This window comes from Tasmannia lanceolata, unplaced genomic scaffold (assembly GCF_043159265.1).
Source record: "Tasmannia lanceolata isolate RefF3 unplaced genomic scaffold, GAP_Taslan_0.1 ptg000018l, whole genome shotgun sequence".
NCBI classification, from domain to species: Eukaryota; Viridiplantae; Streptophyta; class Magnoliopsida; order Canellales; family Winteraceae; genus Tasmannia; species Tasmannia lanceolata.
In genome coordinates this window covers 57,725,949-57,792,733 of record NW_027518695.1, presented here as the reverse complement: position 1 = coordinate 57,792,733, position 66,785 = coordinate 57,725,949, and the positions used below count along the sequence as shown (strand labels likewise).

Genomic DNA, 66,785 nt, shown 5'->3' with positions numbered 1-66,785 from the left:
GCAAAAGAGTTTATCATTCATATTTAACATATATTTACAAAGTCACCTTTCACACCGGGTGATCTACTACTGATAGTATTTTCGGAGATTCTTTGAGTTCCATGCATGGGGTAATAGGTGCTCCTCCAGTGTCTCCAGCTTATAACTTCCCGGGCGAATCACTTCTTTTACTTGGTACGGCCCCTCCCAGGTCGGGGAGAGTTTTCCGACCTTCTTCGGTTGGGAGACAGGAGCTTTCCTTAAGATCATATCTCCTGTTCAGAATTCTCTGGGGCGTATCTTCGAATTATGATAGTTGGATACTTTCTGCTTGTAGGCGGTGACCCTGATTCGAGACTCTTCCCGGACTTCTTCCAGTAACTCCAGATTTGCACGGAGCCCATCTCCATTGAGTTCCTCATTGAAGTTGGTGACTCTAGGAGACGGGACGCCCACATCGACGGGTATTACGGCCTCCGTCCCAAAGGACAAGTTGAATGGCGACTCCCCCGTCGATGTGCGCGGCGTGGTACGGTATGCCCATAGGACATGATAAAGCTCGTCTGCCCATCGGCCAGCCTTCTCGTCCAGCCTCTTTTTAATTCCCTGAAGCAGGATTCTGTTTGTCACTTCCGTCTGCCCATTCGTCTGAGGGTGTGCTGCTGAAGTAAATCTGTGCTCGATCTTCAAATCAGAACAGAATCTTCGGAAGTTCCGGCAGTCGAACTATCTCCCGTTGTCTGTTATCAAGGAGCGGGGGACCCCGAATCTGCAAACCACGGACTTCCAAAAGAAATTTTGTACGTTTTGCTTTGTGATCTGGGCTAGAGGTTCAACCTCCACCCACTTGGTGAAATAGTCAATAGCCACTACTACAAATGCACGTCTTCCGGAGGCCGGTGGAAAGGGACCCAAGATGTCCATCCCCCATACTACGAAGGGGAGTGGGCTGATGATTGGGGCCATCGACACAGCAGGCTGGTGGATGGTGGGAGAGAATTTTTGGCATATCTCGCACCTTCTGATCAGATTCAGTGCGTCTTGTCTCAAGGTAGGCCAGTACAGGCCTCTGAGCAGCACTTTGATTGCCAGGGCCTTGCCCCCAGATGTTCTCCACAGATCCCTTCGTGCGTCTCTTGCAGGGCGTATGCGGCGTTGCTTGGCCGGAGGCACTTCAGGTACGGGAGGGTGTACGATCTTTTGTACAGGCTCTCACCATCAAGGAAAAACCGGGCTGCTCTCTATACCACTTTGCGGGCTTCCTTCTTGGCTTTGGGAAGCTTTTCGCTTTGCAGATACTCAATGATTTCATCCATCCAGCAGGGTTCATGTTCCACATGCATTACTTCAGCGGCCTTATCATCGATACTGGATTTCTGTAGAAACTCCATGCATATACTCCCAAGAGCGGTGTATCCGGATGCGGCCAGCTTCGACATCACATTCGCTTTTGTATTTTATGTTCTGGGAATTCTGATGACCTCAAAACTTTTGAACTTGCTGGCTAGCTGGCGGACCAGGGAGAGGTATTTGATCATACGTTCGTCGCGGGCCTCATAAACCCCTTGAATCTGATTTGCAACCAGCTGGGAGTCACAGTATGCTTTGAGCCTTTGGGCACTGGTTTGGACTGCGAGATTCATTCCGGCGAGGAGGGCTTCATACACTGCTTCATTGTTGGACGCGCGGAATCCGAACCTCAAGGCGTAATTTGCGGTGAAGTTGTCAGGCCCGGTGAGAATCAAGCCGGCTCCACAGCCACCCTTGTTCAAAGACCCGTCCACGTATACTTCCCAGAGTGGTTCAGTAATTGATGGATCATGTCCTGCTGGTACGGGGACCGTTTCTGTTTCAGTCCCATCTTCTGTTCGTTCCTCTGTCGTGACTACCTTCTCCACGGCTGGGGTTTGGACACTTTCGGATTCGATGATCTGCCGAGGGATGGTGCATTCAGCCACGAAGTCTGCCAATACTTGAGTCTTGATCGCTGGTCTTGGCATGTACTGGATGTCAAATTCACTCAGCTCCACGGCCCATTTCACGAGCCGTCCTGAGCTGTCTGGTCTGTGGAGAACTTCCCTGAGCGGCTGATCGGTCAGGACCTTTATTGTGTGGGCTTGAAAATACGGCCTCAACTTCCTGGCTGCCATCACCAGCGCGTAGGCCAATTTCTCGACCCGTTGGTACCTGATTTCGGCATCGTGGAGAACTTTGCTGACGTAGTAGACAGGCTTTTGCTGGCGGTGTTCTTCACGAACTGGGACAGCTGCTAGAGCCATGGGGCTTACGGACAGATACAGGTGTAGCTCCTCACCTGGCTCCGTCTTTGTCAATAGTGGTGGAGAGGACAGGTACCGCTTCAACTCCTCGAATGCGGTCTGGCACTCCTCTGTCCAGGGCGCAGTTTTGAGTCCTTTGACTACGTTGAAGAAGGGCAGGCACCTCTCTGCAGATTTCGAGATGAAGCGCCCCAGTGCGGCAACCATTCCTGTAAGCTGTTGCACTTCTCTGATAATTTTTGGTGGAGTGAGCTCCACCACGGCCTTGATCTTTTCTGGATTGGCCTCTATTCCTCATTGGCTTACCATAAACCCTAAGAACTTTCCCGAGCTGACACCAAAAGTGCACTTCGTGGGGTTGAGTTTCATGTTATGCTCTTTTAGGACCTGAAATGTTTCTCTTAGATCAGACACATGATCCTGTGAACTTTGGCTCTTGACTAGCATATCGTCGACATAGACTTCCATGTTGCGGCCGATCTGATTCTGGAAGAGCTTATTCACGAGCCTCTGATACGTGGCCCCGGCATTTTTCAGGCCGAAGGGCATGGCACGGTAGCAGTACGTCCCCTGATCTGTCACGAAGGAAGTCTTTGGTATGTCCGACTCATACATTCTGATTTGGTTGTATCCGGAGAAGGCATCCATGAAGCTCAGTAGCTCGTGACCCGTAGTGGCGTCAATGAGCTGGTCGATTTTTGGGAGCAGATAACTGTCCTTGGGACAGGCCTTGTTCAGATCAGTGAAATCAACGCAGGTCCTCCATTTTCCATTTGTCTTCTTCACCAGGACTACGTTTGCCAACCAGTCCGGGTATCGGATTTCTCGAATGAAGTCAGCCTTTAAAAGCCTCTCCACTTCATCTTTTATCGCCTGCCGCCTTTCAAAAGCAAAATGCCTTCTTTTCTGTTTCACCGGCCTACAGGTTGAGTCAACACCAAGTCTGTGCGTGCTGATCGCTGGGTCAATGCCGGGCATATCAACAGGAGCCCACGCAAAGATGTCTGCATTATCTTGAAGGAATTGGGTGAGGCGGTGCTGGATGCTGCCGCTTAGAGAGGAGCCGATCTGGACGACTTTCTCATTATCGTCCTTGCACAGAGGGATGGAGATGAGGTTTTCGGCGGGCTGAGTCCCTCGAGATTCGTCCTTCAGGTCGAGTAGCTCAATTGGCAGCGATTCCACTGCATTTTTGCCTTTGAGTGCCATTGCATAGTACTCCCTGGACTGGGGTTGGTCTCCCCGAACTTCTCCCACGCCGTTAGGCGTTATGAATTTCATCTTCTGGTGATACGCTGAAGCGACTGCGCGGATCAGGTTTTGGCCAGGCCGTCCCAAGATAGCGTTATAGACCGAAGTGGCCCTCACTACTAGGAAGTTCACCATGGCGAAGGCTTGGCAGGGCGGCTCTCCGACGAGGACTAGGAGTTCAATCTGTCCCTCCACTTTCACAACCTCTCCTGAGAAACCGAACAGATCCGAGTTCGCCGGCCTCAAACGGTCGTCACCTATCATCATCTTCTGGAAAGCATGGTAGTACAGGATATCTGCCGAACTCCTGTTGTCGACAAGAATTTTCTTCACCTTCCAGTTCGCAACGAGCATGGTTAGGACCAGGGCGTCGTCGTGTAGCAGTATCAGGCTGTCAAGGTCCGCATCTGAAAAGGAGATCTCATTCTCCACCTTCATCTTTTTGCTGTATGTGTGCACGGCGTTTACCCGGCGTGCATAAGCTTTACGAGCAGCAGTTGACGTGCCCCCAGTGGCCGGTCCGCCCATAATTGTGCCGATGACCCCCCGTGGCTGAGATCGCTGTGCCTCCGACTGCGAACTGGATGGGAGAGGAGATTGATTCCGGACAGGGGGCGGCTGCGACCGTCGAGGGGTGCGGCCCTTAGGACTCTTCTCTCTTCGCTCTGGTCTGCGGCCATCGCTTCGGACCTACTTCTTCAAGTAGCCCGGGCCTATCAGCAGCTCGATTTCTTCCTTGAGCTGCCAGCATTCGTCTGTGTTGTGGCCGTGGTCCCTGTGGAACCGACAGTACTTTGATTGGTCTCTCTTATTTCCCTTGGAGATCATTCTAGTTGGTCACCTTAAGAATTCTTCTCCGCTGATGGCGGCCAGTATGTGTTTCTGGGAGGTGTTGAGAGGCGTGAAGTTCTCTTCTCTCCTCTGGGGGGGACTTCTCTCTTCTGGGGGCCTTATCATCCCTACACTGCTTGGTAGGGTTCTTGTCTTCAGAGGTTCTCCTCCGAGTCGAGTCCAGGGCTGCCAGCGTTTCCTCCACTGCTATGTACTCTTCAGCTAAAGCCATTAGATCCGCTAGTGAGTGCGGATTTTGGCGAGCCACTGAGTGGCGGAAGTCGTTGGATCTGACGCCCGCGAGGAGCGCGCTCATTGCCGCTGAGGGATCCAAATTTGGTACTTGGAGTGCCTCCCTGTTGAAGCGGCGGATGAATGTTTTCAGGGGTTCATTATCCTCCTGCCGCATGCTGTTGTTTTCCTTGGCCTCCGGCTCCTCATGGAGTGGCGGACCAGATCGTCCCCAAAATCTTCAAAGTTGTTGATGAAGTTCGGTTTGATCCTCGAGTACCAGTCCCGGGCCGCACCGGTCAGCGTGGTCGGGAATGCCCTGCAGAGGAAGCCATCGGATGCGCCATGGAGGAGCATCACGTTCTAAATGTCTCCAAATGATCCATAGGGTCAGTGGTCCCGTCGTATTGCGGGACAGTTGGCATTTTAAACCCTGTGGGAGCCGGAGCGTTCCTAACATCGTCGGTGAACGGCGTCCTGCTTGAGAACGCCCGGGCAGCAGGCCGACTCTGATCTTTTGCGAGCTCTTCTATGCGGTGGTCCATTTCTTCCATCCTTCGATTGGATCAGCTTTACGGGCTGGCTGGTCCAGCGATCTGTTCCTCCCTATTGACGGGCTTGCCGCAGAGCCGGACTGACTCTCCGGACTCTTTGGACGAGGTCGGGATCTCTCTTGCTGTGTGAGGTTTTCACGAGCTCGGGGCCTTCGCGGAGAGCGGGACCACGACCTCCGTCGGCGGTGAGGCTCTGTATGCGCATGCCTGGCCCTGGAGTGATGGACTTGCCTTGAGTGGTGAGTCCGGTCTTCATCGCGGCGTGCTACCTCTCCTCTGTGGATATTCAACCTTTCCTGTACGGGTCGTGAAGCTTCTGGAGGAGGTTGGGGAGGCGCTTGGAGTAGCTGCTGGTACTGACCGACCAGAGCCGTCATCTGTTGGAAAAGAGCTTGAACCTGATCCGGAGTGGGCATAGGGTTGAGGTGTTCCGAACGAGCTGGGCTCTGTTCGGCTGTAGTAGAGGTAGCTACCACCTGTGAGGCAATTAGCTCGCTCCGGGTCCTGCGAGGCAGCACGGTTTGATTAGTCCGTGCAGTTGGTAACCGCGCACTCTTGCACCCTGCCATTTTTGTAAGGAGATCTGAACAGCTTTTAGTTCAGGGTCCCACGGATGGCGCCAATCTGTTAGACCTAAAATCGGTAACAGATGCGACAGTGACGTTTAGAGCTGAGCTGGAGGACCCGAGGAGCCGAAGTGAGAAAGGCGGGGTCTGAGAGATCGAAATGAAGGAGCTGAGTCCTGCACAGAAAGCTGAGTCCTACACAAGGGCAAACGAGGTCAGAAGACCAACCCGGAGGCGTTACTCCGGATAGGCCCTTCGACACTCAAGTCAGTATGAGCAGGAATGCAGAGCTAGTTTTAAGAGTTTAGGTGGGGAGAGCTATTACCCATTGGTTTGAGCTTTGAACCCCCTTTTATAGAGGGAAACTTGATGATGTGGGATGACTCACCCCAGGACAGGTGTCGGCCTGTTATAGGTTTGAGTTCACCTACTCCAGGACAGGTGTCAGCCTGCTATAGGTTTGAGTTCACCTACTCCAGGACAGGTGTCAGCCTGCTATAGGTTTGAGTTCACCTACTCCAGGACAGGTGTCAGCCTGTTATAGGTTTGAGTTCACCTACTCCAGGACAGGTGTCGGCCTACTACAGGCTGCTGTTTTTACACCCCATCAAGGCGATTGTGGGAATTTTCTTGAAAAGTTTCCTTGTTTGATTTCATATGAAAAAAAATGTAACTTGAATCAACACAATTAAAGTTTTATTTGGAGTGACGTTTAGGCCCTGTTTGGATTCTAGGAAAATTTTGAAAAGGAAAAATATTTCTAAAATTTTCTATTATTTAAGATAACTTGAACAGTTGAATGAAAGCTTTTCAATTTTTATTTAGAGAGACCTTCTTTATGATGTATTGCTCTAAATTAGCAATAATTATACAATTTTCCTCTAAATCGTGGTAATTCAAAAATTACCCAACAAAAATTTCTGTCACAAATGTTATTCTTGCGAACTAAACAGGGCCTGAATTTATGATTCCAACAAAAAAAAAAACGGTGCCTTAATTTATAATGACATCTGTCTACTTTAACTATATCAACATTGTGGAAAAGAAAGTAGGGCTGCAACTCGGGTTGGGTTTTGAAGAACCTAACCCTACCCGAGAAATATCTCAGGTCGGGTGGGATCGGGTTTTTTTTCGGAAAACCCACGATTCCCAAACCCGGCCCTACCCATGATAAATCTCGGGTCAGATCGGGTCGGGTCGGGTTTTTTATGTTGACGCAATTTTTTAAGAAAAACTCTTGTTTGGCAAGGCAACTCAACTGATAGAAGTAGAAAAACTCAAGCATAGCAAACTCTTTAGTGCATTAACTAATAGCTAGTCCAAAGAGAATAAATTGATGCATTACTAAATGAAATGATTATACTCATATGAGATAAACAACAAACTATTTAGTGCATTAACTATTTAGTTGAAACTTGAAACCCTAGAGCTAAAGGGGGGAAATGAACAAAAGATGGAAAAAGTCTATGTGATTGCGTGCGAGTGTGAATATTACTTTTAAGTTTTCACTTTTAAAGTAACAAAGTTTTAGGGAAAAAAAATACATACTATAACTTAAGTAACTCAGGTCAGGTTGGGTCGGGCCCCTTCAAACCCGGCTCGACCCGAGATTCATGCGGGCTTTTGAATCGTCGACCCGGCTCGACCCGAAACCCAAGAAACATGAACCCGACCCAAGCTATTTTTAGGTTGGGTTGATGCGGGTCGAGTTTTACCCGACCCAAGTTGCAGCCCTAAAAGAAAGTAACAATTACTAGGAAATTGTTTTCACTAGAAATGTTTTTTCTGCAATCCAAGCAAGGCTTAGTCTCTTTGATTAGGTTTAAGTCAGGTTTAAGGAGTGAGATTTCTTCATTTTGAATTCACAGGGGAAAGATTGTGGCGGGAATTCTTATAGGCCGAAAGAAAGAGACCCAAGAAATGACTCGATTTTGCCGGCAAGCATAATATAATAGCAGATATCAAGCTTGTTCCAATGTATTATGTGAACAAGGCCATGGAGTGGCTCGCCAAAGCTGACGTTAGATATCAGTTTGTAATCGATGTTGGAAACACCTTGACGGCTTCATGAATAGCCCATTGAATCGGGGTCGACATGATCGAAAATTCGTTGCTTTTCCTTTCAGTCAGTTCAGGAAGGCCAAAACTTGTTACAGAATAATTCTTCCCTTATTTTCACCAACAACACTCTTAGTGTTTATGATTGTGTTTTAAGAATAACGCTTCTTTTGGTAGTTCTATAAATTATTTACATATATTCTTAGGCAAATGATATATTCGCCCCCGGGTCACCTCACCCCTCTCCAATTGTATTTATGAGTCATGACTACTCTTTTTACATTACAAGGGGTGGCCCGGGGAAGTAAATGTGACAAATATATCACTTTCCTATTCTTATTTATCCCATCCGCGAAATTTTGTTATAATCTTATTCGCATAAAAACTTTGGGAAATGATATCAACACAGCCATATATTAATATATGCGCTCAGTATATTGTCTTCCAGTATTTAAAGAGCTCTCAAAAGGTCATTACGGTTCCCAAAAACTCTTACAAGCCAATTAAAAAAGAAAAAACAAGCTAGAGAGCATGCATAACAAAAAGTTAGTTTGCTGATATCATTTCCCAAAACTTATTGTAACACATAAACCTTTATGATTGGTCCCTTGGGGTTCTTTGGATATCAAAATCAAAGAATTCAATTCCGAGAGAGAGAGAGAGAGAGGGGGGGGGGGAGGGTAAATATACCATGAGTGAGTGGGCAATTTCTCCTCTAATTTTTTCCGGCAGATCTTTATTTTCCGGCGGATCTTTAAAGTCCCTTTGAGACTTTAGGTTGATGGAAAGCCTCCGCTCTTAGATGTGGAAAAGGGCACTTGTTTTCTTTTCTCCAAAACCAAAACAAGAGAGATAGAGTATGTGATTTTCCATTAACCAGTCATTACACCCAATGTATCTAATTTGGAATAACAAGTTTGTTGCCTCTAGCCCCTATATATATATATATATATATATATATATATATATATATACACACACTAGGGTTAATGACTGGTTAATGGACTCTAGCCCATGTAGACCCACTACACCTGTCCATTATCTTATTGGGCTTATATTAGAACATACATGGGTTATATTATATACCCAACAATCTTCTCCTATGTTCTACATATAGCACAATCCAATAGATAGATAATGTGATGTTCAAACAAACTATTGAATCATCCATAGCACCATATCAAAAAAGATCTGTAATCCAACTGAAAACAAGAATACTTTTAAGACTAACCAAGAGTTTTAGAAATAATCTAAACTCAAACAAAAGCAGTTTCAAGTGTAAGTGAACTATTTTTTCAACTGAAAAGAAAATAATAGTCCCCACTGCTCTATAAGGATTCACTCATCAAGTAAGTCATCCCCATCAAAATCCAGATCGAGGCAATCTCATCCATTTTCGCCAATTCTTGTAAATTACCAAATATGAATTTCATGAAAATGAATCCAATCATTTGTGTAAAATACAAAAGTATCTAGTTCTACCAAAAGAACTTAGTACCATTTCATATTGGCTGAAAAAATAAATATCAATAAGCATCAATGTCAAGTTTCATTCAAGAACAAGACCTAAATAGTTTCTTTTGCAAAGAACCATTCACTAGTGTCAAGTTTCAATACAAGAACAAGACCAAAATAATTTCTTTTGCAAAGAACCATTCTTTGTTTCCATTTGGAATGTTATACCCATCATATCCAAATTGAGTTAAGCTGTATCATCAAGTTTGGAATGAAACAACCTTTCCCAAGAAGGACATGTCATCAAATGTGGAATGACATAAAGACAACTATAAACATCATTGAAACATATCAAGTGCTTATCTTGGCCAAGAAAGGGAGATTCAAAAAATTCAAAATAACATAGATGTAGGTTAAGACATGTCTACATAGTCTTTAACCCCATCTCCCCACGGTTTTGAATATTCGATCTTTGTTCAGTGCCTTCGTAAAAGCATCGGCCATATTATCCTTCGATCTCACATCAACCAAAGTGATAATACCTTGTTCGATAAGATAATTCAGTGTGGCATGTTTTAGCCTGACATGTCTCCTCTTACCATTAAAGAGTGAGTTCTTCACAATCGTAATTGTAGCTTGATTGTCACACAACAAACTTAAAAAGTTAATCTTTAAATGGGTCAATGGAATGTCCAGGATCAGATCTCTTATCCACTCTGCTTCATCTCGTGCAGAAGCTAGAGCATAAAGTTCTGATTCCACAGATGACAAAGCTATACAAGTCTGTCTCTTTGACTTCCATGCAACAGCGGCTCCACCCAGTGTAAATACATAACCACTGATAGATTTACTGTCTCCTAATTCTGAGCCCCATGATGCATTAGAAAATCCTTCCAGGATAGGAGGATGGCCATTATAACATAGAGCATAACCTTGAGTACCCTTAAGGTATCTCCTCAGCCATATAAGGGCATCCCAGTGCTCCTGGCCAGGATTACTAGTAAAACGAAGCATGCCAACTATAAAGGCTATGTTTGGTCTAGTGCAACTCATCGCATACATGAGACTACCAATGAGTTTAGAATAATCCAATTGATTCACACTGGCTCCTTCATTACGTCTCAGCTTTTTGGTATGATCAAATGGTGTCTCAATCGGTTTACACTCACTGTATCCCCATGTAGAAAGTAGTTTCTCAATATAATGGGCTTGGCTAAGAGTGATCACTTGCCTATCAAAACTTACTTTCATACCAAGAATGGTGTCTACCACACCAAGATCTTTCATCTCAAATTCGTTAGCCAACATTGATTTCACGTCACTCACTACAGAGAGATCAAAACCAAGAATCAATATGTTGTCTACATACAAGCAAATAATTGCAACCTTATTCGACACAGAATGGAAGTAAAGGAATTTATCTGAGTAACTGGTCTGAAAACCAAAGCTCTTTACTACCTTGTCAAATTTTTGATGTTACATTTTAGGTGCTTGTTTAAGACCATACAAAGATTTGTTTAACTTACAAACTTTGTGCTCAAATCCTTCCATGACAAACCTTTCAGGTTGGTTTATGTAGATTTCCTCTGGGAGGTCTCTATTAAAGAAAGCCGTTTTTACATCCATTTGATCCACAACATATTGCTCAATAGATGCCAAAGCAAGAAGAATTCTTATCGTGGACAAATGACAAACCGGTGAGTAGACTTGCTTGACCTAATTCCTCTAACAATTTCTTCTACACCTTTTGTCAATGCAAGAATGTTTCCATGTTGTGAATTACACTTGGCCAAACTTTACAAAGAATGGCTTATGCCCAGGCCACCTAAGAATAGCAACATTCTAACATTCTACCACTTGGCCGGCGTGGGCTTCCACATTGATCGGCATACTTCATGTGCTACGGTTTTTCTTACTATTCCATTCAGTGAAGATAAAAGCAACAGATAATGTAATCATTGGATTAATTCTATCTAATAACCTCCCCATGGCCACAGAGCTACTATCCCCACCAACATGATTACAGTCAACCTTATGGTCCACTTTATATCTTTTATTGGCACTTTGCTTGTTTTATAACATCCATTTATGTGCACGAAACTAATTACGGAGCAACACATAGTGTAAAATATTAGAATCAATCAAAACATATTGTGATCACAACACAATTGTCTGAACCTTTATATAGTCTCCCACTATCCAAAGCCAGTATGCTTGTCCACCAACCTAATGCATGCAACACGCTCTTTACCGAGCTCCGATGGCAAGCCTTTGGTCATGGACACAAGTGTAGTGCTTATGTGTTCCACAAAAATTTAAGATTTTGAACAATTTTCCTCACAACAAGTCAAACTATATTAACCCCTTAATTTCTTGTTCTTGTAACGAAAAACCGCAATGGAGTTATCACAATAAATTCTCATCAACTTATTGATAATTTTAACAACTTGATGTCTTGAGACTAAATTCCTCCATCACAAGGCATAACACAAAGGCTTTGAAACAAACAATAAACTCTATATCTTTAGTGCAAGTAACTTTCTGTGCCAAGTTGACATTATTCCTGTAAGTTGGGCGGATAAAGGGATTTGGAGGCACAACGAAAGGCTTGGAAAGGAACTATTTCAAAACTTCTTAATCCCTTAGCCCTTTTCCAAAGATCATAGTTACCAGATTCACAATGGTTGTCAAAAGGAAATACAGGAGATTAAGAATCTATACTAAAGTGATTGTTCGACTAATAGTCTCTGCTGGATCCACACCCCAGCAGCTTGGCTTCTAATCTTCTCAAGATCCATGTGCCTTGGTCTTGATAGATGAGACTCACCACAATTACATGCAATCTGGGGAAATTGTTGACAGTTGCTAGTTTCACCAATTTATCCCGGGCTTGATAAAAGAGATCCCTGTTCCATCAATATAATCCTCCCTCATTTTTATCCATATATAACCTGAACATATGCAAGAAGCATGGAGAAAAACTGCTGGTGCTTCTGTCAAAATTAAAATTTACATACTTAGGATTATACTGCCTATTTTAATTGATTGTATGCGAGCTACATCCATTTACTTAGAACCATGCACCTTCAACCTAGCAACATACTTCTGTCTTCTTCTGTGATTTTCATTTTTTGGTATGAAACTTGTGCTGGTATCATGCTTTCCTCTCTATATTTACACATTTTCAATTGTTAGGTGAACATAATTTTGCTACATCACAGCTATGAACCTAGGCTTTCCCCTAAAAGATATGTGAATGGTAGTTATCCTTTCTCTACTATATTCATAATGATCTATTCATAAAAATTCGAATCTATCACTCATATTTTCTTCTAGGACGAAAGTGTCAGTCTTTGCTATTGTGTGCTTCTTCGAGAAATGTACATTTCCACAACTTTCATAGCTTCGATAAATAGTTCTAGTCCTCTTGCATTTTTTTTAAAATGTTATCTCCGTCTTAATTTCAGATTTCTCATATTCTTCTTTTTTGCAGTCTGTCAGATTATACATAGGGTCTTGTGGCTGAGGCATTGAAGAAGTTAGTTGCTATTGCTCCCATTCATTGCCATTTATTTATAAATGAGCTAGCAGTTTCTATGAAAAAATTGTGTAAATCTGCAATGAGTGAATTGCATAGCTACGGTGAGGCAGAAAAGGCCCTTCTGAGCACATCTTCAACCGATGGGAATGCAATCTTGAGAGTTCTACAGGCATTGATCTCTCTTATTGCATCATTACTTGAGAAGAAAGATCCTCAGCTTCTACCTTTAAAAGAGTATAATGACAATCTTTCTCAGGTTTGGGACATAAATGCTTTTTTGGAGCTACTGTGGATGGAGTTGAACTTTTGCATAAGCAAAATAGAGAGCTGTTCAGATTCTGCATCTGATTTGTCTACTGTATATGGGAGCTCTGCATCCACCAGCATTGGTGTAATGGATCGACTTCCAGCAGGTACCCAGAATATTTTTCCATACATAGATCGTTTCTTTGTAACCTGTGAAAGGTCACATCCCCGGCAGTCAGTTGTTGGCCATGACTTCAGCACCGTCATGACTTCTAACGTTGAAGATGCCACAACTTCTGGTACGCAGAAATTATTAGTGACCCATGAAAAAGCTGATGATAAACTACTTGCTTTTGTATAGTTAGCTGAAAAGCACAGTAAACTATTAAATGTTTTTATTATGAAAAACCCTGGGTTGCTTGAGAAGTCATTCTCTCTTATGCTGAAAGTCCCTCGTTTTATTGAATTTGATAACAAATGGGCTCATTTACGATAAAAAATAAAACACCAGTACGATCATCATCACAGTCGTCTAAGAATTTGAATGAGAAGAGCTTTCGAAGATTCATATAATCAACTGCAGATGCATGCCGCTCAAGATCTCAAGGTTAAGGCTACCTATCATGACATTGAGGCCATAGCTTTTCAATGTGTTGATCCCTCGGGATTTGATATTATAGGGAATCAATATCATGACATTGAGGCCATAGCTTTTCAATGTGTTGATCCCTCGGGATTTGATATTGTAGGGAATCACACCAGGTAGAACTTGTCCCTAAAAGCTAGCCGTTAGAGGGAGGGTGCCCATTCCCTTATAACCCATCCACATCCATTTCACATGTCCGATGTGGGACTATTCCTTACGCCAATAACTTGTATACACTTTAGGATGCTCACCTAGGGTTTTAATTTTAAATTATCTAATTCCACTAGAAACTTGTTTCAATGCAGACCAAGATGACTCTGATGGGTAGAATTTTCGGTCAAGAGCGGACAAAGTTCTGTAAATCACTATGTTTTCAGGTGCTAATCTGTAATTGTGGACTATGAATCCTCTTCCATTATGGTCTTTTCTCCCCTATTTTCCTCCTACGTGGAGTTTTCTCTCCATTTTTTAATATGATTGTTCACATCATATGGTCTTTATTTTATTTTTTTGGAATGGCAACATAAACTTTTTTAAGCAGAAAAAGGAAGGGAAAAACCCAGGGACCAAGAATGTCAGAGTAAACGCGAAAATAAAGATAAAATAATATTAAACATAACTTTACCATTCAAAAAAATATAGGATTTGCCAGGGTCCATCGCAAAAGGCATTTCGCGGCTGGTTTGTCGCATGTCAGACCAGCCACCTCATGAATAAAGACAACAGCTTTTGTCTCCATTGACGAGGTGGGTGTCTGACATGCGACTGACCATCCGCGAAATGCCTTCTGCGATGGACGCTAGCAATTCCCAAAATATATATATTAAACATAACAGAGTGATGGGGAAGAAAATAAAAACTCTGTAGGCCCTGTTTGTTTCAGATTATACAACAACTGATGGTGATTATGGCAACCGATTATGCCAAGCATCAATTATCAACATAATCAGTTGCAACAAAAGTGACTTCATCATCATTTCATAAGTGATCATGATACACTTACTGTAACGTTAAATGGCTAAATACCCTTCAATACGTAATAATTTGTTTATTTTACAATGCATTTATTAAAGGACGACTATTTTCACAAGCACACTTTTTACATGCAATAAACAGAAAGCAGACAATCATTCTTTGGGGATCATAAATCCACCCAATCAACAAAGATATTCGATTATCAAGTGATTAAAATTTTGAACTCAAATTCATCAAACAAGCAGCCCTAAAAATCAAATGAAATCTAATCAAACAAACTGAAACCAATATCATCATCTGAGTCTCCGAAGCCATTTCAAAAAAAATCATCTGAGTCTCCGCAGGTTGTCTTTCTTCTCTTCCTCCTTGGGGGCAAGTCACCTACATCAACAAACTTGCTTGGATAAACAATTGATCAATGAGCTAAAGCAAATTAAATATCTAATCAAAGAAATAGAACAGATCGTAAACCGTCCTAACCTTCAACTCTGTATCTCTCCTCAGTATCTCCGTGGCAGACAAAAACTTATTCTTCAAGGCCCTTTCCACTTCTTTCTTTTCTTCTCGAACCAAATCTCTGGTTTTCCTCTGAGAAAGTCTCACAGGAAGTCACAGCATTTCTGCAGATTGAGGATTATGCCAATACTTTCATGGAAAGCTGTCACAGTGAAATCAACGTTGAGCGTTCGGCCCTATTGGGTTGGTTTAAGACTCTAAAAGAACCCTCTAAGGCCAACTGCACCTTCACCAATATCATTGATCCCTCCCATAAAGCTTGAATAAAGAGACCTTCCCACGGGGATGCATTTCTCTGTTGGGCACTCTCACAGGATGAGACAGATTTCTAGTAGCATCAGCAGGACTCTAGGAGTGTATGTCTGCAAACAAGTAAAGCCAATGGCTGATGAGAAAACAATGTATTTACATAAGTTCATAACAGAAATTTCAATTATTAGGGGCCTGAAAATGCGTGTTAAAGGACAATCAATCCCAACTGCTCACCGGCAGAACCTTCTCCCATCCAGCAGGCAATTCGCCAAATGAGTGACTTCAACTCTGCCGCTTCCTCTTTATACTTCTTCTCATGTTCTGAGAATTTAGCATTCCTTCTGCTTCAAGACCAACACCTTCTGGGACTTCTCGTCTCCAATGACTGTAAAAGAAGTGTGAGACACAATAATCAACTGCAAAAAAGTTCATTCACTTGAGAGAGCAACACAAGTCCTTCCAAGTTGAAATACCTCTTCACCTCTTTCACCCATTCACTTGATTCCAATTCAATTTTTTAGCAAAACCTCAACTTGACTCAACCCAAGTTGCACCCTTAAGCTCAATGGGAGAATTACAAAATGATGGGAGGAATGTTATTATTGGAAAAAAAGAGTACCATTCAATTTCCTTTGAAAATACCTGTCAATTACTCGAACGAACAGAACACAAGGACAACTTTCCAAGCTTTGGAAACACAGCTTCTATTTTATTAAACACCCAAAGCAGTTCATCACAATATCTCCGACCGCAATAACCAAGAGGTGGGCCCTATTACCTATCTCCCTTGAATAGAGATTGGTGGAGAAGTCAAGCAACAGTTGCACTTGGATGGATCCTGTTTAGCACAACTGGCTTTTCATGTCATACACAACATCTAAGAGTTTTAGGGAACAGAATCCGAACCTCGAATCCGTGTCAGATCTCGAGTCCGACTTTTTAGGATTTGCCGAATCCGAACCTCGAATCCATGTCAGATCTCGACACGTGAATCCGAATCCATGCAACATAGGTGCCCCCTGAATTTTTTAACCTGAAATGGAAAGATTAACATGTAAGTTGAATTTATATTCGTTGAATTTTAGCTCAAACTGATACTTCCCTGATTTGCTCCATAGATATATTACATGAACATAGAATTTCCAGAGGAATAACCTCATGGAATATAAATTTGGAGAAAAAACTACAGTACGACAAATTCTTTATGCAATCATGTTCCACTAAAGCAACATCTAAACAACACATTCAAACAGTAATGAGTGTTTATGGTAAGCCTAACTGTATTTAAGAAAGTGCCCAATAAAGACATTAAAATGAATTTAATCACCACCAATCTCTATTCAAAATAAGTTTTGCATTAGTACACTAAGAGGCAGTTAGGCAGCTGATAAGAAAATTATTTAGCCCCTCTATTAATTAGCAAAGATTAAAATGATATATGGCCTTCTTTACTTTTTCTTGATGTCCTTGACAATATCTAGCAAAAAGGCTGAGCAAATCTATCCAACCAGATATTAGACTTTGGCTAGTGTATAAGCAAGATGGCAGATTTTCTTGGAATATTGAGAATGATAATAAAAGGACAGAATATTTTGAATCTGGTGGACGTACTATTTAATCGCCATGGACATGCGCATTTCTGAGAGATTTAATCTCCCAAAGATAGATGCAAATTTTGCAAGATTGTTCATTTTTTCAGTCTCAGACGAGGAAAGAACTAAATTCTGAATGGGTGGTTTTTTCTACGGAAGACAAACGCCTAGAAAGTCATCAGTTTTCTTAGTATTTGTCGACATTTCCGAGACATCATCGTTAATAAGTTTGATCAGACATAACTTGCATCATTTTTTGAACCTTCTCGTATGCCTCTCCTTCCATAACTCAAAGGATGTGGAGCAAATCCTTCCCTAATATAACTTTGCATCCAAAGAAGAAATACTTGGCTCAAGCCATCAAATTTGTTAAAGTATAAAAAGATTAAATACTGCCTTCTCCAACAACATAAACTTTTGGAGTAACTGGTAATTTAACATGATATCATAGCAAATGCCTCGGTTCAAACCTCCTGGATAGCAAAATCCACATGCAATGGCAAAACCCAAAAGAGGGGCCACATGTGCCACGTGTGGGCCAACCCTAAAACAGGGGCCACACGTGAGGAGGAGTGTTAAAGTATAAAAAGATTAAATACAGCCTCCTCCAACAGCTTAAGCTTTTGGAGTAACTGGTAGTTTCACAAGATCGTAACTTGAGGGGTCCAAACAAGGTGGAGAGATAGAAAAAATGAATAGAAGTCCTCCAAATTGAAATTATCGTTTCAAAAGTTTAGAAATTGCTTTCTCTTTTGAGTTTCCTAGGCCAAAACAACTACTAGTTACAAAACTTTAGAAATCTAGAGCACAAAGGAAATGTGTTTTGGGTTTATTTAGAAAGTACTATTGGTCTAGGATTAGACAATTATAGCTTACACTTTAGAAGAAGCTTCTTGTGCCAGGATTTTACATATTTCACCGGTAGGGTTGAATGGAACAATTCTTGATTACCTATTTTATTGAACATGTTTTCTTGCAGCTAAAAAATGTAGTTAATGATTTTTGGAATTTTTATTTTAAATTCCTGCATGAATTTCTATGATTTTGGGAATCAAATAAAGCAAACTTTCAAATATCTACACAGGGGTTGAGATCAGTGAACAAATGTAGCTTGATTTTTATCTGTTGTCATGGAAGATAAATTCTGTTTTTGAATATGAAGTGATCATGTTATAATCTTCCTTCCAAAAGGAAAATTAGATAATTAGAACCCAAGGTTCTGATTCCAACACTACAAAAATAACAAACTGCCACAATGATATCCCTGTTGGGTAAGCTAGAAAGTCATATCCGTGAACAAAAATTCTGGGAATTTAAAGGTTTGAACGAAGGAAAACTTCTCTTATTGAAATTGTGTGGTCTCTGCTTCAAGGAAATTTTTTCTAGCCTGAATATGGAAGAATCATGATAAAAAAGACAATTTTCCTCAGCTTCTGCAAGATGATCAGTTTGGTTATTATCGGATGGGGTGGCAGATAGTTTAGGCACAAGCAAAATTCAAAACAACTTGGCACATGATTTCACAAGCATATTAGTCATTGGACTGAAATACCAAGATAGAACCATATTATGGATCCCAATATGAAATGCAGTGATTCCAACCAAGAGGCTTGAAAACATATTCAATATGTTGAAACTTGAAACTATCTAAAATGAGTTAGAGTTTATATGAAACTACACAACAAGTTGATCCTAACATAATATAATTTCTTAAATAGGCTTCCAGCGGTAAATGCTTTCAGAGAATAGATAAAAGGTTAACTTCTTGTTGTCTCTCATGTCGTATTGATTCTGATTCTGTAAAATTTTTCTAACATGATGCTCAAAAAGTTTTTCCTAAGTTTATCACATTTAGTCCAAAGTAGCAAGAATTTTGAATAACCTCAATGAATGGATAAAGGTCTCCAAAAGGGATGGAGAAGGGGAAACATACGTAAAACGTAGGAATCATTCTTTATTTGGTAGAGCTAAACTAAAAGAGTATACGAGACTTTGTAATAAAATAGAGAAATTTGAGTTTAGTAAAAAATTGCAACTAAGAAAGAATCAAAGAAGCATTTTAAGTCAACATGTGTGCATGTTAAGTTCTTATTTAGAAAGAAAAGAAGTCAATATCTGTGTGTGCCTATGTTTTTAACTCTTGATTATTTAGCCAAAAAAGGCTATGTTTGTGTGTGAATGAGAGAAAAAGTCATTTTAGGTCAACATGTGTGTGCGCTTTTAATTCTTATTTAGAAAGAAAAGAAGTCAATATGCATGTGTGCACCTCTGTTTTTACTATTGCTTATTTAGCAAAAAAGGGCAATGTGTGTGTGAGAAAGGGAGAGAGGTGCATGCAAGATGGAAAATTACCAATGCTAAGTTCTAACAGAAGTTTGTGTAATAAATGCAACAGAGAAACCTCTCATAGCATTTCATCTTATTATGACTTATGAGTATAGAGAATGTAACCAGTTGCAAATGAAATGATCAGTCAAATACCATTTAAAGCAAACCAACACTAAGAAAGGAAGAAGAACTGAGAAGTTGAATGTCTGAAATTTCAGCTACATGATCAAATATATGAAATATACCAAGAAATGATGACAAGGAACAGCCAGTGATTAATAAGGTCAATAAAAATCATGGTGGCTGGTTTAATTTTGTTAAAGTTAACTGTGCATAGACCTTACTTTCATACATTGATCAAATTCTCAAGTAATTTATACAAAGAATTTTTCTTCTTTTTTCAGGATAACCTGGAAATTATTGAAAAAGGATAACAACAAAAATAAAACAAACACTTTACCAACGGAAAAGCTCGTAATGTTAAAAAACCAAAAAAGAAATCTCATAAGAAGTAACCATAGAATCCAAAACGGAGCATAAATTCAACGAAGTATACAAGGTAAATTCGTCCAAATTAGGGTTCCTTTTTTCCTCGAATGAGTAATAATCAATGGTAGATTAGGCAAGATTAAGATAATTTTTTTTGAGATTTAATGAGAAAATCTGGTAATTTTTGGGTTGGAGAAGAAATTGGTGCAATTTTCGCTTGGTCTCATATTTTACATTTTTCATGGACAAGTATCCTTTCTTTATGCACTTGAAATTCAAGTAAAATTAATTATTTCCTTTGTTTTGTAAGAACAGAAAGTGAAAAAATGAGGAAGTGAAAGTAGATACAGAGACTGTGTAAGTTTACTTTTCTTTAAAAATAAATAATGGAGTGAAAACCATTCATAAAATTATTAAAGGCCAAGAGGAGAGACAGAAATGTACCTTCAGCAGAGTAGCCTTTAAATCAGCTTGTGATTTATCCATATTTGGGTGATGTGTGAGATGTTAAGAGGTGAGGTTCCTTAGCATCCCCTTGGGAAGGGATTTGAGATTATGACATGAGCGGATAGCGAGTTCTATAAGCGTGGGAGGAAGCAGTTCTCCTGGTAAGGACACAAGTTGCAGACAGTCATGAATTTTCAAATATTGGATGGAGGTGAGGTTGTTGGGCAAGATCTCGATATTATCAACTACAAGGTGTGTAAGCTTGTTGAGCATCCCCTCTGGCAACAACTTTACTTGAGGACACTTTTTAATTTCCAATCGGTGAAGTTTTGCGATGCCTCATCAAGGGATTTGAGATTATCGCAACTGATGATATCGAGAGATGCAAGCGTAGCGAGTAGCCTCTCCAATGACTCCAGTTGTGGACACTCAGCAATATGCAATTGATTGAAGGATGTGAGGTTGAGCAAATCATTGGACAGGGACATGAGATTACCACAACTGATGGTCTTGAGAGATAAGTGTGGTGGTTTGTAAAGCAATATAAAAAATGTGTGCAATCTCTTCGATTTATGAAAGGTCTCAAAAATTTGTGAGAAGTCATCGTGGGGCCACATCACTGAGGAATGCAACATTTGCATGGGTATTGCAGGAGTTAATGTCCTCCATTCTAACATATTCATTGCCAGAAATGGATTGTGCAAGGTCATGAATCAAGTCATGCATCTTGTAACATGATCCGTACTTTTCAGCATAATATTGAAAGGACCTCCACGTCAATTCATCAAAATACTCGGAACCTAAATCTTACAATCACTTCCTTCCTTCAGGTTGGATAAATCCTTCTGCAATCCATAGCTGGATTAGAGTGTCCTTCTCAAACTTATAATCCTTTGGATATAAAGAACAGTACACAAAGCATTGTTTCAGACATGCAGGTAAGTTATCATATCTAACTTTTAGAATTGGAATAATATTCTTTTCCATCTCTGATATTTCCCACATGTCACTTTTAAGTATATTCTTCCACCTGTTCTCATTAGTGTTTGTGCGTAAGAGACCTCCCAGAGCTTCCATTGCCAAAGGCAAGCCTTTGCACTTTTTTGCAATGTCTTTACCAATTGCTATTAAGGTTGGAGGTACATCTGAGCTTCCCACTGTGAATGCTCATCGTGTAAATTAGGACCAGCTATCATCCTCCGCTAAGCCATCCAAATTATAGACATGCATTGTGCCTATGATACCTGAAACTTCCGTAGGCTAGGTGAGGGTAGGGAATGGTTTTTCCCTAGGCAATGGGGACCAGCTATCATCCTCCGTAGGCAATGGTTTTTCCCTACGGATTTTAGCTTGCACAACTTCCGTAGGCTAGGTGAGGGTAGGGAAAGCCTTTTCCTTGCGGAAGTTAATAAATATTGTAGGTAAATTGTACTTTTCCATACGGCTTTTTCCGTAGGCATAGATCATATTTCCCTACGGAATTTCAAAAACATTCGTAGGGAAAATTGTGCTTTTCCCCACAAAATTTCCAAAAAAAATCCGTAGGGACAGCCTTGTCTCTACGGAATTTCAAAATAATCAGTAGGGAAATGTTCTTTTCCCTACAGAATTTCAAAAAAAAAAAAAAAAAGCCGTAGGGAAAATGTGCTTTTCCCTACTGAATTTCAACAATAAATCCGTAGGGATAGCCTTTCCTATTTTTTTAATCCATTAAATATCAATTCTTTGTGACCTAGTGGATCTGTACATTCACACACATTATATATAACATCAAAATTTCCACAGTTATAACATCCATTTTCCCCCAAAATATACAAATATATAAAAACTTAACTATTTTAATTGAATATTTTTAAAATTACAAAAATTCATTAATAACAAAAGTCTCGATATTGTTCCCTCAACTGAACTTGACAAAATACAGCATTGTTAAACATTCATCATCTAATGATTTATATAACACCATCTTCATCATGTCCTCATCATCTCCTCGATCCTCATCATCAATTACTCCAGAACTCCATGTGATTTTCAGTTGAATGTTGAACTCTTTGAGATGGAAGGCTGTGCAGACACTGAACCTCTTTAGGAGCAACGGTATGTGACATATCCTGCCAAACAAAAAGTTAAAAAGAATGAAGTTCTTAGCCGATGCTCCGCAAAAATTATATATACAAGAATACACAGCATACATTACGCTTTCAGAATGAATGATCTTCAAAATGAATGATACGGAAACAACTACAACATATAGTAGAAAAAATGCATGCGTTGCACATTTATACGACCACAAGAAACACAAGTAATATTAAAAACATCAATGGCCATATTTACAAAAGAGACATTGGGTAGATTATATATTTTGTTTTATGTAATGCAAGAGTCAAGAAATAGGCTCATTCAATTCATCTCCCTTATATATCACATCAAAATATACATTGAAACTAAGCTATGTCCAAGTATCCCATATTGATGATGATACATTGACTTGCCAGCTAAGAAGGGAAGCTATGTGCTGGTCCGCTAAGTCCAATAATCGCATCAGTCATTGCAAAAGAGACTAAAACTTGACCTTGCTGACCATATGCACACCTATAAATGAATATTGCAAACTAATACATGAATTAACTTTCATTTAATGATCCATGGAGGAGCTATTATCTGAATATTCCATCGCATAGACGCCTTGACAAGAGACAACATCCATGATTCTGATCTCTTTGAAATTTGAGGCTCAAAGAATCCCTCGCGGTCACTATTTTCCCTTTGGTATGCCTTTAAAGAGGATGTGGTCCCTACATAAATTGTCTCCATTAGAGTATGAGTGATGTTTTTTTTTTTTTTTTTCTGAAACCAATTATCGCAAGAAGACCATGTCTACATTTTACCTGTCAACTCAGACAAGCGAGAGACGAAGTAAACAATACTTGTACAAGCCTAACAAAACAAGCAAGACAGACCATGCATATCCAGAGTGTACACAGGGACCTATAAAAGAGGATAAGGCTGATAAATTGGTTCAAATGTGGCCATCATTCTTCTCACTATCAAAGATTATCATGCTTGCAACAAAGCAATCGTGGAATTAAATCTTAGAGAGTGTGATATCACCTATTAAGTGCTAGTTCATCATTGACACAATTAGACACCATGGTGTCCAGATGGACAAAAAAAATAATGTTTACGAGTTTGACCACTTGAACTTTAATTACATGAAGAAATTGGAATTAGATAAGAATCTTGAACTGCCAATTGGAGAGTACCTTGGCACAGCTAGTGCATGGAGCGTCATGCTATATCCACGTTAAATCACTCCCATGACCCATGTCGATATGATAAGGCCTCGGGGGATTCCCAACAACAATGGAGACACAATACAGTCTGTATAGCGTCTAAGACAATAACAATTCAGTTAGAAATAGGAAATGACAGCAAGCATGTTACATAGCTTTCAAAAAGTGTAATTGCAAGCACAAAATCATCTAGAGTGCAGTAGAATAACTACATATAACTAAATAATATTAGAAGACACTATATCATAAACTATAAATGGAGGAATGTGAAGTACCAGAGTGAATAGATTCAGTTATAGAAACAAATGTCTGTCAGATGAGCTCTTAGCTTAAACAATATATCCGAGCATTATAATAGTAACATAATTCATATCACCTTCTAGTATGAGGATTACTCAAGAAATACATATGTAATGAAACAAGGAAACCTTTTATTTTTTTCTCAAAAGGCTGACATTTCGGTGCCACTTTTACTAACCACAAACCTAAACCTCATGAACTTGACATATTCTGGTAGAAAGAACTATGAGGGTCAAGAAAAATCAAAGAGAAGAATAATTGTGAAAACATTATTCGGCTCACACGGATCATTCATATGCCACAAAACAGCGGGCGACATGGCATTGCGAATGTTCTAAACAACATTAAGAGGCATTGTGAACTATATCAAAAAGAGATGCAGAATTGATGTCCTTAACAATGTAAAAAATACCAGTTAACTGAAAATTAATAAGAGCTATATGCTACGGCTGTATAGTTCTCATTATTGGCTAATAGCATGAAGAATGTCAAATAAACCATGATAAAACCCGATGCAGTTCCAAAGGCTTTCACGTTTTACCTGTTGAGAAAGAATACGGAGGGCCTGAACCCTCTTGAAACCATCTGCCAGACTCTTGCTAGGAAATAGGTCTTCCAAAGAACAAAATCATTGAAAGCCTGCAAAAGGACACATACATATAATAAGATAAAAAGATTTAATTTGTAAATAAAATCTCATCAGTGACCAAAAGGATAAGTGGATCAAAATTAAATACCTTGTCTGAAACGGAAAATTAATTTCAGAAAACTCAAATTTCAAAATCAAGTTTGAAGTTATTATGAGCAAAATATCTAAAAGATGGATAAAGTTTTTAGACTCATAAAGTTCCAAGGGAAGTCATGCATTAAAAATGCTAATCATCTCCCTAACAATCTAACAAATGAGGGGCTAACCTCAAGTTGAAGTTCATCATTACTAGGGAAAACAGAATTATAAGGGTATCACCTGTATGTTTTATGACAGTCTACTTGGATGGTTAGGATCATCCATGTATGGTCTGTCCTGCTAGCTAGAATCTGAATCAACCGAATGTAGCACTCATTATGTTACGTTGGTCGTGCCTTACCTTGTATACTTGATCCCATGTGCCCATCAAGTTCCAAATTGGAGTATTAGTCGGACCTACCATATGTCCACATAGTCCAGCAAGAGGGACCCACCATGGTCAGATAGGTGCTTAAAAGATCAAAAGCTTAGACAGGTCTTATTTCCCAGCTTTGATAGCTTATTAAGATCAAGAAAGAAAGAATTTTAGCTACATTAGTAGCTACTGCTCCTAATTAATTTTGATCATTTAGTTATCACTCTAAAGTGATCCACATACAGGGATATGTATTGTCACCTAGACAAAAAGGAATTTATCATATATGTGAATTAGCTCCCCCTACATACCCCAATTAGCTCCCTGCTATGGAGTACATACATGCTCTATGTTATCTAAAGTTCCATGTGACCAACTTACTATTGCTCATCATTAGCTGCAAGCCGGCATACTGAGAAAGACAGTTAATTCCATCTTTTAGATGAGTGTTATGCACAATCATTTACATACACATCAACCAAACTCGGAACCAGAATAACAATTCTGAAGTCATAAGAATCAAAGATGATCTTTCCTGATCGGATGCATAGGCCACACATGAAAAGAGAGAGGAATACCATAATAGATTTTAGCAGTATATAGTGGGGCTAATCCCTAAGTAAGACATGGGTGTTCCATGAAAAGGGAAGCAAAACTAAGATACAATTCTAACATTTTAATGCAAAACTCCATTGTTATGATACAATTGTCTGAAATGAGATCACAGAGTGAATAAAACCTGTCATATTCAAAATGGTCTGTATCAATGGCATGAAATGCATGTGGATAATGACTATGTTTTTTGGTCACCAAAGGATATCTCCTCAGCTCAAAGTTAGTTACCAGGTTTTACAAAAAGCCTCTTTGTATTTGCCATCAAGTGCTGACCATAGCAATGAAAATAGAAATTTCAGAAAGAAAGACAAAGCATGAAAGAAAATCATAAGCATTGATTACAGCAATACAAACAAAAGAGAAAGTACAGAAATAATCAATGACACACCTGAAACCATAAAACTTTAAAGATGAGAAAAATAAAATCCAAGTAAAAACCCTAGGGTTCTAAGTCCAAAATCCTTCTTATGCAACCCCAAGTCGCTTTCTTACGGGGAGAGTTTTTGATAATCTGATCTGATTTCCATACTAACATCTCTTGCAGCAAAAGTCAATCTCGGTGTATAACAAGGGTTCGGATTTTCAACCCCAAATTTGTGTTTTTCTGCCTAACTTCCTTCCAACCTCTCATCTATCTACCTTTTCTTCTTTAGAAAAACCATAAGAAAAGAAAAGGCAGAAACTAGGATTGAATAACAGTCCTAGCATACAAATTAAAATATAAAATCGATTCAACAAACCATTAGCAAATGAGCATGTGGGTTCTGGGCACCAAAAGAATATTCAAAAAGGTCAATAAAAAGAACAAAAACAGAACAAAAACGCCATTATCATTCACCTGGGCCTTAAATTTAGGGCCTACACATCAGTAGTAGAGCGGCAAAAGAAACCCTAGAAACCCATTTTGCTGTTCAGGAAACAAAATCGCAACGAAAAGTAAACAAATACGTAATTAATCTACACTATTCAGGACGCAAAGACGTGATTAATTCCAAAATCACAACGAAAAGGAGAAAGTAACAAATAGAAATCTATGAAATGGTTCCTGAGCAAAGCCTCTTGCGGCAAAAGAAACCCTACCTACGGAAATTGTTTTAGCAGGCAAAACTCGGTATTTCCCTACTGAAAACTACTGATTCCTGTAGGGAAAAGATTACCGTAAGCATATCGCTCAGGATTTCCCTACGAATTGCATAGTAATCCTTAGGTAGACACTATATCCCTACAGATAAAACTAACACCTATAGGGATTTGATGTATTTCATACTGATATAAAATGGGTAGGGAAAAGGTGAATTTTTCCCTACTGACATAACTAAAGTCGGTAGGGAAAGCCCAAATTTGTTGTAGTGATTCTACTTCCTTTTGCACCAAAACTGAATGGGGCCTGTAGCCTCTGCCAGTCACAGTCATTCCATACATCGTCTAAGACGAGTAGAAATCTCTTGCAACTCACTACTTCCTTGAGTCTAACTTGAAGTGGATCGATTTCGTTAAGACAACAACGTTTCTTTGTCATTGATTCAAAAATTGCTTTTGTTATTCTACAAATATCAAAATCTTCAGAGACACAAACCCATCCTCGAACTTGAAATTGATCTTCCACCCTTTTATCATTGTAAATAAGCTGGGAAAGAGTCGTCTTTCCAAGGGCCCCAATTCCGACTATCGGAATAACAAGCAGGTGATGATGCAGATTCGTTCGAAACCAACATCAATTTCATTAACTCCTCTTTATCGCTACCCCGACCAAAAACATTTGATTCGTCTATTAAGGAACTAATCTGTGATTGCCTTTTTATTCCACGCTACCTCCCGTCATCTCCTTGTTTGAGATGGGGGGGAGGCATAACTTGCAACATTCTTTGAACCTTCTCGTATACCTCTTCTTCCATGACTCCAAAAGGATGAGAAGCAGCAAATCCTTCCATAATATAACTTTGCATCCAAAGAAGGAATACGTGTTACCAAGCCATCGGATTGTATCTTGAGGAATCCAACCAAAGTGGAAAGATAGAAAAAATTGAACAGAAATCCTTCAAAATGAAATTGAGCAGCTAAAGTATATGCCATGAAGATTCAGTATTTCCAGCTATGGATCCTACAATTCCTTATAAAGCTCCCTGACAACCCCTTCATCCATCTTGACCCTGGCTAATAGCCTAGATTGGGCCTGGGGACTGATCTTCCCGTTGGCTTTGCTACAACAGTACTCATAGTGTAAGGTCAGCGGGTGGCATAGCCAAATTCCTCATTGAGATGACTGGACAAACTCTCGACCAAATTGTTCCAGCGCAACTATTAATAGCATCTTTGGAACTAATTTCATTGAAGTAGTTAGGGCTCTAATTGAGTGAGCCGTGGATCATAAATGATGAGCGTAGCTTAATTTACCTAATCTCACAACTCAAGAATTTGGATAGAGTTAAGAGAAATGCCTAACTTATAAGAGGAGGTAGAGACCAAGTATTGTCATTTCAAATCATAAATCAAGCAATTTTCAGGGTACAACAAAATATTGTCATTTCTCTTATATTATTCTCTAATAGTCCACTTCAAATAGTAAATCAAGCAATTTTCATGGTAAAACAACCCAATAGGGTCCTCTTCAAGTCCAAACTTATGCTCTAACAGAACACACCAGCTGAGAGGTGCCTAAAGCAGCAATGCTTAAGCTATTGGGTACTGAAAGTACTATCATTAGGAGACAGACATTTAATAAGTTATGCAAACATTTACTTTGCAACTCTCCGGATTGTTGATTACATGTTTGGCATCTAGATTTCTTTAGTTTAGATTTTCTACTTGTCAGTAGGAGGTATGGGCCAATATTTAGAGGTTTTTATTAGCAAATTTATAACCTTTTGAACTTCCAATGCAACCTAATAATATAAGTAATCATGGACAGAATTTAATATATTGCTCTGCTCTCATATACAAGAATACGGGATTGTCAATATATTTCAGTGTTACATTGCAGGCTACATAATCAGATTGTGTCAGTATTTACGCTGTTATTTAGTGGTAGGTTAACAATAATATGAATGTCAGTAAATTATTTTTGTATTTGCTAAAATTTGCAGTCTCTCACTATTATGCGTTTTTTTAATATATTCATACAGATTCTCTGTTAGGACAATAATGTTTCCTTGAATATAAAGCCAATATCGAAGAATTATTAGAAGTTACAAAGTGAATGCCAGCTCCACGCACTCATAGTGACACACACCCATATGCCCGAGTATTGGAACAATTGGGATTCATATTGACTGATAGGGTTGTGAAGAGTGGTCCCAACACCTTCGCCAGTTGCTCCGGACCGTGTCTTTGTTTGAGGCTTGGATAACATGGAGTTATCAGCCCCCAAGTTTCCAAAACTGAAAATAAAAAATAATTTATTGAGAATCTGGATTTATTCTCCTATTTTACTACAAGTAAAATAAGTTTTATCCAATATTTTAGAACGTCTTGCAAACATTTTATTCAGTAGGGTGACTAGCCATGTCAACTCAACTCAAGGTCATGACTAAAACCTGGTAATCTTTATTAATACAACCAGATGCCTAGGCTACATTATTATTTTAAAGATAGAAATATATCATTTGAAAATAAAACCCTGTGGTACAGCAAAATGGAACGAGATGTCTCAACAAAGAAGATACCAAGCAGGTGACTAAAAAGTACTAACAACTCTATAACCCAACCACTATGCCTAAGAAAAACTAAATCTCAAAGAACCTGCCATCAGGAAAATAGTGCCTGAAACAAAACAGCAGCAGAAAATGGATGAAACTTTCGCTGCTTGGATAGATGTAGCAGGATGCAGACAGGAACAACAACCCCTCTGATGTGTACGACGAACTACTGCAAGGGGAGGGTGTTCTCAATGCTCCGCGAAGAGCGCTCCACGCTCTCTCCTTTGGTTCCTATTTGCAGTATCTTTAACAGATGTCGAAATGTAGTTGAAGAATGTTGGACTAAATTTGTATAGATAGAATTCTGACAGCCATTTTGCTAATCTCCAAGGTCCATAGGACATTCTTCTACTACATCAATTGGCGTGGATCACCTTTGACTATAAGATTTAGGAATAGTTCTTCCTTGAAGATACAAAGAGCCACCGAGAGTTCTACTTCATTAATCTGTTGTAATCTTTGTTTATCTGTTTTTCATATATTTAAATATTGTCGTCTCTCCCATGGATGTAGGCACCATTTTCAAACAGCATAAAACACTGTTATCATTATATTAGTTTTTTTGGTTCCTTTTGTACGTGAGATTGAATTAGGCATGTCAAATTTCTACAACTCCTATTCATCTAGGGTGATTGCGCGCATCTGTAGGGAATAGTCCTGCCCTAAAAATTGGGGTGGGGATACCCTATGTCTTTAAAAAAATAAAAAAAGATTTCTACAACTCCTATTCATCTAGGGAGCAAAGCTTCCAATGAAATGATGCAAACTATAAATTCATACCATCCAATACGCACAATTGAAGATAAATTGGTGGTAGGATCAACAGCTGAAGAACCCAAAAGGGCTCAACTAGTAAGATTTCTAGGGCCGGACAAAACATGGTTTTGGTGTTGAAAAGCATACTACAGTTTCTCTGTTGCATCTGAAGCATCAGTCTTTCAATGATTGTACAAGACTTAGGGATTGTGCCAGTGGCTTTGCATTGCAATCCCTGCCCACGTACGCTTTAGTAGAAAGTTACACACAATACACACTAGCAAAGCAAATAAAAATTGTTAACAAAGACGGAGCTTCAAGAAACAATTTTGGCTATGCATCTAGAGGCATTTTACATAGAATTGGTAATGGAGATTTCATTATTGGCTATTTGAATTTGTGGTAGCTATTAAGAATATTGCAATTCAACTCTCTGAACTTGTTTCTTCTTCCTTTTTTTTGTTTCTATTCTAAAAACGAACCACATATTCGGTCAAAAGACAGTTCACGAGGCTCCTTTTGGAAGTCCTGAAGCATCAGACCAATATAACAATACAAAAAGAAAGGACAACATGCTGATGGAAGATGCTGTGTTCTTCACTTATTAAATAGACAGAGAAAATAGTTTGTCAACATCAAAATGTATGCAGATTTATCTTTGTGGTTTGTAAGAAGGAAATCATGAATTGCATAGCAACCAAGCATGACTTTGTTTGTATGGAGGTACCTATTGGTTATTAAATTCTATACTTACATGATGTTCAAGATCCTTTCCAGACTGCATATTTAGATAATATGCCATTTGTATTGTTCCATAAGAGATTAGTACCCGCTGAATTCTCTTAACCTGAATGAAAAAATTAGCATGTAAGTTGACATATATATATTACATGAACTTCACGTCAATTTGGCACGTCTTTGATTTATTGCTTAGATGGAATGCAAAAACATAACAATTTTGAGATAAATAAAGTCATGGAATTTAAAGTTGTAGAAATCTACAGGATGAAAATTCTTTTCGTTGCATGTTCAACTAAAGCAACATCTAAACAAGTAAATAATTCAAATGATAATGGGTATACAGAAAAATGTAATTGAATAAAAAAGAATTGAATGACCTTGTACTTATAGAACATGGAAGAGTCTACAGTAAGGCAATAACAAAATTTTGGTAAAATTTTTGAAAAAGGAGAGTATGATCTGTGTGGAATTTCCATTTTTGGAGAGAGATGGATTAGGGTTTTGAAAAGAAGATGGAATTGAGAACTATATAGAAGAGGAAAAAAGATCTATGGCTTCGAAGGGTGTAAGAAGGAAAACTATGTATCTAATACGAGGTTAAACTCAATCCCTTGTTAAGGGAACTTGATCCCTATGCTATGGAATGGTGTAATATCATATATAGTCATATAAGAGAGAGAGATAGAGGAGAGAAATCCTCCATAGGGGAGAATAATCTATTTTTCTTTGTTCTATTAATGAGCTTGACAATGTATTTTGCATAAAAGAAATTACCAAAAAACTAAAATACCATAATAAACAGAAATGCTCGCTAGTGCAGAATGTTCAACAAAATCAAACTAAGAAGCGGCTAGATCAAATCCGAATCAACTCGGGTAATGAATGGAAAGACCACATTCAAGGCAAAACATAGTCTCATTGGATGGCTTCTGATGCAAGCTACTTTTGTTTTTTATGAACTTGAAATTCCAATAAAATCTGTCCGTGCATGTGCGTGTGTGTGTGTGTGTGTGTGTAAGATGAAAAATAACAGAGTTTTGATGCTCAGCTCTACCAGAAGTTAAGCATAAAGAATGTAATCAATTGCAAATGAAATCATCAATCAAATAACACGTAAACCAAACCAACACTCAATAAAACGGAAGAAGATTTGAATAGTTGAATGCCTAAAATTTCAGCTACAAGATGAATTAATATGAATGATACCAAGAAATAATGACAAGGAACAACTAATGAGTAGTAAGGACAATAAAAATCCACGGTGGCTGATTTGACTTTGTTAAAAGTTAATTATGCATAGATCTTACATTCATACATTGATGAAATTCTGAAGTAATGTATACAAAGATACTTTTTCTTTTTTCAAGGATTAGTTGAAACTTATTGAAAAATGAAAACAAAGAAAAGTACAACAAACACTCCACCAAGGAACAAAAATCAAAGGGCCCAAAATAGAGCATAAATTCAATGAAGAATATAAGGTAAATTCATCCTTGTTAGGGTTTCTTTTGTCTCAAACAAGTCATAATCTACTTTATATCAGGCAAAAACCAAGACAAAAAATTTTGAGATATAATGAAAAAATTAAAGAAATGATTGGATTGGGGAGAAGAAAGTGGTGTAATTTTCACCTTGCCTTTTCTTTTAATTTTTCATGGATGAGTGTCCTTTCTTAATGAACCTGAAATTCCAGTAAAATTAATTATTTCTTTTGTTTTGTAAGAAAATGAAACAAAGAAAATGAGGAAATGAAAAGCAATAGAGAGAAATTGAGGTTTACTATTCTTTAGTCCCAACTGATACTTTTGACTAACCTCGGTGAATGGATAAAGGCATCCAAAAATCATGGAGAAGGGGAAACATATGGAAACAGGCAGGGATCATTCTTTTTTTTTTTTAAAGGTAAGCTAGGATATAACCTCCAACTTCTTTATCATTCTTTATTTGGTAGGCCTAAACTAAAAGAGTAGGTGAGATTTTGAAATAAATTGGAGCAACTTTAGGGCAGTAAAAAGTTGCAACTAAGAAAGGTCCAATAAAGCATTTTAAGTTAACATGTATGTTTGTGTGTGTGCGCTTTTAACTATTTCTTATTTAACAAAAAAGAAGTCACTATGCCAGTGTGTTTGTGTGTCTGTATTTTTAATTTTCCTTATTTAGCAAAAAAAATCAATGTGTGTGTGTGTGCGCGTGTGTGAGGAAAAGGGAGAGATAGAGAAAGAGGTACATGCAAGTTGGAAAATTAATTAAATGTTGATGCTAAGTTCTAATAGAAGTTGGTGTAACAAATGCACAAGAGAAACCTTTAGACACAACTCCATCTTCTTATAAGCATATGGAATGTAACTATTTGCAAACTAAATCACCAATAAAAAAGATACAAAGAAATGATGACAAGTAACGACCAATGAATAGAAAGCTCAATAAAAATCCATGGTGGCTTGTTTGACATTGTTAAAGTTAACTGTGCATAGATCTTAGTTACACACATTGATCAAATTCTTCATACAGACAGTTCTTTTCTTCTTGAGAAACTGAAACTAATTGAAAAAGGAGAACAGAGAAAAATAAAACAAATACTGCACCAAGGGAAAAAGCCACTAAAGGAAAAGAAAAGGAAATCCCATAAGAACCAAAGCAGCCAGAATAGTGCTTAAATTCAGCGATGGGTACTCAGTAAATTCATTCCAGTTGGATTCTTTTTGTTACAAAAAAGGTAACAATTTATTGTAGACTACTAGGTAAGTAAAAGTGAAAGTAAATGGCGAAGAATGTACGAACCACTCTTTTAGCATCATCAAATGTCAGATTTGATTTTAGAGAAGAAAAATTCAACCCAAACATACAACAAAGAAAAACATTTAACCTACTTCGAACCATGTAAGATAGAATTTTGTAAGGGCATCTAAAATTTCTTGTAGATTTTTTTCCAGCATCATGTTGTTCCATCCTAATCCATAGAACTAGAACAAAGAGCATTCTACTAGCATCAAAACAACTAATTTCGAATTTGATTTTAGATTAAAATATCTCAACCTAGACATACCGCATTTAAACCTCCTTTGAACTATGTAAAACATAATTTTGTTTTGGAACTGCAATTTTTTTGAGTTTATGTGTTTGCCAGCATCATGGTGTTCCATACTAGGCTAAAAAACTAGAATAGAGAGTTTCGAATTTGGGTTTCTGTTTACTGACCGTAAGTAATAGAAGTATGCATCTTTATCAATGCATTCATTTTTTAATCTCTTTTGAGGTTCTTAAGCATTACTAATTTGAATCTTAGGCATGTATGTGTTCCTTGTCTTGTCTCTTGAGATTTTACGTGCACTAATGGGGTTCCCACATTTTATTGATCAAGAATTTCAAAAGTTTCTACTGCATGAACGCTTTGGGTTGGAGAAGAAAGTCATTGGATATTTTCATTTTTCATGGATAGGTGCACTTTCTTCATGAACTTGAAATTCCAATAAAATGTGTGTGTGTGTGAGGGGTAGATTCAAGATGAAAAATTAACATAGTTTTGATGCTCAGTTCTAACAGAAGTTTAGGGAATGTAATCAATTGCAAATGAAATCATCAATCAAATAACATTTAAAGCAAACCAATGCTAAATAAAAAGAAAGAAGATTTGAAGAGTTGCTACAGGATCAATTAATATGAATGATACCATAGAGTTCAAAACAGAGCATAAATTCAATGAAGCATGTAAGGTAAATTCATCCTAGTTAGGGTTCCTTTTGTCTTAAACAAGTCATAATCTACTGTATGGGAAGACTAAGACAAGAAATTTTGAGATATAATGAAAATTTAAAGAACCTGAAAAAAAAATCTCTTTATGAGCCTGGAGTTCTTTACTTGTTTTGAAAGTAAAATCTCTTGTTTTTTTTTTTGAAAGAGAGAAAATGAGGAAATGAAAAGAGATAGAGAGAAATTGAGGTTTACTATTCTTTAAAATAAATAATGGATTGAAATCTATTCATATGATTAATAAAATCCAAGAGCCCTAATTTGGGATTGAACCTCTAGCTCAATGGTTAAGGCTTTTTCATCAACCTGGAGGTCGGAGGTTCAATCCCATCTTACATACCAAAAATAAATAAAACAAAAGCCAAGAGGAGAGACAGTCGTGTACCTTCTCCAGAGTAGTCTTCAAACCCTCGAGTAATTTATCCATATTTTGGGGATGTGTGAGATATTGGGCCAATATTGGCCTCCGTCCTTTTGACACTGTTTCTCTACTTCCGGACAGCCAAAAATTTGTAATTCCTGAAGCGTGGTGGGCAGCCCTTCCTCCGGCAAGGAAAGGAGTTGAGGACACCGACTAATGATCAATGTTTCGAGGGAGGTGAGGTTCTTCAACATCCCCTTGGGCAGGGATTTCAGATTATCACACGAATAGATCTCGAGGGTTTTAAGTGTGGGGGGCAGTAGCATGCTTGGAGAGAATTCGATTTGTGAACAATGAGAAATACCCAAGGTTTGGAGGGATGTAAGGTTTTTAGAAAAGATCTCAACATTATCAACTTCGAGATATGTAAGCATGTCGAGCGTTCCCTCTGGAAACTGCTGCATTAGAGGGCACTTTTCAATTGTCATTGTACGGAGGCCGATGATGTTTGGTAATGACTCTAGTTGTGGACAGTTAGTAATAGATAATTGTTCGAGGGAGGTGAGGTTATTACCCATCCCCTTGGATAGGGATTTGAGATTAGGACAGTCGACGATCTTGAGATCTGTAAGCGCGGTGGGTAGCTCCTCCTCGCCTGCCAATGACTCCAATTGCGGACAATTTCTAATTACCAATTCTTTGAGCGATGTAAGGTTGTTGAAAATCCCCTTGGACATGGATTTGAGATTAGAACATGAGAATATTCTAAGGGATTGAAGAGTGGCGGGCAGTTCCTCCGCTGGCAAGAATGGGCATTGAGTAACCAAGTCCAGATGTCGGAGGGAACTCAGTTTTCCTAGCCCCCTTGTAGGCGTACACTTGAGGCTATCACAACCGTTGGATATATCGAGAGATCTAAGCGTGATGGGAAGGCCATCCTCGTCGTCTCCCAATGACTCGAGTTTAGGACACCGCTCAATTTCTAAATATTGGAGAGAAGGAAGGTCATGCAACCCGACCTCCTTTGGCCAAGACACCAACTCATTACATTTAGCGACATGCAAGTTCTCAAGTGCGGTTAAGGGTTGAAGAAATCCAGGGGGTAAGGATATCAAGCCGTTAATAAAGCTAATTTGTAATGACTGTAGAGTAGTGAGGCAAGAAACCGAGGCCAATACCATCTCATTACAGTCTTTTAATTTCAAATTATTAATGGATGGGAGGTGGGGAAATCTCTGCAGCTTAGGACAATCTGATATTTTTAGTGTACCAAGGCATGGCATGTCTCCTTCCCTTGCTCCACACCATTCCTCCAAATTCGGCATGTGTACCAGCTCTAACTTCTCCAATGATGGAAAACCCTTAATAACCTTATTGGACCCACCGATAAACTCACCTTCAATATGTTTCAATCCATCCATTCCATCCATCTTGAGCTTCTTGAGGAAAGGTAGCTGCCCAAGGGGTGGAAGTTGTTGGCAATTCAAACATTCAACGAGAGTAACAGTGTTCAGATTCGTCAGATTATCGTTCATCATCCACCTTGGGAAACTAACACCACCATATGATAAAATCTTTAGGGTTTTGAGGTTGGTGTGAGGTTCGAGGCCTTCAAGTACCTCCTCATCAACTGCAACATCTCGTGGATTATTATTGCTCCATCCCAACGTTAACTCATCAAGGTGCTGTTTCTTCTTAAAATTGGCTTCCTTGCATTCCTTCCCATCTATCACATTCTCTAAATTTGAAATGTGAATATTTCCCCTCAACTCTGTCAAGTCCTTTAACTCCCTTATTCCACATCCACTTTCTTTGCCCACAACAAATATAGTCAGTGTTTGAAGACTTATTAATTTCCCAAGTTCTGGCGGCGTAGAAATCTTACAACCCTCCAAAGCGAGATGCCGTAAGTTAATTAGGTTACTGGTGGACTTTGGTAGCTCAGCAAGTTGCTTGCAATAGCAAAGTTTCAGTGTTTGCAGATTATAGAGCCTACCTATTGATTCAGGCAAGGTTGCAATAGTCGTAGAAGAGAGATCAAGGTACCTCAAATATTTTAATTCGCCAATAGAATCTGGCAAATCTCTTACACAAGCATCACCCAAATCTAACACCCGTAAGCATCTCAATTTTAGGAAGAAATCATGAGCAACTTGCTTAGTGAGTGTTTCGTACCTTGGCGGTAGCAGAAATGTGCGCAACCTCTCAGATCCACGAAAGGACTCGAAAATTCGTGAGTGTTCATTGCATTGCCATATTGATGCACGACGAACCTTTGCAGCGATATTCGAAGAGTCGATGCTACTTTTTATTCTGAAGTATTCATCACCAGAAACGGATTGCGCAAGGTCATGATTTAAGTCATGCATCTTGTAGTGTGATCCGTAGAGCTCTCCAGAATATTTAAAGAACGACCTCCATGTCAAGTCATCAAAATAGTCAGAGCCTATGTCTTCCAATCGCTTCTCAGATTGGATAAATCCTTCTGCAATCCAAAGTTGGATTAGAGTGTCCTTATCAAATTCATAATCCTTTGGAAACAGGGAGCAGTACACAAAACATTGTTTCAGATATGCAGGTAAATGATCGTAGCTAAATTTTAATATTGGAATAATATCATTACTCATCTTTGATATTTCCCACATTTCACTTTCAAGGATATTCTTCCACTTGTTCTCATCGGTATTTGAACGTAAGAGACCTCCAAGAGCTTCTATTGCCAAAGGCAACCCATTGCACTTTTTCACGATCTCTTTTCCAATTGCTACTAAGTTTGGAGATACATCTGAGCTTTCCACTATGAATGCCCGTCCTCTAAACAAGGACCAGCTGTCATCCTCGTCTAAACAACCCAAATTATAGTCAGGAATTGTGCCCATGATTCTAGCAACTGTTGAACTCCGTGTAGTAACTATAATTCTGCTCCCTTTTGCCCCGAAACTGAATGGGGACTGCAGCCTCTGCAAGTCATTAGAATTGTCATGCCATACATCATCTAGGACGAGTAAAAATCTCTTGCCACTCAATTCTTCCTTGAGCCTAACTTGAAGTGGATCGATTTCGTTAAGATCACAAGAATTTTTTGTAAGTGATGCCATAATTGCTTTTGTTATTCTACACAAATCAAAATCTTCAGAGACACAAACCCATCCTCGAACTGGAAAATGATCTCCCACCCGTTTATCATTGTAAATAAACTGGGCGAGAGTTGTCTTTCCGAGGCCCCCAATGCCGACAATCGGAATAACAGAGATATCCTTGGATGACGACGATGACGATGATGATGATGCAAATTCATCCAACAGCAATTTTACTATCTCCTCTTTATCGTTAACCCGGCCGCAGATTTTTGATTCATCTACTAACGAGCTCATCTGTGGTTGCCTTTTTATTTCACGCTGCCTCCCTGCATCTCCTTGTTTCAGATGAAAGTGATGCCTATCCTGTCCAATCTTATCCAATCTCTCCCGAATTTCTTTGATCTTATGTCCTATCTCATGTCGAAACTTAACTGGGTTGGAAGTAAAACAAGAGAAGCATAAGCTGCGCACCTGCTTCCTGTTACTGGTTTGGATATTTCCTTCCAATTTTGATCGGAGCACTTCAGTTGTAAACTCGTCCACTACATCATCTGCATCGTAAGCAACATCCTTAAGCTCCCGAAGCCAATTTTTCACTGCATTACTGCTTACTTGCTGTTCTTCAGCATCTTGAAGCACAGCTTGAATTGCAGATAATGTGGTGGATAGGTTTTTGACCTCTTCATCAACACCCCATAGTAATGTAATCTCTTGTATGACTGAATCCATCAATTTGCCAACGATTGTATCAACAAGAGGAGACAGTAATAGATCGGCCATACGTTGTTCCTGTATTGGAGAGAAGAACCAGAGAAAGAAGCAACGAACTAACAAATCGTGGTTCAAAAAGAAAAAGCAAGTTTAGAGCAGTATGAACTCAAAACGCCTCTGTTTTTTTTAGCACAGAGAGCCTCTTGCAGTGGGGAAAAACAAGTAATCTAAGAAATCTAAGAAATAATGACCCAGCAATCGGATATAGATTGATCTGAACCGTTGGGCCTTGCTTTGGATCTCCATGCCCCAAAATTATTGCAAATAGTCGATTCTTAACATCACGTGGACTGGTATGAAATGGATGGCTCTGATAAGTTAAAGATGGGACCCAAAATGCTCTAGTGATCTCATAGTATGCTCAATAGTCAATTGATCTTAACCGTTCACTTGATTGACCTTGCCTTGGATCCCCTTTATATATGCCCCAAAAATCATACAAATCTTTCCATCTTGACATCACATAGACTGTAAAAAATAGCGGGACGCATCAAATGAATGGCTCTGATTAGTTAATGATGGGACCCATATTGTCATTCATTTGATGGGGAGATTTTTACTATCAAATGGGCCCATTTAAGCACTAGTTAATGTTATTGTTCCGTGTGGCAGACAGGCCGACAAGGAGAATCAAACAATAGCAACCCACTTTAAGAAAAGTAAAGTTTGATTGTGGCCGACAAGGAGAATCAAACAATAGCAACCCACTTTAAGAAAAGTAAAGTTTGATTGGGCCACTTTAAGAATCAAAGATGAAATAATTCGTCTACCACACTCACGTGCTCAAGAATCAAAGTTTGATTGGGAATGATGCTCTCTCTCTCTCTTACTTTTTTCTCTATCTATATATTGGTAATGACACATCCTACCATTACTCCACTTGGTTTACAAGCAAAAACTACGTACCAATATTCTATGAGGTAAGTTCCAGGTAAATCCAAGGCTCTCCTCCTCCTTATTGACTACTTACACCACTAATCTACTAGGTAATTGCCTGCAACCAAACAGAGCCCTTCTTGTAGACTTGAAAAGTGGTGTGTACAAGGAGCATCACACTATAGTAACCGACTTAATGAAAAGCAAGCTTGATTGTGCCCACATTACATAAAAGACAAAGAAGCGATAATTATTCTTCATGATTTACGTGTTCTAGCCACCGAGGCACCACTCATTAGAAAAAAGTATTGATCGATTGAGAAGCTCCAAAACAATATTAGAACTCTGAGGCTCAATTTTGTATTTTGAGAACCGATTGTGAGTCCAAAACTGATTATTGGACTAAAATTCATGTTTAATTTTTAGTCCATTAATCAGTTTTGGACCCACAATCAGTACTCAAAATCCAATACAAACAGGGCATAATCAATTTTGGGTGCTAATCCAATACAAACAGGGCATAATCCAATACAAACAGGGGATTTTGAGAATTGATTGAGTCCGAAAACTTATTATTGGACTCATAATGGAGTTAAGATTTTAGTTCGATAAGCAATTTTGGACTTGGTCAATTCTCAAAATCCAAAACAAAAGGTTCCTAAACTATTGATTTCATAGGCATTAATCTTATGGACAAGATGTGTAGTTTGCAAACCTAGAGTTAAGAGAAAGGAATTGCTAGACGGTGTCTCTTAGGTTCTTTTTTAATGTTCAACGTTCATATGATAGGATCCATTGATCTGACCTACTAAAAAGTTGTTGATTGGGATGTTCGTTCAGCACGAGGCTAGGATCGCGTATGCCAACTAGACATATCGTTTAGGTTCACATAGTGGTAACCGAGGGCACAAGAGTCATTTCGTACCTCTTCCAGAAGAAAATCATAGAACCCGTGTCCTAATAGGAAGCCTAGCTGGCGGCAAGGATAAGTAAGGAAACCGACTTCTTAGTCAAGTAGGCCAATCACAAGGACTCCATTAAAGCTAAGTTTTCCAAACTAACAGGGACTAGTCTACCAAAGGGGGACCAAACTCCAAAGTATGCATCACACTACCGCACCATTTGTTTCTCTTCAAGCTCTCCCTGCCTTTAGCGTTTAATTTATACTGTTTGGTACTCCATTCTGACTTGAGCATCGGAGTGTGCCCCCGTGTCCAAACACCGGGCCCTTTAACGAATTCTCAGTGTTCGCAAGTCATCCTAAACAGCGAAGCTCATCTACAACACCCAACCGAGGCTGAAGTCCAGATTTCAGCATCAACCAGGACCAATAGATAGGTTGTTTTGATCACCGAATGGTTGGACCACCCACTTTTAATATACCTTTTCCACCGGTGTTTTTCCTTGAAAAAAATCTACGCGTAAAATATCACATTTTAAGGTTTCTTTGCATTTTTTTCCCCTGAGACAACTTGCAAACCGCACATTTGAGAGTTTCTATATGATGCATAGACAAACCATTTAAAGAAAAATTATGAGCCAGTGAAGTGGAACCTGTTCAATGATCCAAATAATTTATTTGTTAGGCCTAGTTGCGATGGAGCATGCATCAAATTCTACTTAGGCCGAAAAATTCTCATACTCCAATGGGGTTGTTAGTGGGCAGTGAAAAAACAAAGAAGCAACGAATTATGTTCTCACATGGGAAGGTTAGAATCGCGCAATAAGAGTTGATTTTGTTGCATGGCCTAGCCATAACAGGGGCCAGATCCCATCCAGAGTAGGCCCCTCACAGTTTATAAATCGGGGGGTATCAATTGATACATTGACATATATATATGCAACGACATACCTTTGATATGGATATATTGATGAAGGTGTTAAAAATTAAGTCGTTACACATATCATTGTCAATCTAATATATTGCATTTATATGAGACGTTTCAACTTATGTATTTGAGATTTACAAAACGATAAAAAAGTGTATTAGATATTTGAGATGCACTTCTACTTACAATAGGTTTCACATATTGGCCCCAGTTTACTGCCATGTAGCCTTTACAAGTAACCCTAATTCACTATCTCATTTGACCATCACAAGTAGGCTCCACTAATACAATCATATCGGCTCACAAGTAAAGCCCTATTATACTATCATGTGAGCCCGCAACTAAAACTACATAAATTTTAAGTTTCATACACTAATTTGTTTATATAGACAAATTTGACATCAAGTTTCATCATTGTCAGTCTTCGTTCATGGACCACCAGACTCATCATCCCGCCTATTCGACGAGTAGCTCCAAGAGATGATGTATTCTCTCAGGTTATGGGAGAGGAGAGACATGGCTGAGTATGGAACCGTATAGAGTGCTAGAGAAAGACTGCAGAAGCTCAAAAGACAAATGAACTAGAATAGCAGCGCACAGATGCAAGAACAATGGGCAAATATTCTGTTGAATTTTTGGGGTAACAATCAGTTAATATTTTAATTATGTTTAGTGTGATTAAGTTTAAAATTTGTTATTTTACATATTAATTAATGCATCTCTCTTATTAGGGATTTGCTAAGGGCCATCACAAAAGGCATTTCACGGACTGGCTGTTGCATGAGAGAGCCACCACATAGGCTCTCTTTTCTTCTTATTCATTTAATTCATCCTACGTGGTCGCTCTCTCATGCAACACCCTGTCCATGAAATGCCATATGCGATTGTCCTTAGGAAATCCCATCTTATTATATGTTAAGTTCCGAACGCTGCTACTCGATGGTTAGATCCACCACTCTCCTCTACAAGTCATGCAGTTCCCTCCCCCATCGAGGTATATATGTTGATATTTTCACCAAGAATTATGTCAGCACTTGACAGGTATGATTAGTTATCTTAAATAACTATCATCATATACCCTCAATTGCTCAGGTTGTTGTGATGGGCCTCACACGACATGATGTGGAAGTGGCACACAATATTTTATTTAGACAGAAGATCCAATGGAAGAAGTTGGGGGCACACCATTCGGACACGGATTCTGTGTAGTCTGTATTAAAGTACCCTTGGTTCATGATGAACCTTTTGTAAGACCGTATGGAAGGTTCAAAACCATAAGAGATGTCGTTGGAGCAAATGTCGCTTGGGTTTCTGCATTTGTAAGTAATGTTCATTTACTTATTGATGCATGATGAGCCTTTATTGACATGAATAATTCTTTATCAATATATATATTTTTTGGTTTATTTTGTTCGTAGGTTCAATGTAATCCAAGTAGTTGAGTCGTACTTTTTTATTTTTTGAATTTTGATTTTGGTTTTGAGTGTGGTGTTTGATTTGGTTTGACTGTCTATTGTTTTGGTGTTTGTGTTTAACTTTTTTTTGTTAAAATATGTATAAGATGATTTTTTGGTGTTTTAATATATTTGAATTGTGAATTCTTCATGTGTTTTAAGGAATATTGATTCTTTATTAGTGTGGATTTTAGTTTTCAGTTTTGGTTTACAATCATATAGCTATTTTGGAAGTACTTATGCTTAAGGAATTTGCGCCAACAAGTGCAATGAAGAAAAACTTGGTGCCAACAAGAGAAATGAACCCAGAGGTGAAATTTTGTATTTGTAAAAACCCTCCTCAAAACCAGTAAGATGTAGCTGAGCTTCCTTTTTAGAGAAACTTGGTGCCAACAAGAGAAATGAATCTAGACGTGAAATTTTGCATTTATAAAAGCCCTCCTCTAAGACAGTAAGATGCAACCGACCTTCCTTTTTTACTTTTATTTCTTTTCTTCTCTTCTTTATATCTATCTTATAGTTTGATAGACTTCTTCGCAATCATCTTTCCTCGAATGCATTGATAGGATAGTTGCCATTAAAACTATCAAAGCTATATGTGCTAAGAAATCTATCAGTACAACAATTCTCATTGAACTTCATTTATCATTTGGAATTGTATTACATTCTGATAAATGTATGCTTTCTCTTCACTACAATGCAGAGGGTAGAAGGTGTCATGGGAAGAATTACGCGGCAGAATCTTTCAATCACATAAAACAATTTTTTTCTTCCCAACGACCTTAAGCCAAGATCGTAGTTACTAGATTCTGATGGTGACGAATTGAAATTCAGAAGTTTAAGAGAACTTTACCCAAAGATTATCAAAAAGATAAGCACTACTTGATCCACTCATTACCTGGTGTTTGGTGTTTCTGAAACACAAACTCTTTAGAAGTTGTAGTAGTGGCTCCTTGAGTTGAATGGATTAAAGGATGAAGATACTAAGAACCAATCTTGAGATTCAATCCCAAGTGTATGTTGAAATCGTCTCGCCCTTTTTGTTTTACTGATACAGTTATTGTTTATGGCAGATAGTTGTTGTTCGTGAATCGTGGAGACTTATTCATTTGGAATAATTATGGTTTAATTTATATTTCTATTAGATTATTGTGGATAATTTGTGCTATGCAGGTAAATTGCACACAACGGTGGGGCTGTGTGCGGGTGAGCGGCAATGAGCACTACAACATATAAATGTTTCTCAATTTGTTTCCTTTTTGTATCTTGGTGCATTTTTTGGCTGAAATTCTACTATGCATTATTTGATGAAACTTGTATTGTATTTTTGAAAATGTTCAAGCATATTTTCCCGTGTCTACTCACGTCCTTAAGGTATGGCCTTCGCTACCGATCTTTGTCAAAGTTGCAGTTCTAAAGGCTAGGCCTAATATTCCCTTCAATAACAAGCACTTCCTTATTGGTGGAAGTGATGAGACCACCTACCAAATTATGGGGGTCTCATCTCACTTCCACTATTAAATGCACTACAAATCTTCACCCATTCAACCCACACCGAATTCTGCACCACTGTTTAGAAAATTTTAAGGCAGTTATTGACTCACCGAGTCAACTTGGTTTTGGCCATATTAAGTCAATAGAAAACTTCTCTTACATGTTTATAAGAAACTCGCTGCATCAATCATTGGTTCAACCGTATCTTTTACCATACTTGGTCTAAGTTGGAGTTTACAAAAATTGTTCCAAACCGATGAAGTTGGGTGGCTAATTTAGGCTTTTTTTCTATTGAATCCATCAGAAATATAACAAATTGCTGATTATGCAGATTGAACTGAGACTGAATTAGTTTATAATGAGCTTGAATAAGATTTCCTAGTCCTAAACCTTATAAAGCCTTTGTATATTTCCCAATGTATTCTGGCTGTTGCATCGTTTATTTGTCACAGTTTCCTTTCTCTTTAATTCTATTATTCTGAAATGTATGGCTCTTAACTGTGAGAGACTTCTCTTTTTTATGATTTTCATTCTTATGTTCTTACAACTGTTTCAAGTTCATCGGTACACATACATGAATGATAACTTGTTCTTACACTGAGTTTGATTATTGAGAGTTCTCCCCCTTTTGCTTCATATTCCTTTGTCATCCTCGAATTTAAAGAACCTGTGTGCTACTTGGATCACATCATATGTTTTTGTTCTGCTGGTTAACATATGCCCCACTTTTGGGTTGTGGAGCTCATCCAATTTAGGGGTGCAACTCGGGTCGATTTTTCGAAATTCGAGTCAAGCTTTTACCTTAAAATCGGGTAAGGTTCAGGTTGATTCCAATTCATATTTTAGCAAAAGCTCAACCGACCTGACCCAAGCCCGTATCATCCATTCTGCGAAGGAGAAACTGACACTAATTTTTGGTTGCTCTTGTACATCACAGGCACCCATATCTGTAAGCTACTATGGGCAATTTAACTTTGGGACTATAAGCACATGTTACTTGGTCGTGGTACTTTCAAAGAACATTTGCTCCATGATTTGCTTTCCCCCCCCTCCTTTAACTTATCTATTTTCAAATATCTTTCTAGTATAGCGGTAGAAACTTTTAAATTCTTGATAATCCTCTAATTGTTTCCCCTTCTTCACATGTTGTAATTTGTGAATTATGTATTTATTTATAGTTGTTTTACCCTCATTTTTTGGTCCTTAACGTTTGGGAGGTCGACCGAACAACACCACCAACTTAGCTTTTGTCTGGTACTCATCAACACCGGCATCATTAGAACTGTAGGCTAATGTTTTCCCTGAGGATTACCAGCGCACAACAAAAAAAGAAAAGAAAAGAAAAAAAAACAATTAGGCGGCGTTCGACGTTCTTGAACACAGACAACGGTCATGCCGCCTATATTTTACACTGCCAAGGGTCTTGAATGGTGGCCAAAGTAAATGAAAATTATAAAAAATAAATAAAAAATAAATTAGGGGCGGTTTGGCAATTTAGTTTTTGGAAAAAAAATACAATTAGAAGATAGGAAAATACAAAATTGGGATACAATGAATTACCTGTAAGCAATCCACAAACAGCAAATCCATTGGTTGTGCAACCAATAATAACAACAATTACTATCTGGGTCAAGCGATGAAGTATTCCTTACAGAAAAAAGTGGAGTTATCCACAAACAGCAAATCCATTGGTTGTGGACCATTAAGTATATTTTAGAGAAATGATGGTGCATTCACTATCAATAACATAAAATCTTGTGATTCTCACACTTGAAGAAATGAGATGCAGAACCGCATGGACTATGTTAGCTTCAAGAAATGAAATGCCATATCATCTCACTTAATTTGTGATATATAACTGAAATAGCACACAAAGAAAGCAGTCAAAATTGGGGATGAAAAATCATGATGCTATACATAGGTAAATGAAATTGCATAGGATAGAGAGCACACAAAATTGAGATTGTAAAACAATGATGCTACACAGGCATAGTGCAGAAAACTTATGTGGTGATATAGCAAGAAGATAGAGATTCTAGCCCAACCATAGATACTTGCCTACTCCCCAAATTAATTTCAGTATAATGGTTTCCAGAATTGAGACTTGACCTTCCTATTTTGTGGCCTCTAGGAAACACTGTTCCCAAAACAAATATTCACTAATGACATCTAGTCATTTGTTCACATGGTTATTTGAAGTCCTAGAAATGAAGTGGCATAAGTCCTACAAAACTTGCAACTCATTTGGCAAATGGAGGAATTTTTTCCCTTTTTGACCTGAAAGGAGAGGCATTCACCTCCATCCAATTGAGCTATAGGTTGATGCGAGAATTAACCTGCTCCGATCGTGAGGTTGGTGTAGCACGTATATCAAATTCAATAGAACATACAAAAATCATTAGAACATGAACACAATCGCTACTATTAAGCATAACTCAATGGCATGTTAAAGGTAAGATTTGACCTTATAATTGAAGCATCTATTTGCATACCCTGAGAGAATAGTTTAGTGTATTGGTGATAAAGTGTGTAGTTTACCAGAATCACATGTCTTGAGGCATCAGCATACAAGAACAAATAAGCATTCAAACACTCGGCATGGCAAATAAGATGAGCAAAACATGAAATTTGAGCTACCCAGATGCAGCTACTCGAGAAATTATAATTGAAGAAAGATGAGATCTTTCTCATTTACTGAGTATTCTCACAAAAGAAATCCAACAATGTTAGGGGAGATTGAGGAGGTTTTTTGTTTTAGGAGGGCTCCATACATCTAATCCAGTAAGAAGATTTCTATGTTTTAGGAGAGTGAAGAGGGTTTTTGTTATTTCTACACAATGATGAAACACTCATCCATGATTCTGAGGCTTTAGAAGCATTTTGTTCCTATTTTAGGCCATCTGGGAGGTACTTTGTATGCTTTGTAATGTATTACCTAACCAGCAAATATAACAATTGAAGGTACTATTGTGACTTGGGATCTGTCCAAGAAGGCATGCTTCTCATTTTCTGCTAAAATGCAACAGAAAGTTGCAAGAAACCTGAGAAACACGGCAACCAGATGTGAAAAGTTTAGACAAATAAATTCTTGTAATCTTTTTAGCCAACAAATATTTGGGGCAATGAAATCTAAGTGTTAGTTGGTTGATTGACTCGGAACCCAAGATTGTTCATAATTCCAACACAAAACTAGCCACACTTCAACAAATGGAATGGAAAATCTGGTAAATTAGATTCAATGATTAAAGAAGACAAGCCATCTTGCACACAAAACAAGCTAATGTACAACACTTACATGCAAGATAATCTTCATACTTTTGGCTTCTGCATAGTCTCATTCCAGCAACATAGAAAGAAACTTCACGGCAAAGTGTTGCACCAGTCCCACAAAAGAAACCTGTGAAGCCATCTTGGGGAACAGTACCTCTAAATTGAATGGATAATTCATGTAAGTGTTTATGATGGCACAGTTCTTCTAGCAGGAAACATAGCCGGCATATATGAATGGGTAACTAAAACAGAGTTCAACCCATCGATCGCACATAGAATAGAAAGCAAACTATGCATCTATGAGCTCTTGGGTTTATTTATGCTCATATGTATCAGAATTAAGGTTATTTTGGCCACTTTCCATCAGGGTATACTTTCCCTTCAATGCAATATAAACTCGATGTATCATCTTTCTCAGATATGAGAAGATGTGTTTGCGCTTATTAAATCAAATCTTTCAATATCATTGAAAAAAATATGCTCATACAGAATGATCTTACTCCGTCTTAATCTCATCTCTACTATAGAAGATTCCCATTGCTATCCTATATTGAAATCTTAGCTATCATCTCAGGGCCAATTAAGTACAAATTACCAAGCTAAAATCCCAATTAAATAAAAGAGGACATCAATACCATTCACAATGAAAGTCATTGATAACACTATTAAAGCCAAAACTTTTTCATCTCTAAAATCACTAAAAGAGGGCACTCTGGCTAGCTCAGGTCAGCTGGCTACTGCTGAAGGTCAGATTTTACCCCCAACACTCACCGTTATAATCCTTTGAAGCAGAAGTAGAGGGATGGGAAAGGACTCTTACAAGCCGAGAGGACTCCTTGTTGCCAAATTCAAGAGTAAGTCCAAAGGAAAACAAACAAACTACAAGAAAAAAGGGGTGGAACTCGTCCAAGCCTGCCTCCAAATTTTGAAAACTATTTCAAATTTTCATCTTCAAAACTGAAATGAGAGGACTTTTTTTTTTGAATGGCAAGGACTTCACTCCAAATTATAGTAGAGGGTTGAGGTCCTTGATGGGCTGAGAACTTGACAAGTGTCTTGTTTCCTCATGGACACTTGTCAAGCAAGGAAACAAGATGAATATAGATGTGGTATGTGTCCCATGGTCCTGTGGTCCCGAGGACAATTGGCAATCATAGAGGCCACATCTCGCATTGGCTGCCATGAGTCTTCAAATGACATGTTTATTGCAGGTCCCGTCCTAAATTTGTGGATTACCTGACAAGTGGCAGCCTAGGAAATTACCTTGAGTGGTCTCCCTCTTGTGCAAGCGTGGGAGCTCTCCAAGTGACGAAGGTGTGGTCCCCTCCCTTAGAAGCAGGAACCTTCCTCATGGGTGCCGCCTGTCCCCTGATAAAATCGTGATTTGGAGGTCCTTTGGATGGGAACCGCTCCCATGGCACTCCCAAAGAGACGGGAACCGCTCCCATGGTGCTCCCAACCTACTCCTATTACACCATTAGTCTCACAGTCTCACTATCACCAACTTTCTTGTATCAAACTCCTCCAACTCTTCAAAGTACTTCATTGGAGCAAGCCCAAAGGCATCTTCACAAGGCACGAGGAAAGAGGGCACAACATGAAGATGGTTAGAGATTATTAATTTTAGATGTACTTAAAATTTGAAAGATATATGTTAAGAAAGTTAGAAATTACAATTTTTTTATGCACTTGACTTTTGAAAAACATATAAAGAAAATATTACATAAACGCTCCCACGGTGCTCCCAACCTTAAACTCTTCTTGACCCCTACGCTTCCCAGCCCCCGTTCCCGCATCCGCTTTGTGCTTCTAGTACACACCTCATCCCCCACATCCTTTACCTCTTCTATTCTTCTAATTTACAAATATGGCATCACTACAGAATCTCCCACACTTCTGTCACTAATTACAATCTTGTCCTCACTCCAAATACTCCCCTCATCTCACAATTATTACAAAATACCCCCAATCAAAACAAGCAAACTGCGAACTAATTACCCATACTCTATCATAGATGCCCCATAAGCTCTGACCAGGGACTTGGTTTATATCAAACTTCGCCTCCCTCTTTAAAAAAGATCTTGTCCTGAAGCTTAACTCCGCTATTGGAGGTGTATGCTCAAGTCATGGGTAGGCAAGGATATTGTCTCTCACTAACCGGCCAAAGGCAACATAACTACGATGCCGTGGTCAAAGATGTAACCCTTCACCCAGGGCCCATTTCTCTCTATGTGGAGATATCTCTGTGCAAGGATCCACCACCATCTCAATTAAATGGCCATGGCTCCTATCTGTCTCCGTAGATGTGTATTTTGCCCATCTTGGCGATAGTTCCTATCTGTCTCCATCGATGTGTATTTGTCCCATCTGCCATAAGCTCAGCTCAATAAATCAGTCCAACTCTACCAAGGCGAAGTCCAAGGTATCTTCTGTCGGTGAAAATTTGTCCACTGCCTCGCCATAATCATCCACTGCGATCTCTGTCTCAAGCTCATCCTAATTAATGGACCCTTCCTGCTCATCATGAATATCCAAAGAACCATTGTATCAATAGGCTCCTCTACCGGTGCCTCAAATGAATCCCCGTTTGTAGTAGATGGCTCAACCTCTCTTCGAACCATAACATAAACTGGATCCTCTATATGCCTCTCAATGCATCCTTACATGGCATCTCCTCACCATCAGTCTCTACATATGTGATATCAACCTCAAATGTAGGAATAGAAGATGCTTGAGCCAGACTTGTTGCTTCTGTAACTGACACAAGGTCTTGGCTGATGTGGTTCAGATAGGAAAGGAACAAGAAAGCAACTCAGGAAGGATAGTTGAGAAGTTATCGGTGAAAATTCAAGATCAACCGATGACGCCTGGATCAACGCAAGTTTCCAATAGATCTCAACCAGATCAGATTAAGGATTCACAAACTATTTGAAGTTTAAATAGCAAGGTTGATTGCGGGTTTCAAAAGATTCAATTCTTCTTGACACTGATCCTGGTAGGCTAATAATTGAGAGGCACACGAAAATCAAACTAACAGAAAGGAGATAAGCTGTAGACGAGTTTCATCAGATTTTGAACAACACTCAATAATGAAGTTGATGGAAGTTACAGTAACTGGTTAAAGAAAACAGATCATCTATCTTCAGTCTCTGGATCTATGAATTAAGGTACTTCGGTGGCTGAGATCTTAGGCTTTAACCAGTTTACAGAGAGGAACTGTTGAAGCGAAATGATCAATAGGTTTTGCTGTAATTCTAGAAGCTAACCAGTTTCCCAGTGGGGAACTTATTGAGTGGAGTCACTCTTGAATGCAACAGTGGCGGAAAACTTATATTGACTGCAGATCTAGCTAGATCTAAGATCTAGTTGGATCTATAATCTACGAGGTATCCACACCGGAATTTCCAGCTTAGCATTTCTGAGAATAACCTATTCGATATTTGTTAGTTGATTTCCTAAGCTTCACTAGGAGAATTCAAAGAAAGATCAACTAACTACTTCGACCTACTAGTAATATAGAAGTGAAGCTAGAACAAAGATAGATAAGGTAAGGAGAAGAAGCTGCTTTTGCTATTGGATTCAAAGTAGAACAAGAGTGGGAAAGTAGACCCTTATGGGGAGAGGGTTGGACTAGTAGCCAATTAAGTGTTCAAACTTGTCCTCTTCTTTCTTGTGTTCCCTAGGACACTTGGCATAATGAGAGAGATTATATCCTCCTTGGTTCCCACTTGTAAGTGGTCCCAAGGACACTTATCACCCAATCACACGGGTGGTTAGTTACACAAGTGGTCCCCAAGTGGGCATGTGTCATGCTTGAAGATCATGGGCCTTCCTTTGTGGTCCTCTTCTTTGTACAATTCACTTCTTTCCTATTCCATATTACAATAAAATGTCACTACAATTTCCCCTCTATTATTCTCTCTAATTACCTTAGTAGCCCCTAATTGCTACACTATTATTAACAAAATTACAAGAATGCCCCCGCTATAACAAAAAGTACTATCACTACCTATGCTACCAATACCCAATCACTTTGATCGGGGACATAGTCCACATCAGTTATACAAGGAAATCGATAAAGGGAAACTATATCTTTGCTAAGAACAATTCAAACCAGTGTTTTAAAATGCACATGAGGGTCAAAACATTGCCAAAGTAGATCTTAGTCAAGCAGTCGAGTACCCGGTTGACGCACCGATTGACCTGGTCATAACTCAAGAGAGTGAAAGAAGTTTTAATTGAATTTGTAGGGCAAAAGATCGACTCGAAAAAGAACACGGCCATAGAAAAAGAGAGTCGACTTGGCAGTCGAAGATGACTGTGGAGATTTAAAACTATGATCCAAATGGTACACACTTTCACCCTCTTTAAAAGGAGAGTTTTAGTATTTGAATTTTGTGGATTTTCTCTTCCAGCAATGGGAGAACAGCTTTTACAGTTTACATCCATGATAGAACATCTCTGTTTATCAGCCTGAACATGTTTCTATTAAATGCAAATGTCGTAATGTAGTAGCTGTGTTCTTCCATGTGAGCAAAGTGCATTGGCTAAATCATGGTAGAAGTTTAAGTATATGATGACTATGGAAGGGTGGCCTATTCAGAAGGCTCAGATTTGGAATTCTTTGACGGATAAAACAGTAGAAGATTGGCATAAATTCATCCGTTTCTTACCAAGATATTTAGATTTCAAAATCAGAATCACAGTTTAAGATACAGCATGTTTGTGTGCGTATTATCATTTTTTTTTTCAATTCAAGTAGCATATGAAACCTTCAAACGCTTCTTGCATTTTCAAGAAAAATATTTTCTTCTTCAATTAATTGAACTAAAACGAAAATGCTATTAATTTTATGAATTCCTCTGTTTCTCAAAAAACTTCTGAAATGGATGCTGATGAAATTTGCTACAGAGTATAGGCTATATCCAGCAAAAGTGTAAAACTAGATCAGAAATGGGTACAATCTTATAAGTTTCTTTGTTCTTCCATAGCAAGATATCAAGCTTCTCAAAATAGATCTTGCTGGAAATTTTGAAAGGAAACAATGCTAGAAGTGTCCTCTAACATCCACCAACTTTGCACATCAAAATTAGATAAAAATAGACCATAAATTCCATGTCACCTGATTTTTTTCATTTAAAAACATGTTTTTCATAACAGTTTAAGTTTCAGAAATGCCCACTTCAGTGCAATATTCATGTCCTTATTTTCCCCTGATCATTTAGCAGAAAACCTCCAAGGAAGTGCCACACACTAAATTCACCTCCTCATCGGAACTGCCAATGAGTGAACAGTGATTGATCTCTCAACTATACACCATATTTTGAAAAAGAGAGTACAATGAAATCACAAAAAATGCAGACAATCTCTAGCACAAACAGCTCCAGTTCCGGAAGTAGTAGACCCAGTGAGTCAGTCAGGGTCAATCGATTATACTGACATCTCGAAGTAACAGGAGCAACCCAAACAAGAGGGGCTTATCAACTAGTGGAATTGCCCGGAAGAACCACCTGCAACAATCTAAAAAGGTATTTCAGATACTAAGAAAATTGATGGAATATCTTGGCAATGAAAGACTTTCAAACAAATTATAATGCTATTCCAAATTAAGAAATCGTCATTGAATCCTTTATTCTAATATATCAAAAGAAGTTCATATAAGTGCCATTTAAAGGTGACTAGAAAGTGCCTTAAATATGGTGCTTTGTCTCGCCTTGAGTTCGAACAATCCCTGGAAGGCAATGATGTTGTATTCGCTCTAGTGTCTTAATGCACTCAAAAAGTGGTGATGGCGTTTCTAGTGTTTCGGAGTATGCTAAGCCTATCGTGGAAGAGTTTCAGGTGTATTTCCAAATGGTTTGCAATTGGGTTTACTTACGATGAGATATATAGCATAAAATGGATCTCATTCTCGATGTCTTGTTTCTAGACAAGCAATAATACCGGATGTCGCCTAAAGAAGATGAAGAATGGTGGAGGCAAGTAGAAGATTTGATTGACAAGGAATATATTGGTGAAAGCATCAATTTGTGTGTGTGTGTGTGTCGTGCCTGCTTTGTTGGTACACAAGAAGGATGGTAGTCACAGTACATGAAGGGTGTGCTTTGAAAGCTGAGTCATCAACAAGATCACCATAAAGTACCATTTTCCTTGCGAAGTGGTAGAAAAGTTGATTGATGATGCTTACAATATATGTTGCATGGATTCGGATTCGCATTTTGGGATCCGACACGGATACGAGGGGTCAGATTTGGTAAACCCCAAAAAGTAAGATCCGTGGATTCAGTAATTTTTATTAAATAAAATAAAATATTCCTGATATATATATATATATATATATATATATATATATATATATATATTAGTTAAAATTATCTGATGTATCCCTCAGATAGCTTATTTGAGCTACGCTCGGAAATAGGGTAGGTGCCTATGTCGTTTGGGTGATGCTAGGCATTGATTCCATAGGATCTAACATAGATCGGGTGATCCTAAAAAATCATGTCCACAGGATGACGCTAACCCTTGATTTGTGGAGGTTTAAACGAGACGGATATAAAATGGGTCCATTTTGTGCCTCTACAAAGCGAATGGTTAGGATGATCCTATCTATTTTTTAGGAACACCTTATCAACGTTAGGTCCTATGGAATGAATGGGTTGGATGACTCAAACAAGATGGGTTGATGCCCTATTTCTAGTCGCTAGCTCAAATAAGCTATCTGAGGGATACCTCAGATACATCGCTCCCATATATATTAGACACACACACACACACACACATACACACACATTCATGAAAATTTTGAGGTGGAGGGTTTTATTAAGAGAGTCGAGGAAGGAATGGGAACGGGGTCGATGTTCGAGGGTGGATGGTCGAGGCCCTAGGGTTTTTATTAAGAGATGATGGGTTTTCCATTTGTAAAAAAACAATTGAGAAGAACACACATTTAAAATGAAAATATATGGGATTCACATTTTAAAAGGGACAACGATGTGTCAGATTCTCCTGAAAAAAATAGGATTCAGACGGGACACATCTACAACAAGAATCCAGATGTATCCCACGCGAATCCATGTCCGATTCAAGTGTCAAAACGTGTCAACATGGATTCGACATAGGGGACAAAGAATCCATGCTACACAGCTTACAATGTATGTGTAAAGCCTAGGATGAACATTAGTGACACTCATGTTATGCATTCATCTCCTTACTATGGAGAGAATGTACTTTGAACTCCAGGTCGGGTTCTTTCGAAGGAGGGTTGAGTAAAATAGAACAAATTGAAGAGGACTTTCTAAACCATCTTGGCCATGCAAAAGCACCTAAGGTCAAAGGAATTGAATCATAATATGACATTGTTTATGTGATATAGACAATAGCTCGATCGACTCTACAAAACATCGATCAAATGGTCAAATCATCAATCGAAAGAATTGGTCCTTGATCGAAAAATCCAGCTATCGATCGATGGACAATGGGGAATAGTAGCAACAACACAATATTTAGCAAATTTTATTTTTATTTTTCATATTTTCGTTAAATGCTTCCTTATTGATTCGGGGGTACATTTCCGTGCAATTACCTTTGCGTAGAAGTAATTGGGTACTCCTTTTCTTTTTGGATGATTTGGGGACTTATTTTTTATCAGTTTTTGCATATCGATGTTATCTTTTAAGAGTTGAAGTAAACAAAACTGATTTATTTCTAGGGTTTCACGTGTACCCACATTCTTCCTCTTCTCTTTCTCTCTCTTGTCAAGTGCACAAAAGGATTGTTCTTCGGGTGACCGTTTTCTTCCACTGGAATTGAAAGCTAGCTTATGTAGGCACTACTTTGACAATAAGCTTCCCCATACACAAATACAGCACAAGAACTCAAGGAGAAAAGTCAAATTATAGCGAATTTGTGAGTTAAACTAAGGTACAGACAGTAACTTTTTGGATACTATGAACAACATAAAATAAGAAATATGAAGAGATCTAATGGAAGAACAAATAAAGGCAAGACTAAAATGAGTATGGGATGAGAATACCCATCACCCATGAATCTTCTGCGGAAACCAAAATAAGGAACAATTGAAGAGAAAATACTTAAGTCATCAAGTAGATGTGTGACAATGATATTAATAAGTGAAGAAGCTTCAGATACTATGAAAAGCTAAAGATTACCTAATTGTTTGACCGAGATCTGCTAGATGTTCTTGTTGCTGGTAGGCATTGAAGCGATGATGCAACTGCAGCAGAATGATTGCACTTCTAACAATCTAACAAGTAATAGTACCCCGAGGAAGGCCACTGATGCGGGTGGCTGGTGCAAGTGTGTTTGATCTTCGAAGCTCGTTTTTAGAAGCCTAGGAAATCAAACCAAATTGGACTGGTTTTCTTAGATTCAGATCAGATATGTAACATATCTTATTTTTTCTTGCTTTTCCATTCATAAAATTTGAAATTCTAGTAGATTTTGACATGAAACATGAACCATGAAAAGAAATATATGTGCAAAGAAAACTTACCGATCTCATTTTTTTTTCTTCTTTTTCGATCTTTTTGCAGAAAATTTGAATCTTGATCGTGCCTTCTGTCATGGGGCCATTTCGTCCAGCGTTGTTCGCATGGCCTAGCCCGTTACTTGTATTGTGTGCACATAAGCATGTAAGGCCAAGGGTCCCAAAAGTGTCTCGTTGCATCTTAAAGAGTGTAATTCCAAGACTTGTGAAAATCAGTCTTAGCCAAAGGGGTAGGTTGCTCCACCCCTTTACCCTGGAAGCTTGCTTGGCCATCGAGTGGTGCTTGCTAGTGCATATCCTAGCAAGGATTTAATTCTAGTCAACGGGTGCCTGAGCCCCTTAGGATTTGTAGACTGTTACAACATTCTATTGTACTTCACTCATGATTCATCAATAAAGATTAATGTTTGCCTGTTTGTGCCCCAATGTTGTGCCCCAATGCTTCTTGCGTGCTAGTGAACTTAGCTCCCTTCTGTACTCTGCTTCGTAGGTTTAAGCCTTCCAACCTTAACAGGCTTACTTGCTTTGTAACAAGACAAATCAAGTGTCACATGGACCTCGTCCTCAGACTGATTGCTCGTGACACTTCAAGCAATGGGACGCAAAGGAACAGATCAAGCACGGAGAGTCGTTGGTGGATTCTTGCATTCAACAGGACAGAAAGGTAGGATGAAAGACATGAACAAAATATTATAACTCTAATTTCCAATATCCAAAAACTCAAGGGAAAAACATGGAGAAGAAATGAGAAGAGCCAAGCTCTCTCTCAAATCTCACACAAAAGAAGAATGTCTACAAATTCTGAATCAACAAAAACATATGAAAATGAGGTAAGTATTGGCTTTATCGTGGGCAGCCGAACTAACAACCACAAAACCAACATAATTAATCTATTTAAAATGACAAAAAAGACATCACTTACAAGGGAAATTACAACTAATGACTATTACTAAAGACAAAACACTAACACTAACCCTAGACTAGTGCAATCTACATGTCAAGCTGCATCGGCCACCATCCTTAATGAGGAGCAGGGATCCTAGTAGCACAAGGATAAGAGGAGAAAGCAAAATCTAGGAGAGGTGGGTTGGGAAAAAAAATCCTCTCTACTATTAAGCTTATTCAGGACAAGGGACATTGGCCACTGGTCAATGTCTGGGTGAGGGAACCAATGTTGTTGATGGTTTTAGATGATGACCATGACAGCTACCACATCAATGCCCTTGAGTAGAGGACCAAAAGCATAAAGAATATCACAAGGATTTCCCTAAGGACAGTTGTGTAGTGGTAGGCTTGGACTTAGCTCGAGAGGTCACAACCCCACTATATTGGATTAAGAGACCTCGATGTTTAGAGAATGTAGGAGGTGAAGCCTAGGTGAGGACAAAAGAGCTAAAGATCATGGAGTCATTGCCAAGACTGTTGAGAGAAAAATGCACTTATCCTTCAAAGAGGGTATTGGATGGAAGCAAATTGATTATAGAAATACTTACGCTTGTTCAAGTATTGATGTGGACATCAACGCATCTAATGTTGTAGACCCCATCTTGGAAAAGGCAGAAAAGAGAGAAGAAAATTATTAGTTTTAATTTCCAAATCATCTCACTTCCTGTTCGTTAAAGTAATTGCCTTAACCATAGCTTGGGCAAAATCCCTTCCTTTATTCCTCTTTACACCGGCTTTTTCCTTATGGGAGATTTGTTCAAGTGTAGAGAATAGGTCTGCTATAGTACAACAATGGCAAGCTCCTCATGGGATGATGAAACTCAATTTTGATGGCTCTAGTATGGGTAACCTGGGGCAGGCAGGCATAGGAGGAACTCTAAGAGAATCCAGGGGTGAAGTTATTTGGGCTTTTTCTGGGCATGTTGGAGTAACATATGCGACTGAAGCGGAGGTTCGAGCTGCTCATCAGGGGATTATTCATCTCCAAAGGGAGATTATGGATCATGTGATTGTCAAAGGTGATTCCCTTAATGTAATTAGAGGGCTTAGAGGTTCATATGTTCCCCATGGAGGTTTGCTCAATTCTTTGATGAGATCTGTGATAGATCAAATGACGCCTCTTTATCTTTTATGCACGTAAGAAGATTGGCCAATGGGATTGCAGATAAATTAGCTAGGGAGGGAGTAAAGAAACAAAGTTTAGAGATTTTTGATTTCCTTCCTCCATAAGTGAGCTGTATCTTTGTTGCTTTGTTTTTCCTGTATTCTATCTTTTGTTCTTGTTTGTTCCTTTGGGTCGTACTTTCTCAGTCGCCCTTTTTATTGAATGAAATCTGCTATTGTTAAAAAAAATAATATTAGTTTTCAACATCCCATGACACTGCAAAGGTCGGAAAAGCTTAAGGAACAATGCATGAATGCCACTAGGGATTAAAGAGTAAATTATGTGTGTTGTCATGGTTGTAAATTGAGTGTGTAAAAAGGGTATGCAGTGCAGGCTTATTTGTAAATAAGGAGATGAAAGAGGTCATTGTAATTATACAGGTGGGGACCAAGAACAGATGGCAATCAACCATGCGGAAGCTAGTAGGGACGATTTCTTATTCTCTCTCAATCTGAGTTTCACTGTCACCAGAATCAGAACAATTTTGAACTGTAACAATTCAGTTCTATTCATGGTGTGTTGGAATCGAAACTTACTTCTTGAAAGTAGTTTAGTTAGTCCTATTATGTTAGCTTAACTTCTATAGTTCCGATCCTAGCTGAATCAGAAAATATGATTTGCTTCAGCAGCTGTATTTAAAAAGTACAGCTCTATAGATGACTGTACATTTAAGTGTCATTTCCAAATCTGTAACTGCAATGTTCAGTTGCAAGTCAAAGACACTTGATTACATATTTATTGTTTGTTAGCTTGTTGAATTGGAATCCAAATGCTGATTTGAAATTTCTGCCAGAAGACAGTCCATTTCTTAAATAGCTGCAGACCTTTAGCTCCTATTAAAATAACTGCAAATTTCTACAGTTTATAACATTGTCTCCTCAATCACAAATCAGATCTGAAACATGATCACTGGCTCTTGATTTTACTAGTTCTGAAACTCCAGCATTGTTCAACATTGTTCTGAACTAGGTCTCTTCATGTACTGAACAGAATAATGCTGATTAGTTGTGTTTCAGTTTAGCACAACTATAGAGATACTGTTCATTGTAGTTCTAAACTGAACAGAGCAGCAGCATTGTGCTCCGTTCAAGTGATCCTGAACTAGTTCAACGTTTATACACCAGATCTGGCTATAACTGTTCTGAGTATTTGCTGCCGATTGGGCCCATAAAGAAGCAGAACTTTAAGACTTTTAATCTGTTTTGTTGCCAGTCCAAGCGTCTGTTAATTCAGAGTCTTGAATTCCTAAACAAGTTGGTAGTGAACTAATCTGAGGAGGCAAACGGAACGGCTGACGCCTTGGACAATGAGGGGTGTTTTTACTCAAAGATAACAGGCAAGTACTGCAAATGGGGGGATCTTCCCAGAGTAGCGAGAAGAGCATGAATATGTAATAGCTTGGCCTTACCTACTCTGAGGACGATTGTCCTTGCATTTTCTTAGGAAAATAGAGGGGAAGTATTCGTGAGAAGAAGGGAGAGCTCTTGAAAAGTTTAAGGGCTCTACTCTCCTACTTGTTCTTCCACATTGAGTTCAATGGTAGAAACTATTTCCCTTCCCTCTCTAGTTATTTCAGTTGTCCATTTGAATTTCTTTCAGTTTTTCATTTGAATTTCTTTTAGTTTAAGGGCTCTACTCTCCTACTTGTACTTCTGCATTTTCTTTTTGTTAAATTCTCATAAAATACTAGCAAAATTCCATTCATGTCCTCGCAAACTTCTCCCGAACTGCTAATACTTTGGAAATTAACCTCCCATAGATCTTGTTCTTCCTACGCTCCTAAGATTTCTATACAACATGATTGAGGATGTGATTTGTTCTCCGTGATCCTATAATGTTTCTTTGCGTAATTGTAGTAGGAAATTCTTGATTCGTGCTTGTTGTGCTTTATAAAGATTGTTGTGCTTTATAAAGATCAGAGTTTTCTGCATCTTAATCGACCCCTGAGCAGCACCTAAAAAAATCAAGAAGTTACTCAGATCTCAGTTTTATCTCAGTTTTATTGAAGAGATTGCTTCTGTAACGAAGTCAATTTCCAATATTCATCTATATCTGAGAAATCGGATTCAGTTTGGGAGAAGTACCAGCCGATTCACTTGCTACTCAAGAAGCGATACGGTTGCAGATGATTGCCGAAACAAAGAATTAAGCAACACTAGTTAGTTGATAAAGTCCATCAGTCCGGTTTTATGTTTTCTTTGACTTGGATCTGTCCTGAGCCAAGGCTTAAATCCATATGAATTACATTTAGAGTAAATTCGGGTTCTTCCTTCGTGTGTATGCTGTCTCAGAACCAAATAACACTATGTTAGGAACCGTACTAATATGCCAAACGCTCCAGAGCTAATGGAACATGTTAGGTAAGGCCCTTTAAACCTATCCCATACCTGCCTGGGTCCCACCCAGTCCAATGCCCAGGCGAGCCCCCACTCCGGACCATAACATACCACCACGCTTGTCCATCCGCCGTCCTCGGCGGCCCACTCTGTGACAGCTTTCACTCTGGCTTTTTTTCTAGGTAGCCCTCTCCACATGTCAACGCTTCCGTGACTCGAACACGGGACGTGATGGTTTCTATGATACCAAATGTTTGGTACCTTAACAATACGCCAAACACTATAGAGCTGATGGAACACGTTAGGAAAGGCCCTTTAAGCTTGTCCCATAACAGGCTGTGTCCCACCCAGTCCCATACCTAGGAGGGCCCCCGCTAAAGACCATAACACACAATCATAAATTTTTTTGGTTCCAGTTTGTTTCAGTGAATCATTTGATCTCTTGTGAAGAACACAACATTAGCCAGATCCAGTAGCTATTCAAGTGGTTGTGGGCATCTGCTGTGCAGCAGAACAAATTTTCTTTTTGTTCTAATTCTGAATTCAAGAGGAGAAGCTCCATTGCAGATTTTGAGCTTGGCAGAACAGATCTGATGGTTCTTGAATCTAATCCTGCCATGATCTTCTTGTGTTAACAAGCTACATGAAATTTTCTGGCAAATCGAGCAAGAACACAAATGGATCTTTGACCGTGTTTAAGTACTGTCTGCTTGGTCTCTGTACCATTCATCTTGGACGTTCTGGTTACATGGCTTGAAAGAAGTTTCGAAGGCAAAGTTCTTGCTTGTGCCATCAGATAAGGTTGTTGTTAACAAAGCAAAGCCTCTGACTAAAAGCATCAATTCACATCCTCTGCCACTGCGAATGTTGTTTTCTTTAGACAAAAGGTTGTGCTTCAGTAACGGCCAATTCATCTACCAGTTCTCAACTTTTCCATAGAACATGGAACATTTGTAGAATTCTGTCATTGAATCTAGTTGAAGAGCCATCACAATGTTGAAATCCTGAGATCCACCATGCAAGCCAGTATCTCAAACTCACAACACATCATCACACTTTAGTAAGGCTTCCCAATGTTTAAAGTAACTGTGCTCCAACAGATCAGAAACAGCACTGTCTTGGTTCAATTTTGAGATCCCCACAAGGCTATGTGTACTTGTAATTGATATCTTCAGAGGAGAGGATTTGAGGTTGAAATGAAGCTGTTTTATTTTGCGAGTTGCATACAAGGGTATCATGTTGTGAGTCTATACTCTATAGGTATATGATAAAGACATTACTACCCTGGACAATTTGTCATCAATTGCTTTTGATGAGAGAATGCTGCTTCACTCAGATGTTGAAATGAAGTCATGTCTATATCCAAAAGGTTCGGATCAGCTTCGAGCAATTACTTACAGCCTTGCTACTGTTGGTATATTTCCTGGAAAATGCCTCCCTAATCCCTATACCTGTCTGCTAGAGAAAATACGCATGATGAGCTCCGGATGGTTCATTCTCAGTAGCATATTAAATCTGTTGAACCTACGGGGTCCACGTTGTCCAGTTATTTCATTGGAGCAGAAGTTCAATTGTGGGATTCAAGAAAACCTTTGCTTAAGCTAGTAGCATGCAGGCGTGGCCAAGTACAAGCGAGGGCATAAGTATTTGGCTTATAAGCAGATGTGCAGCCTGATCTCTAATTATAGACAAGTTGGTTGGATGTACCAAGAAGGCTCCCTGCACTGGATTGGAAAAGAAAAGATGATGGACTTGAATACTGTTTGTGGCTTCTTTGCCTCCTCCTAGAAGATATACACGCCAAGATCAGATCAGAGTTCTTGAAGGTTGCTACTATTCAAATTAGAGTGATATTATTCCATTGGGTTCGACAAAGAAAAGAGTTTCAACAGAGAGCAGAAGAATTTCAATATGTGAAGGAATGAAATAAGGAATCAAACTAAAGTAGAATGTATCACTAGCCAACCAAAATTCTGATTTCACTGCAATCGTTCTAGCAACAACAAGGTGTTTGCATTCTTGCTTCATTCTATAGAAGAAGGATCGAGCTTGAGGACAAGCTCTTTTCTAAGGGGGGAGTTTGATGTGGCTTCAACCCCATCTAAAGATGTAGACCCCATCCTGGATGAGGCATAAAAGAGAGGATAAAATTATTAGTTTTCAGAATCCCACGACACTGCGAAGGTCGGAAAGCTTAAGTAACAATGCATGAAGGCTGCTAGAGGTAAAAATGTAAATAATGTGTATTGGCATGGTTGTAAATTGAGGGTGTAGAAAGGGTATGCAGTGAAGGCTTATTTGTAACTAAGGGGATGGAAGAGGTCGTTGTAATTGAAAAGGTGGGGACCAGGGATACATGGCAATCAATCATGTGGAAGCTAAGTAGGGAGCATGACCCTTGTCACTAGCACAAGATTCAAGCTAAGCGACAGGTGGTAATTGGGGACCGGACACTTGTCATGGGCTAAGGCTTTATTCTCTGATCATTCGACAAGTGTCTCGTGGGGACCAGACCAAGAGGACACTTGTAGCCACGTCATGACTCCATGCTTCATCGAATGACAAGTGTCAGTGGACCACTTGCAAGAAGCTTCTAGGCCCCTTCCTCTTCCTATATATAGGGGAGGGGGGAGGCAACATGCAAGGCACTTTTAGTGATGGATTTTTTAGAGTGTGGCCGGGAATTCTAGGTTTCTCATTGCATTTTTCTAGGAAAATAGAGGGGAAATAGTCATGAGAAGAAGGGAGGGGTACAGGAAAGTGTAAGGGCTCTACTCTCCTACTTGTCCCTCTACATTGAGTTCAATGTTAGAAACTATTTCCCTTCCCTATCTTGTTATTTCTGTTTTCCATTTGAATTTCTTTCGTATATCTAGTATTAGTGCGTAGATTTCTTTTTGTTAAAGTCTCGGAAAATACTAGCAAAATTTCATTCAAGTCCTAGCAAGCTTCTACCAAATTACTAATACTTTCGAAATCAACCTCCCTTGATCTGGTAATTTCCATGCTCTCATCGCTGATCCACATCACGTACTCTCGAATCAATGAGATCCCTTTTGTTGAAATCATCTAATTCTACTTTCAGCTGCATAATGCAAGATTCAAATTCTCAAGAATATGAATTATGAAGCAAATTCAAGAGATCCTTAGAATTATAAAATGTATAATACTTGATCTAGGAAATAAGCTGAGTTTGGAATTAATCCACGCAATAATGAGTAGATCATTGCATGTCAAGAATCAAAATTTGTGATTTTTTCCCAAACAGGGAGCTTTTTCTTCAATACAATCTCCATCCTCCACTATCTTTTCGATCCTTTTACTATATTCGGCAGTAGGTAAAGCAAGATCAACAAGATGGCCAGAGATGCCATGAGCTCGCCGTGAGCTCTGAGTCTTGGGAGGATGTATCTCTCCAAAGCTAGGAAGTTATTATGAGAATTTGATACTGACTAGGCGAGGGATCTCTTTTGAGAATTTGATACTGACTAGGTGAGGGATCTCTTTTGAGAATTTGATAATGACTAGGCGAGGGATCAAAGAAAAGGAAGACAACGAGGGAAGAAGGGAACAAAGAGGAGGATGTTTCCATGATAAAGAAGAGAGAAGATGAATATTGGAAAGATAGGAGAACCCTCAATTCTAATAGTTAAGGATTTCAGATTTTCTTTTCTTTTTATATCTGAGGAAATACTAACAAAGGAGATTAAAAATAAAGGAGGGGAATAATTTCTTTCAGAGACATTTTTTGGAGAAAGAGGAGAGAAATGGGCAAGAGAGACCCAACCAGTTGTTCTCTCTAAGAAATCTTTACAAATACAAGGTTCTTGTGACAGAAGTGCTAGTCCTTCCATCCAGTTGTGCTAATAGAGGATGTTAACATACCAACTTCTCCAATAGCTTAAGCTGTTGGAGAAATGCGTTATTTATCTTTTATACTTTAACATTCCCCCGCACGTGTTTAGCCCACTTGGCAAACACGTGGCACATGTGGTCCCACTTTGGGCCGACCATTGCATGTGGATTTTTGCTATCCGGGAGGTTTGAACTCGAGACCTTTGGCTCTGATTTACGAAGCTCGGGTACTCTCCCGGGGCTCTCGCACCCGCACCCGACACGTATGGGGTGCGGGTACGTCCGGGTACGCCCCGGGTACGTCCGGGGTGCGTACCCCATTTTTTTAAAAAAAAAAACTAGTTGTGGTGGTTGGGTGCGTGTCGGGTGCGCACCACGCATACCCGACACGTCCTGCTTCTTCCTGCTGCTTCCCTTTCCTCTCCTGTACTTTTCTCTACTTTCCTGTACTCTGTATTTACATGTAAACCACTTTACTATTTTATTGTCCATTTACTTAAGATTTACATGTAAATAACGGAATACCCCCCTTTTGGATTTATTAAAAATAGTTTCAACACCCAAATCTAAAAGGAAAAAAAGTCAACTCTCCAATTCTAGTACAAAATTCAAAGAAAAATCGTCGGGTCAAAATTTAACTTTCTTAACTTCCAAATGGTGGGGTATTTTTCAAATTTTAAAAATTCATAAAATCTATTGTGTCCAAACATTATTAAATCCCAAAAGTCCGGTAAAAAAATCTCATAATTTGGTCTCTAAAAATTATTCATCTTGTCAGGCACTGGTCAACACACTGGTGATAGACTTTTTTTTCTTAATGAATGATGTATTGATGCCTCATGTTATGAAATATGGAACTTAATCACTTATGGAATGAAGAGTAATATTAGAATTTTCCATTTTGGTGATTTTATTGTTATTTAATTGCTCTACAATTTTTTTTTTTAAATTTTTATAAATATATAATAAAATATTAAAATATATTATTATATTCGGCGTACCCGAACGTACCCGCACTCGGTTTTTTTGGCAAATCACGTACCCGTGTCGTGTCGTACCCGCACCCCGTACCCGTACCCGTGCTTCATAGGCTCTGATACCATGTTACGGCTACATCGAACATGTAAAAGAGAGAAGAGAAGAAGGTTTTGGGGAGAAATCGTGAATGAGAGAGTTCTACCTCACGCACATATTTATTTATATATATGTAGCTCATATGCATGCGAAGATATCCAACAGAGGATATGATAGTAAACTTTTCAATAACATGCTGCAAGAATTATCTATGAACATATTCAAGCAAGTAGTTAATTAACACATGAGTTTCATAGTTTAAAAATTGACAGACTAGGTCAAGAGAGTCATCTAGTCACAATAAAAGAACTTTAGTGAGGTATATTAATCTATGAAAAAGGTTTGCAGAAACTTAGCACATTGCACAAATATTTAATCAAATATACTCAAATGCAAATTTAACATCCCCAGTTTAGAAAAGTTGCAGAAAAAAGAAAATATCTGTATGCCAGGATGTAAAATTAGTGATGCAAATCATAAAACCCAAAAGTCCCAAAGAATTATTTAAACATGCATACAAGGATGAAGAAAGGTGCGGTAGGAAATGTGGGTCCAAAGAGTCTCTTGTTGATGTCAGAAATGACTCCCAAGTACAACAAAGAACCAAAACTTCCATTTCAGACCATTCCTATCTACTTCGATGTATGCTGAATTTTTAAGACATTTTACAACTAATTTTGATTAAACTTTTTAAAGCTCAAATCAGTAAGTTTATAGACTGACAATTTTGAGCTTTTCCACTTTAAAAGGTTCCAAAAAGGGGAATCGGAGTTCATTTGAGTAGGGCTTCATGTTAGAAGGTCTCCTTTTGAGTTAAAGAGACTACTAATAGTTTATAAACCAATTCCGTAAATCCCTCAAGTTGTCGATAGTGTATGAACCAGAACTAAAATGTACACAATCTGTTTGCTTTCTAAACTGGAACATTTACTCAATTGGAAAGTATTGTACTTAGGATGAGATTAGTAACTTGTATTAGGAGAAATAGTCTCCATTTATTTTTTGGAAGTAGGAAGTCTAAATTTAGTAGTTTTATGATAGCTTTTTTTATCTTTTGAGTTTTCTATGCAAAAACTACTTTTAGTTACTTAAGTTTTAGCAATTTAGAGCACAAAGGAGTTGCTTTTGAGTTGATTTAGAAAGTACTATTAGTGTAGAATTAGAAAGATATGGTTTACACTCTGGAAGAAGCTTCATGTGCAAGAACTCTACATATCTCATAGATAGGGTTTAATGGAAAGTTCATATGTACTCACTTTAAAGAAACTGTTTTCTTA

General features: G+C 38.8%; 1 protein-coding gene across 6 annotated transcripts; it reads right to left on the bottom strand.

The window, feature by feature from the left end:
• Window positions 1-14,642: 14,642 nt before the first annotated feature.
• Window positions 14,643-38,862, bottom strand: LOC143851565 (putative disease resistance protein RGA3). Of its 6 annotated transcripts, XM_077361035.1 has the most exons (6): window positions 34,875-38,862; window positions 32,371-32,420; window positions 30,753-30,845; window positions 24,371-24,468; window positions 23,500-23,628; window positions 22,057-22,347 (listed from the first exon to the last, which is right to left on the bottom strand). In XM_077361035.1, exon 1 carries the CDS (start codon window positions 38,708-38,710, stop codon window positions 34,892-34,894), a length of 3,819 nt encoding a protein of 1,272 aa, XP_077217150.1. In that variant the 5' UTR covers window positions 38,711-38,862; the 3' UTR covers window positions 22,057-22,347; window positions 23,500-23,628; window positions 24,371-24,468; window positions 30,753-30,845; window positions 32,371-32,420; window positions 34,875-34,891. The 6 variants fall into 6 exon arrangements, with proteins under 6 accessions (XP_077217155.1, XP_077217153.1, XP_077217150.1 ...); XM_077361040.1 differs by lacking the exons at window positions 22,057-22,347; window positions 23,500-23,628; window positions 24,371-24,468; window positions 30,753-30,845; window positions 32,371-32,420 and adding exons at window positions 14,643-14,993; window positions 15,093-15,490; window positions 15,615-16,166; window positions 16,287-16,413; XM_077361034.1 differs by lacking the exon at window positions 32,371-32,420 and having other exon boundaries at window positions 34,875-38,861.
• Between the last annotated feature and the right edge of the window lie 27,923 nt (window positions 38,863-66,785).

Coding starts and splice junctions, on each gene's coding strand:
- LOC143851565 (XM_077361038.1), bottom strand. CDS start 38,710: ATGGCCGATCTATTACTGTCTCCTCTTGTTGATACAATCGTTGGCAAA.